Here is a 72,089-nt window from a genome sequence, read left to right as displayed (position 1 = left end):
AGATGATAGATAGATAGATAGATAGATAGATAGATAGATAGATAGATAGATGATATATATAGAGAGAGACAAAGAGAAATAGATAGAGATGAGAGAGAGAGATAGAAATAGAGAGAGGGAGAGAGAGGCGGAGGGAGGGAGAGAAGATAGATAGATAGATAGATAGATAGATAGATAGATAGATAGATAGATAGAGATAGATGAGAGAGAGAGATAAGTAGATAGATAGATTATATATATATATATATATATATAGAGAGAGAGAGAGAGAGAGAGAGAGAGAGAGGTAGAGAGATAGAGATAGAGATAGAGATAGAGATAGATAGATAGATAGATAGATAGATAGATAGATAGATAGATAGAGAAATAGAGAGAGGGAGGGAGATAGACAGAGAAAGAGAGAGGGAGATACATAGAGAGAGAGAAATAGGTTCACAGATTCTCCAGTTAAATCGATTATCTGGAATTGTTTGGGATTTGGGATGGAAATTACTTTGATCACCCTGATAGACCACCTACACCAGAAACATGATAGGATTGTTTGTTTGTTTGTTTATTCAACTCATGTCCTGCCTTTCTCCTGAAATGGGATCCAAGGCAGCTCCAAGGTAACATTCCTGTTGCTCCATTGGACTTCTCAGTGGAGTTTACTGTTTGTGAGTGGTTCCGCCCTCACCTCACCTCACCTCACCTCCCGTCCTCCCTCCCTTCTTCCTTCTCTCTGTTCTTCCTTTCTTCCCTCTTTTTGTTCCCTCTCCCTATCTCCTTCCCTCCCTCAACACTCCTTCCTTCCTTCCTTCCTTCTTTCCTTTCTCTCTCCTTCCCTCCCTCCTTCCTTCCTTTCTTCCCTCCCTTCTTCCTTTCTTCCCTCCCTCCTTCCTTCCCTCTTCCCTTCTCCTTCCTTCTCTCCCTCCCTCATTCCCTGCTTACCTACTTCCTAGGGGGCTTCTGCCTCAGCTTGGCTGAAGAGGCAGAATCTGCCAGGGCCAGGATCAGGCTGGGAGGAAGGAAGGGGGGAAGGAGGGAGGGAGGAAGGGAGAACAGAAGGAAGTAGGAAAAGAGGGAGGGGGAGGGATTTTGACCCTGAAGGCGGTGCGGGTGCACGTATGCCATCATTGGGACAATATGGCCTTCCCATCCACGGATACTAATATCTGCAGCCAGGCCGAGGCTGCGTGACCCATTCATCTTAATGGCAGTCGCCCCTAGAATGCCCCAGTCCCCCCCCCCCCCACCCAGAATGATGGTGGGTCTCTCTCTCTCAGAGATGTCTCCCAAACAACGCTGGGCAGCTTTATGGATATGCTTTTGCAGCTGGAGATTTCACACCATTGGGAACTGCCTTGGGACTATGGAAAGTTTCTCTAATGGACTGAAAGACAGTAATGGATAGCACCATTAATCTAGGGATGGTCTTGAGGACCCTGGATAATGCCATTAATGGACTGGGGATGGCATGCAGGACCATAAACATCTCAACTCCATTTGCAGGAGTAAAATTAAAATCCTCTTGGCATCCAGAGCCCTCCATGATTTTGCCCCTGTTCGGAGACGGTGCCAAAAGGGTCCGCGGTGCATCCCTCTCCAAAGAACCCCCCAGATCTTTCTAGTCCATTCCAGGGATTTCCATTGCTGCAGAGCCTCCTTTTGCCTTCCTGTTCAGTGCCAGCCTTCCCAAGGGACTGGGTCCTTTCTTTGCAAACCTGAGAAGGGAAGGAGGGTCCATTTAAGGCTTGGATTCAACAGCCTTTTCTGCAGCCACTCCGAACATTTGGAATGCCCTGCCAGAGGAGATCTGCCTTATTACATCTCTCCTCGCCTTTAAAAAGGCCATAAAGATGGATCTCTTTTGGTGGGTCTTCCCAGAATGACCTCCTAATAGAACTGGACCATTTGTCCGTCCAAACCAACCCTCCCTAATGCCACTCCTGTTTGAATTGTTTTAAGTAATGTTATTTATTATCGTATGGATTTATTGTCATGGTTTATATGTGAAGGTGGGAGGGGAGGAGGTTTTGGGAAATTAAGGGAATCTTTTTATTATTACCATATATTTATTTATTTATTACCATAGAATTTGTATTTGAACTTTGCTGTTATCCGTCTCGACCCTGAAAAAAGCAGAGACCGGAATGAAATAAATACATTGTTATTATTATTGTTATTGTTGTTTTTGTTGTTGTTATATTGGACCCAACTTAACTCCTCCTCTGGAATTCGAATTTTTGCAGCTGAGAAGGAAGGAAGGAAGGGAGGGAAGGAGGGAGGGAGGGAGGAGTGGAAAATTTTTGCAAGCGCACACAGGCGCAGAGAATGTTGCAAAAAAGCATTGCAATTTTGCAAATTTTATGCATGGATTTTGGGGGGTCTGTAGGGGGAAATGGGGGTCCTAAGGAGGAATAAGTGGGGAGCATTAAGTGGGGGGTCGTGCCTCTTTTCCTAATTTGCTTAGACTCCTAGAGTTGTAAGAGACCCAAGGGCCATCCAGTCCAACCCCATTCTGCCATGCAGGAACTCTCCATCGAAGCATCCCAGAAAGAAGACCATCCCCGACAGGATTCCTAGGAGGAACTTCCTGACAGTAAGGGCTGTTTGACATAGGAACAAACTCCCTTGGAGTGTGGCGGAGTCTCCTTCCTTAGAGGTCTTTAAACAGAGGCTGGGTGGCCATCTGTCAATAGGGATGCTTTGACTGAGAGTTCCTGCATGGCAGAATAGGGTTGGACTGGATGGCCCTTTTTGGAGTCTCTTCCAACTCTAGGATTCTATGAAATTCCAAAAAGCAAATTTTTTATTTATTAAATAAATTGATTAACTGAAGGCGAAAGAATGTATTAATTTATTTTGAGTGCCTCAATCCAGACTAGCTCTGCGGGAAGACTGACTCCCATCATCCCCAGGAGATGGCACACAAAATGGCAGAGGCTCCAGAGCCCGGAGGAGGACACTTCTCATCATCCCCAGATGACGCAGAAGGTAGCGGGCGACCCCCTCAATGGATTTGGAATGAAATTCCCATCATCCTCTGGCCCTCAGGAGCAGGACAGCCATGTTTTCCCAGGGGGTGATGGGAACTGTAGTCCAAAAGCCATGCCTAGGGATCTTGCAGTCCTTGTCAAGCACGCAGACACAGACATGAGCTCCTCGGGGTTCAGGGGGAGCAGCAAGGTTTCCCATGACATTCTTGCAAACAAGCTTGTAAAATGTGGGCTAGACAAAGGAACTGTTAAATGGATCTGTAATTGGTTGACCGGCCGAACCCAAAGGGTGCTCAACAATGGCTCTTTTTCAGCCTGGAGAGAAGTGACCAGTGGGGTCCCACAGGGCTCTGTCCTGGGCCCAGTGCTATTCAACATCTTTATCAATGACCTGGATGATAGAAATAGGAGCATACTTATCAAATTAGCAGATGACACCAAATTAGGAGGAATAGCTAATACTCCAGAGGACAGGCTCAACATTCAAAATGATCTGAATAGACTAGAAAGCTGGGCCAAAGCTAACAAAATGAAATTCAACACGGAGAAATGTAAGGTACTGCACTTAGTGCAGAAAAATGAAATGCACAGATATAGGATGGGAGACACGTGGCTGAATGAAAGTACATGTGAAAGGGATCTAGGAGTCCAAGTAGACCATAAGTTGAACATGAGTCAACAGTGCGATGCGGCAGCTAAAAAGGCCAATGCAATTTTAGGCTGCATCAATAAAAGTATAGTGTCCAGATCAAGAGAAGTAATCGTGCCATTGTATTCTGCTCTGGTCAGGCCCCACCTGGAATATTGTGTCCAGTTCTGGGCTCCACAATTCAAAAAGGACATTGAGAAACTGGAGCCATGTGTCCAAAGGAGGGTGACGAAAATGGTGAAAGGTCTGGAAACCTTGCCCTATGAGGAACGACTCAGGAGCTGGGGATGTTTAGCCTGGAGAAGAGAAGGTTAAGAGGTGATATGATAGCCCTGTTTAAATATGTGAAAGGATGTCATATTGAGGAGGGAGCAAGCTTGTTTTCTGCTGCTCCAGAGAACAGGACCTGGAACAATGGATGCAAGCTCCAGGAAAAGAGATTCCACCCCGACATTAGGAAGAACTTCCTGACAGTAAGGGCTGTTCGACAGTGGAACACACTCCTTCCTCGGAGTGTAGTGGAGTCTCCTTCCTTGGAGGTCTTTAAGCAGAGGCTGGATGGCCATGTATTGGGGATGCTTTGATTGGATTTCCAATTAATTTCTACTTTAAAGTAAATGAAACATCGGGCTGCGATACTAAGACAATATGGGATGCGAGCAAAGCTACAGTTAGGGGTCTGTTGATTAAAAAACAAAGTGAGATAAGGAAAGCGGAAAAGCTGAAAGAGAGAAATCTTATTGAGGTATTAAGCAAGAAAGAGGAGATTCTGAAAAGACAACCTGGGAACAGGAGTGTATTAAATGAGATTACAATGCTAAGAAGGCAACTCCAAAGTAAATTAGACACGGAAATTGAGATAGAATTAAAAAAGAATAGACTGAATTTTTTTGAAAATGGGAACAAGGCAGGTAAGTGGCTGGCTAAGAAACTAATGAGGTATAAAGAGAGAAAAGGGATAACAAAATTAACAGTAGATAAGAAGGATTATACAAAACAAGAAGATTTAATAAAATTGCTTCGGGACTACTATGAATCTGTGTATGATTTAGAACAAGAAAGGGAGGACATAGAAAGTAAAATTGATAGTTATCTAGATTCTAAATTGTTAAAAAAGATTTCACAAGAGCAGAAAGAAATCTTAGAAGCTAAGATCTCTAAGCAAGAGGTCTTAAAGGCTATATCCCAGTTAAAAGAAGGAAAAACCCCAGGGGTAGACGGCTTCTCGGCGCTGTACTATAAAACTTTTATGAAAGAATTGCTTGAACCCTTAGTAAAGCTATTCAATTCAGTGGAAACGGAGGGTGTGCCGCTATCATGGGAACAAGCTTGTATAACGCTTATTCCGAAGGAGAACAAAGACAGTACGTGTATGGCAAATTACCGGCCCATTAGTTTATTAAACGTTGATTACAAAATATATACTATGATTTGGGCTGCAAGATTAAAAGGAATATTGAACGAAATAATAGGCAACGAACAGAATGGATTTTTACCGGGCAGGCAGATAAGATATAATATAAGAACGGTCTTAAATAGTTTGGAATATTTTCATGCGAACAATAATAAACAGGGTGCTATAATAGCACTCGATATTGAGAAAGCGTTTGACAAGTTAAGATGGAAATTTTTATTTGGGGTTTTGGAAAAAAGAGATATGGGTCAAAAATTTTTGAATGCAATTCGACAAATCTATAACAGACAAAAAGCCTCCTTGATTGTAAATCAGGAGAAATCAACCGATTTTGAGATTAAGAAAGGAGTCAGGCAAGGATGCCCTATATCGCCACTTTTATTTATCTTAGTAATGGATGTGTTAGTAACCAAAATTAATGACAACAAAGATATAAAAGGAATTAGGATCAGAGATTGCTCGGTAAAGTCTAAAGTGTTTGCAGATGACATGGTGATAATTCTAGAACAACCACTTCAAGGCATTGAACCTTTAAAATTTGAGTTGAATACCTTTGGAAAAGTGGCAGGATTAAGAGTGAATAAAGAAAAATCTGTAATAATTACAAAAAACCTATCCCACCAAGAGGAAGAACAATTGAAGAAAAAATCTGGATTTAGAATTGAGAAGCAATTTAGGTATCTAGGCATTATAATATCTAAAGATAATTTGAAATTATATGATAATAATTATGGCAGCAAATGGAAAGAAATCAAAGAAGACATGAGTAGGTGGAACAAATTTAATCTTTCAATGTTAGGGAGAATAGCGGTCATAAAAATGGCCATCCTCCCTAAGCTTATGTTTCTCTTTTTAAATTTGCCAATTGGAATAGAAACTAGGAAATTTAAAGAATGGGAGAAAGAATTAAATAAGTTTCTTTGGAAAGGTTCTAAACCCAGAATTAAAAGTACCATAATGAAAGATCAAAAAGAAAGAGGTGGCTTTGCACTGCCAGATCTTCAAACGTATTACTGGGCATGTAGTCTGTTGTGGCTACAAAATTGGGTGAAATTAGAGGATAAGGAAGTATTAAATTTGGAGAGCGTACAATTGCGATATGGTTGGCATGCGTTTTTATGCTACAATCAGGAAGGGAAAAACAGAGATTTTAATAACCACCCAATTAGAAGATCTCTGTTACAAGTTTGGCGGAAGGTTAAAGAAATATTTTATTGTAAAATCCCTGTTTGGACTTCGGCCCAGGAAGCTTTTTTCGGTAGATGGATAAGAGGAGGAAAGGATAAATGGCTTTCCTATAAAGATTGCATAAAGATAAATTATAACGGGGGCCTGATATGTAAAACCAAGGAAGAACTAACAAAGGAAGGGTTTGAGTTGAACTGGTTTAATTTTCAGCAAATAAGAAATAAATTTTTGGAAGATAATAGACTGAGGGGGATAGAAGAGAAAAGAAACGAATTAGATAATATATTTTGGCAACCAGAAAAGAAAAAAATATCGAAATTTTATAAGCTATTGCTTAGCCGTAAATTGGAACAAGAAACAGTAAAGGAATATATGTTAAAATGGGCACAGGATTTAAAGCAAACAATTAATTTGAATGAGTGGCAGAACGCATGGAAAAAAACCCAGGATTTTACGATTGCCCAGGACCCTAAAGAAAATCTGTTAAAAATAATGAATAGATGGTATTATACTCCATGGAAAATTAAGATGATGTACAAATTAGAGAAGGGTAATTGTTGGAGATGCAACCATGAAAAAGGAAACCTGGTGCACATATGGTGGAGATGTGGTGTTATACAATCCTTTTGGAAAAAAATCCATGGATCAATCCAGGATATATTACAGATTAAGTTTTCTCTGGATCCAAAACTATATCTCCTTAATATGATGACAGTCCTAAAACCTGATGATGAGAAAATCTACTGGAGAGTAATTCTATACATGGTAACGGCAGCCAGAATAGAAGTTGCCAAGCTTTGGAAATTGGATAAGGCCCCCTCTTTGGATAAATGGATGTTGAAAGTCAATGATTATAGAATATTAGATACACTCTCCTGTAATGTTAAGAATGTTAGTACAAAGAAAAGAAAAGAAGGCTGGGAGAAGTTACTGAGATACTGGGAAAGAGAGTGGAATGTGGAAAAAGGACTCCTTGATATGTAAATGAGGAGGTTAATGAGCAATTATGGTTAAGAGCTTTTTATTCTATACTACTTGGTTGATTCAGTGTTCTTTTTTTTTTAAGGGTTTACAAGACTTAATGGATATTACAACTACCTGATACTCAGAAATCATTAAAGGATTAGGGGGAAAGGAATGTGTTTAGAAGCGGAACAATGGATGCAAGCTCCAGGAAAAGAGATTCCACCTCGACATTAGGAAGAACTTCCTGACAGTAAGGGCTGTTCGACAGTGGAACACACTCCTTCCTCGGAGTGTAGTGGAGTCTCCTTCCTTGGAGGTCTTTAAGCAGAGGCTGAATGGCCATGTATTGGGGATGCTTTGATTGGATTTCCTGCATGCCAGGGGGTTGGACTGGATGGCCCTTGCGGTTTCTCCTTGCTCACTGACTTCACTATCAGGCTTGCATGACAGAAACCAGCTTAAAACAGGATGAGTCATGAGTTGAGGTGGGAGAGGAGAAAATTGTAGTATGCTCCCCCATGTAGTACTCTGAGTGCAATACACACACACACATCTGGTTTGATTGTTAGAGACCAACAAGATTATTACATGGGGCTTTGAAATCGTGAGTACAGCCAGGCAAAAAGTGGCTTTCATGATGCTTATCACACAATGATGCCTCTGACCCATAGCTGCTGTTTTCCTGATACACAGTGAGGGCATCTCTTTTAATTGACAAGGATATCTGTCAATGTTCTTCCAATCACACTAGTCTCTGGGTACAAAATGAGATGCCCTCACTGCCAGGGCAGTTGTGATACTGGCAGTCATGCGGATTCAGTGTCCCCTCTACTCCCTCTGCCCACCCTCCATCCCCCAGACTCACTATAAGCATCAGCTTATGCAGAATGGGGAAAGATACAGAGAAGGCTGATAGGAATTCAGGTTATAGAAATGAATAGTCAACCTATGCATTTTTTTCAAGTAGTGTTTATGAAGTCACACTTTCCGAAAGCCAATGGTAAACCGCCTCTGGACAAATTTTGCCAAGAAAACGACACTATATGTTTGCCAGAAGTTGGAAATGACTTGAAGGCAGACAACAAGAACAGTATACAGTATATTCCTTTGTGATGTATTTGGGCACTAGCGACTGATATACTTCTTGTGAAAAAAATTGAGTGCTTACATGAATATCAGTGTTCCAAAATACAGATCAGTGGCATCAATGGCTCTTTAGGCTGAACCTACGGCGCGTTAGAGACCGCCGCCGCCTGCAACATCCGGGAGCCACAGTGGCCAAACCAAGGAAGGAGCGCGGAAATCGCGGTCCTTCGTGCGCCCCAGAAGTGATGCCACAAAGCGCAAGGCGCACTTTCGCGGCATCACTTCCATCGTGACACGTCTGGACACTATGCGTCCAAGACGTCAAAATGGCGGCGACCGTGTGGAACGGCTGCTGCCATTTGTTACGGACAGAGTCTGTAACAGTAGGGATGTCTAGAAGAGATGCCCTTTTTTAAAACGGGGACGTCCTGAGGACGTCCCAAATGGCAGTATGTAACCCACCTACCTAAACTATATACTTTTCTCCAGAGACTTCTCCAGAAACTTTCCATGAAATGAATCTTGAAGCTTCCTATTTCTTTAATGAGTTGGAGGTAAAGAATTGAGAAGAAAGACAAAGTATGATTACTGACTGAGCACGTCTTGTGCTGATTAAGTTGTAAACTGAGGCTATTATAGTTTGGCCACATCATGAGAAGGCATAAATCATTAGAAAAGGCAATGATGATAGAAAAGGTAGAAGGCAGCAGATAGAGGGGAAGACCACATGCCAGATGGCTAGATTCAATCAGAGAGGCCACAGGCCTGAGCTGAGCAGTGGAGGACAAGGGGCCTTGGAGGTATTTCATTCATGGGATCCCTATGAGTTGGGGTCAACTCAAAGGCAGTCAACAACAACTCTTCTCTGCTGCATTATCTTAGTCCAAATGGTTAAAGGATGGATCCTCTTCACCTCCAAACATTTCAAATTCTAAGCGGAGAGCTGGTAGTGAGAGAAGAAGCACTGGCAAATCAAGAACATCTAGAAAAATATATCACACATTTGGCACAAGGGGTCCATTTTGTGTTCTTAGCAGTGTCTGAGAATGCCTGGAAGTGTGCGAATGGAAATGTGAACTTGCTGTCACAACAATATGGGGGAAAGTGTTGAGATGAACCTGTGTTAAGAACAGAGACCACTTAGTGGTATCAAAACTACATTTAGGGATGGGGAGTGTTACAAACCACATGGGTACACACAGTGGAACATGCAGTGGTATCAGTGCTAAATTTGGGGACATGGTTCATGTAAAGCATCTATCAATAATAAATGCTGAATTAGCAGGTGTGACCTCCAACTGCACAAAAACCCAAGAGCAACAACTCTGGCTAAAGTCATTTTTATTCATCCCAAACATATTTCATTATATCAGTGTTATCCAAATTTATCAGTAATCATAAACAGCAAGCACATGTTTCTTATGATGAGCTGTGACTCTGTTGCTGGGGATGAGAGAAATCTTCTGTGGATAGTGATGCCTGCTGCTGGAAGGAGGGGCCCTGGACAACTTCTCATGTGGATTTAGTTTTAAAATGCAGCCCAACAGCCTCTCAGTTAAGTGGTCTTTTGCCAGGCTGTGCCTCGTTTTGCTTGCACATTGGTATGCTGTGACCATAAAACAATTTGGGTCTACTACAAAATGTGGAAAATGCAATTATTTTCATTTCTTACAAGCACTTCTATACAGTCAGCCCTTCCCTTATGCCTGGATCCATTCTGGACACACATACCCCGTGTGTAATGGAAATACCGTGAATGCTTGATCCCCATTGAAAACATGGCACACACGCCATTCTTACTTCCGTCTCATGGCTTCAGAGTAAGCTGAAAGCCACATACGGTGTGTCCATGTATGGCACAGGCGTGCTGTACTAGTTTCTTTTAGATTCTGGTATGGCCTATTCCTGGTTGAATCCTAGAATTCAAAGACATAACCCTGTTAGTCTGGAAAATCAGTATGCAAAGGTATCTTCACACCTTTGAGACTAACTAAAAGAGAGAATCTAGTAGCATGAGCTTTTGCAGACTTGAGCTACTTCCTCAGATGCATGGGTACCAAAGTCAGTGTAGTGAATCCTCTCTTGGTTTTAATCTTCAAAAGTAGTGTTCCCTCTGAACACTACCTGGACAGTTCCTTTAAAGATCACAGTAAGAGCCAGAGCAGCTTTATCCCTGCCGCTGACATGAGAACCAGCATTGCCTGTTCCTCCAACCAGTAGATCTAGGCCCTGAAGAAATCTGAACCTGCGATCATATTCTGCTGGACCAACAGAGCACCCTACGCAAGCAGCCACCAGCCCATTTGTGTATCTGTGTGTGTGGACACTATTGCTTGTTTCCCCCCTTATAGAGCAGTGGATTATTCCCACTGTTGAGGCCTACTTCTGCAATGTGGCAATTGTGTGTTATCCAGTGAAGGCCTTCTGGTTTATTTTGTTTCAAAATACGCAGGGCAGAATCCTGGTGGCTTGTGACTGTGGTCACACTTCCTCCATGGTTGCACAGAGTTGGACAGAGAAGACAGATAAAATTTGGCATCTCTGAGTGGTCTGTTTCTCCAGCCTGATCCTTCCTTTACAGCCTTTCTCTTTTTGCTGTCATCATTTAAATGCTAGCATAGCTATGCTAGAGTAGTGTACAAACAGGATTACTCCACAGATATATAAGAGGCCTAAAGACTCTAAAGCCACTAGATCTCATCTGATCTTGGAAACTAAACAGGGTAAACCATGTCTGAATATGCCTTTCCAAAGAAAACCCTATGAACTTCATGGGGTCGCCATACGTTGACAGGGGAAATGCACAACACACACACAACATTGCCTTATGTAGAGTCAGACTGCTGAACTGTTTTGATTAGCATTTCTAAGGGGCCATTCAGATTACCATTTAACCCGGTTCCGGATTTGAAATTTGCACGTGAAGTTCATATTGGGCCCGATTCTGTCACAATCCATGTCGAGGCTTGCACAAGGAAATGCCCCTTACCCCGGGGTATCCAGAATCGGGCTAAAATCCGTCTTTTCCCAAAAGACCCAGGTTCCTCGAAATATGAACTTGCCCTCGATCACAATTGGGGCAAATTCAGGGAGGGATTAGGGTCAGAGGGCGGGCAGAGGTCAGAGCATTCCCTCCCCTCAGATGAGGGGAGGGGGAGGAAGAGGAGGAGGAGGAGGAGGAGGAGGAGGAAGAGGAAGAGGAGAAATTACTATTATTATTATTATTATTATTATTATTATTTGTGTTATATGCGGATGCTACAGTCAGAATGCCTGCGCTGCATTTCCCTTTTATTCCCAATTGATTCCATGGGTGAGTTGGAACTGACAGGTCACTCTCTCTCAGCCTCAGTGGAAGGCAATGGTGAAGTGTAAGCAGGAGGAAAGGGGCCAGTTCAGGTCAGGGCAAAGCCAGGGCACGAACGGAGCTCCCATCAGGCACTTTCCTCCCTTTTTTATTTTTTTAAAATTAATTTTGACAAAATATGCACATGTTTTGTTTTGTTTTTTCTTGTGGCAGATATACATACACACACACATATATATATATATATAGTGGCTGGCAGCTTGTTCCCTTTCCCTTTCATTTGCTGGCTTCCAGCAAAGGGGAAATGTTGCAAGTGGGCTAGCCTTTTTTTCCTTTGCGAATCAATCCAAAAATGCGAATGTTAAATTTGTCGCTCTTGTCAATTAGGCAACTGGCAAAGCGATGCATGCTTTTGCTACTGTCTCTTCAGGGGCAGCCCTGAATTGCTTTTAAAAGCAAAAAAGAATGCAAGGCAATCGCATCCTTTTGTGGCATTTCTGAGGTGAGGAATTTATTATTATTATTATTATTATTATTATTATTACATGTATAAGAGGCATTCTGGGGTGGCAGGGAATGGGGGATACAGGATGCATTAACTTGTATTTTGGGGTTGAAAATGGGGCCAAGGGCAGATCATAACCTGCACTGACCCAAATGCCCACACACACACACACGAGATTTTAAATTGACAAAATGTGCGCACTTTGGGGCATTTTGTGCATGGCTCTTTAAAAAAAAGAAGGGGGGAAAGCACACTTCCAATGCCCCTGCAAATGTCACCTATGACGATTGCTTGATTGATAGCAGGCGCCCTCAAGTTAAACCCGATAAGGCATTCGGGTTAAAATGCCCCTCAATCGTAGTGGGCACTCACTAACGGAGAGATTCAGGGGAGGGGAATCCGGATCTACCCAGTTCCACCCACGTTAACTGGGCCAGTGGGAATGGGGCCTAAGAGAACTGGCAGCAGGTCTCTTAGATTTCTCTCTTAGATCACTCCCAGCTCTGAGCAATTGCAGGAAGTGAATCTGGAAACCTCTTCATCATCATCTTCATCATCAATTTTCTTTCTTATCTCCTCATGTAAAGGATTGCCTCTGTCATTCAGTTATATGATGTTACATCATAAAGTTTATGGAATTAACAGAAGAGTATAATGAAACATTAAGCCAGTTGTTGCTCTCCTGTAGTTGCAAATACTTTTTCTTCTCCTCTTTCTCTGCTCAGCTGTTTCCCAGTTCTTGGGGCTATTACTATGGCCCAGGGGCAGAAACCATTTGGCTCTCCAAATGTGAACTGTCTCCAGATAAGACCACTGAGTTGGGAAAAGAGTCTGTCCTTGGGGCTGATCTGTGCACTAAGGCCTGTTACAGACAGGCTCTTCTGGCGCCCCCGTCACATGCTAGGGGTTGGCCAAGGACCTAGCGTCCGCACCAGCCTCACCCCTAGCATGTGATGAGGGCGTAAAGATGGCGGCGCCCTATAAACACGGGCACCACCATCTTTACGTGCTGGATGCATAGCATCCGCACGTCGTGCACCGGATGTGATGCCGCTAGTGCGTGAGTAGTGTCTCGCGGTGTCTCATCTGGGGTGGAAGAAGAAGCGCCATTTCAGAGCTTCTTCTTTGCTGCGTCCGGGAACCGCGCGGTTTGGATGCTGCAGTTCCCGGACGCAGCAACCAGCAGCGGCGCAAGACTGCCCCTTCTGGGCGGTCTGTAACGTGCCTTACTCTGTCTTATAAAGTTGTGGGGCTTGGGAAGGAGCCCCCAAGGTTGGCCTTCCAAAAATTATTGTCCGAGATGGCAACCGGTCTCTTTGGATTGCCCTTGGGGTCTGGTGTTTCAACCACGGGTGGCTGGGGAGGTCTCACAGGTTGACAGCTGTGGCCCCAGCTAAACCTGTGCCAAGTTCTTCCTCCCTTCATTTATCAGACCCCAGGTCTCAAACAGTGAATGAGATCAATAGAGATGGCCCTTGTTTAACCACAAATGTTGTGTCTGGTCTCATTATTCCATGATTGGTCAATAAAGAGCTTTCTTGATGGCTATTCCTAAGCTATGGAGCTCCCTTCCAAGGGCTCTTCCTTTGCCCTCTCTCTGCTCTCTTTCTGCTGCCAGAGCAACCCTTTTTATTTAAACAGGCCTTCAGCTTTTAACTGGTTGGGACAGAGGCATATTCAATGGGTGTGCTATATATTTTTAAATAGGTTGAATTTTTAAAAATCATTTAATGGTTTAATTTGATTCATTGTTTAACAGTTTTTAAACTTTTGTACTGTACAGGTTGAGTCTCCCTTATCCTGAATGCTTTGGATCAGGGGTGTTTTGGATTTCAGATGTTGTTGGATTCTGGAATACCTGTATTCGCATATATGTAAATAAAGAGATATCTTGGAGATGTGATCCAGGTCTACACATAAAATTGATTTATGTGAAGTTGAAGACTTTCCTGGCCCACATCCATAGTTTTTTGTGGGTTTTTCGGGCTATGTGGCCATGTTCTAGAAGAGTTTATTCCTGACGTTTCGCCAGTATCTGTGGTTGGCATCTTCAGAAAGTCTTCTAGAATACTGTTTATTTTATTTTATAGCCCGCTTTTCCAAAAGAGATCAAAGTGGGTTACAACAAGAGCACAAAACAATGTACAATTTAAAACACGATTTAAAAACACGATAAAAAAATTGTAAACATTAAAAACCAGAACAAAAACTAGCTTAAAAGTGCCAGTGTAATGGGGGGAGAACAGATGTCACAATGCATGGGAGAAAGCCTGTTGGAAGAGGTAGGTCTTCAGCTTCTTCCTAAACAGGTCAAGGGAGGTAGCCGAGCAGAGCTCGCCGGGAAGAGAGTTCCAAAACTGCGGGGCCGAGATGGAAAAGGCCCTCTGTGCAGTCGAGATATACTTCGTATTAGGAACCCTCAACAATTGCTTCCCGGCCGATCTGGGAGTGCGGGGAGGATTATATGGGGAGAGGTGGTCCTCCAAGTACCCTGGGCCCAAGCCATTTAGGGCTTTATAGGTAATAACCAACACCTTTTATTGGGCCCGGAAGCGAATGGGCAGCCAATGAAGATCTTGCAGAATGGGTGTTATGTGGCTAGTCCTGGGGCATCCTGTGACTAACCTAGCTGCCATATTCTGCACTAATTGAAGCTTCCGGGTTTGGTACAAGGGTTGCCCCATGTAGATCGCATTACAGAAATCCAACCGAGAGGTTACCAGAGCATGTACCACCGTTTCAAGGTCCTCCCGGCCCAGGAAGGGTCGCAGCTGGCGTATCAGCCGAAGCTGAAAACAAGTGCTTCTGCTGTCGCATCCACCTGAGATGTAAGGTGGAGCGATGAGTCCAGAACATACCACATAGCCCGAAAAACCCACAAAAAACTATAAATTGATTTATGTTTCATATACATCCTATAGACGTAGCCTAGAAGTCCTCTGATACAGTATTTCAAATAAATTTGTGTATGAAACAAAGTTTGTTTACATTGAACCACTAGAAAGCAAAAATGCCACTATCTTAGCCATACATGAAAAGGTTTGGGTTTTTGGAATATTTAAGAATTCCAGATACGGTAAACTCAACCTGTATATTGTTTTAGCTGTTTTGGTTTAATATATTGCAAACCATTTGAGTCCCATATTAGGAAAAGGTGGGATATTAAATAAAATAAAATAAATAAATAACTTCCACTTCGTCTCCCTATCCCCCACACTTTGCCATTTGTACATTGTGATTGTGATGAAATTGGTGATGTTTCTGCTGAGGCGCATTCATAAAGCTTTCAGTGATGCTTCAAGCTTAGTAGAAAGCAAGGGGAAGGAGGAAGGGAGCTTTCATGGGAGACACTTGGCATTTCTTGGGGGCCCTTTTCTGTTAAAGGAGGAGGAGATTCAGCACAAAATAAGAGAAGAGAAGATACTGTGTACATATGTGTTAGATATACACACAAAAAGGGGAGGGGGAGAGACATGCAACCCAAACCAACCAACCATTTCCCCATCAAAACTCCAAAACTTCATGTAGCCAAGTGAACTTTCCATATATTTCTTTTATTTGTTTCAGATCAAGGATACTGAGATGTAAGAATAGCCTAAACTTGGAATGTGATGTTCTTTAATGTGCCTCCACTACTCAGAAGATGGAGGCAAAATGATGCAATCAATGTGGAATAATCCTTCTCAGATACGCAGAACAAAAGGCAAGGCTGGCAGTTCAGTTCTAGAATGAACAGTTGTAGATTCCCAAAGAGATGGGAGCAAAGGGATCCAGCAGCTGAGGTGAGTTGCCAACCTCTATCTTTTAGATCGCCTGGCTCTCCAAATAACCAAAGCATCAGTTCAAAGAAGGATATACATCCTCACTTCCATGTGTCTTCTCACAATGTTTTTCTTCACAGGAGCCAGCAAGGACCACAGCACAAGAAGTGGCGGGTTAAGAGGGAGAATGGGTGGTGCGCTTGCGCATGGCTCTCGCTCATGGCATGCCCAGACTAGTGCTGACTGCCACTTTTGGCGTCGGGAAGGAATTTTCCTCCAGGGCGAATTGGCCTGAGATCCTGGAGGTTTTTCGCCTTCCCCTGGGCACTGAGCAGGAGTCACTTTGGGCGGTTAGATGGCATACTGAGTTCAGTAAATCATATCATTTAAAGAAGGCAATACAAATAATATATAAATTGGAAGAAGGAGTATCGGAGGGCACTTGTGTTTGGCTCTTGCTCATGGCATGCCCAGGCTAGTGCTGACTGCCACTTTTGGGGTCGGGAAGGAATTTTCCTCCAGGGCAGATTGGCCGGAGATCCTGGAGGTTTTTCGCCTTCCCCTGGGCACTGAGCAGGAGTCACTTTGGGAGGTTAATTGGCACATTCAAATCCATTTAAAAAATCATGGTGAAGATAGTAAAAATACTAAATCCAACAGAAAGAGAAATAAGAGCTAATACAAGGAAAATAAATTTATTGATTTAAAACTATTTCTCGTTTCCTTTGCCTTTTTCACTAATCTGTTAAGCACAGTGCTATTACCCGCTGTTGCATGGATTCTGGGACAACATGGCTTGCTGTGCCAGCTAGCTAGGTATATGGGCTTATATATTAGAAATCTGGATTGAGTCAGCCATGTAGTTTAAGCAGTATAATCACTAGGGGAATGTGGGGAAGGGAGCTGCTCCAGGGGACACCCGAAGTGGGGCTGACACCACTGTAGCTATAAGCTGTGACACTTGCCTGTGTCCCTGTAAAGGTCTGAAGAGATGGGGTGAGTGGAGATAGGCTTTGTGGCCAGGGCTGGGGGTGGGGAAGGAGAGACCCCAGGGTTGTATTAATTTCATTTAGTTTTTTCTTCTTTTAAAATTTCTTTAAAAACATCTCTTCCTATTAAATTTTGACTTTTACCACATGGAGGTATTTACACGTACAGTTGCCCCTCCGTTTTTGCATACTTCAGATCTGTAACTCTTGCTTACTCCCAAGGAGCTTATGGAGGGGGTTAAAATTGGGGGTATACCCAAGGCACACGGCCACAACCACTTGCAGCCATAAACCCGCTTTCAAGCCTATGGGGCTTGAATATCTGCGAGTTTCCATTTTTGAACACGAGTCTGGAATGGATCCCCCACGAAAACGGAGGGCTGACTCCAAATACATTTAGGCTGTGTGTTCGATACTGTCATTTTAAGGTTTTATTTTAATTTTGTTAGTTGCTCATACCACAATTGCCATTCCATGCAGTGATATATGGGAATTATGATTTATAGCAATGGAAAGAGTAATAGCATTTACATTTCTAAACCACTTCATAGTAAACCCACACTTCAGCCCCATACAACAACTGAGGCATTAGCTTAGTCTTGTAGAGCTCAAGGCATGGCAACACAAACCTACCACCAGAATGTGTTGCATATTGAAAAATAGCATTAGCTGTTGTATTAGCTGCAGCAGCTTTCAAGAGTGTAGACCAGCATCCAGAGTCCTTAAATGTTACCAATAGCTACTTAGAATGACTAACTTGCTCCAGTTGTTGGTGATTTCAAGCTGCCATTGATATTTCTGCGTTCATTTTCCAAACAGCATGATTTTAGTTTTTGAAGAATTAACCCATGAATTCTTTCTCATAATATTCTCCTAGAGTCCTGAAAAGTCCATGCAAGACCACTTGTGCAAAAGAAAGAAGGATGGCATCATTGACATATAATAAAATGGGGATATCTTTATCCTTCAAACAAGGCGAGAAAAACATTGCATCTAATAGAGAAGAGATTATACCGTTCATACAGAAATTAAATAAAAGAACTGCTTTTAGACAGCCCTGGCAAACACCTGTATTGACAGGGATGGTTTCTGAGAAACTGCCATTTGAAACTGTAAGCTGCCTTTGGTGCTTGTCAGAGACTTAGTATATAAAAGAAAAGAAAGAAATATTGCACCTTACATTCCATTTTTAGGCAAGTCAGTCAAGCCTCTACTGTCCTTCTAGGTTCACAGATTCTCCAGTTAAATGGATTATCTGGAATTGTTTGGGATTTGGGATGGAAATTACTTTGATCACTCTGATAGACCACCTACACCAGAAACATGATAGGATTGTTTGTTTGTTTGTTTATTCAACTCATGTCCTGCCTTTCTCCTGAAATGTACCCTCTCCCTATCTCCTTCCCTCCCTCAACACTCCTTCCTTCCATCCATCCTTCCTTCCTTCCTTTCTCTCTCCTTCCTTCCTTTCTTCCCTCCCTCCCTCCTTCCTCCCCTCTTCCCTTCTTCTTCCTTCTCTCCCTCCCTCATTCCCTGCTTACCTACTTCCTTGGGGGCTTCTGCCTCAGCTTGGCTGAAGAGGCAGAATCTGCCAGGGCCAGGATCAGGCTGGGAGGAAGGAAGGGGGGAAGGAGGGACGGAGGGAGGGAGAACAGAAGGAAGTAGGAAAAGAAGGCGGGAAGGAGGGAGGGAGGGAGGGAGAACAGAAGGAAGTAGGAAAAGAAGGAGGGGGAGGGATTTTGACCCTGAAGGCGGTGCGGGTGCACGTATGCCATCATTGGGACAACATGGCCTTCCCATCCACGGATACTAATATCTGCAGCCAGGCCGAGGCTGCGTGACCCATTCATCTTAATGGCGGTCGCCCCTAGAATGCCCCAGTCCCCCCCCCCAAAAAAAATGATGCTGGGTCTCTCTCTCTCAGAGATGTCTCCCAAACAACGCTGGGCAGCTTTATGGATATGCTTTTCCAGCTGGAGATTTCACACCATTGGGAACTGCCTTGGGACTATGGAAAGTTTCTCTAATGGAGTGAAAGACTGTAATGGATAGCACCATTAATCTGGGGATGGTCTTGAAGACCCTGAATAATGCCATTAATGGACTGGGGATGGCATGCAGGACCATAAACATCTCAACTCCATTTGCAGGAGTAAAATTAAACTCCTCTTGGCATCCAGAGCCCTCCATGATTTTGCCCCTGTTCGGAGACGGTGCCAAAAGGGTCCGCGGTGCATCCCTCTCCAAAGAACCCCCCAGATCTTTCTAGTCCATTCCAGGGATTTCCATTGCTGCAGAGCCTCCTTTTGCCTTCCTGTTCAGTGCCAGGCTTCCCAAGGGACTGGGTCCTTTCTTTGCAAACCTGAGAAGGGAAGGAGGGTCCATTTAAGGCTTGGATTCAACAGCCTTTTCTGCAGCCACTCCGAACATTTGGAATACCCTGCCAGAGGAGATCTGCCTTATTATATCTCGCCTTTAAAAAGGCCATAAAATGGATCTCTTTTGGTGGTTCTTCCCAGAATGACCTCCTAATAGAACGGGACCATTTGTCCATCCAAACCAACCCTCCCTAATGCCACTCCTGTTTGAATTGTTTTAAGTAATGTTATTTATTATTGTATGGATTTATTTTCATGGTTTATATGTGAAGGTGGGAGGGGAGGAGGTTTTGGGAAATTAAGGGAATGTTTTTATTATTACCATTTAATTATTTATTTATTTATTACCAGAGAATTTGTATTTGAGCTTTGCTGTTATCCGTCTGGATGGGAAACAAATAAATATATTGTTGTTATTATTGTTATTGTTGTTTTTCTTGTTGTTATATTGGACCCACCTTAACTCCTCCTCTGGAATTCGCATTTTTGCAGCTGAGAAGGAAGGAAGGAAGGGAGGGAAGGAGGGAGGGAGGGAGGAGTGGAAAATTTTTGCAAGCGCACACAGGTGCAGAGAATGTTGCAAAAAAGCATTGCAATTTTGCAAATTTTATGCATGGATTTTGGGGGGTCTGTAGGGGGAAATGGGGGTCCTAAGGAGGAATAAGTGGGGAGCATTAAGTGGGGGGGTCGTGCCTCTTTTCCTAATTTGCTTAGACTCCTAGAGTTGTAAGAGACCCAAGGGCCATCCAGTCCAACCCCATTCTGCCATGCAGGAACTCTCCATCGAAGCATCCCAGAAAGAAGACCATCCCCGACAGGATTCCTAGGAGGAACCTCCTGACAGTAAGGGCTGTTTGACATAGGAACAAACTCCCTTGGAGTGTGGCGGAGTCTCCTTCCTTAGAGGTCTTTAAACAGGGGCTGGATGGCCATCTGTCAATGGGGATGCTTTGACTGAGAGTTCCTGCATGGCAGAATAGGGTTGGACTGGATGGCCCTTTTTGGGGTCTCTTCCAACTCTATGATTCTATGAAATTCCAAAAAGCAAATTTTTTATTTATTAAATAAATTGATTAACTGAAGACGAAAGAATGTATTAATTTATTTTGAGCGCCTCAGTCCAGACTAGCTCTGCGGGAAGACTGACTCCCATCATCCCCAGGAGATGGCACACAAAATGGCAGAGGCTCCAGAGCCCGGAGGAGGACACTTCTCATCATCCCCAGATGACGCAGAAGGTAGCGGGCGACCCCCTCAATGGATTTGGAATGAAATTCCCATCATCCTCTGGCCCTCAGGGGCAGGACAGCCATGTTTTCCCAGGGGGTGATGGGAACTGTAGTCCAAAAGCCATGCCTAGGGATCTTGCAGTCCTTGTCAAGCACGCAGACACAGACATGAGCTCCTCGGGGTTCAGGGGGAACAGCAAGGTTTCCCATGACATTCTTGCAAACAAGCTTGTAAAATGTGGGCTAGACAAAGGAACTGTTAAATGGATCTGTAATTGGTTGACCGGCCGAACCCAAAGGGTGCTCAACAATGGCTCTTTTTCAGCCTGGAGAGAAGTGACCAGTGGGGTCCCACAGGGCTCTGTCCTGGGCCAAGTGCTATTCAACATCTTTATCAATGACCTGGATGACAGAATTGGGAGCATACTTATCAAATTTGCAGATGACATCAAATTAGGAGGAATTGCTAATACTCCAGAGGACAGGATCAACATTCAGAATGATCTGAATAGACTAGAAAGCTGGGCCAAAGCTAACAAAATGAAATTCAACACAGAGGAATGTAAGGTACTGCACTTAGGGCAGAAAAATGAAATGCACAGGTATAGGATGGGAGACACGTGGCTGAATGAAAGTACATGTGAAAGGGATCTAGGAGTCCAAGTAGACCATAAGTTGAACATGAGTCAACAGTGCGATGCGGCAGCTAAAAAGGCCAATGCAATTTTAGGCTGCATCAATAAAAGTATAGTGTCCAGATCAAGAGAAGTAATCGTGCCATTGTATTCTGCTCTGGTCAGGCCCCACCTGGAATATTGTGTCCAGTTCTGGGCTCCACAATTCAAAAAGGACATTGAGAAACTGGAGCCATGTGTCCAAAGGAGGGCGACGAAAATGGTGAAAGGTCTGGAAACCTTGCCCTATGAGGAACGACTCAGGAGATGGGGATGTTTAGCCTGGAGAAGAGAAGGTTAAGAGGTGATATGATAGCCCTGTTTAAATATGTGAAAGGATGTCATATTGAGGAGGGAGCAAGCTTGTTTTCTGCTGCTCCAGAGAACAGGACCTGGAACAATGGATGCAAGCTCCAGGAAAAGAGATTCCACCTCGACATTAGGAAGAACTTCCTGACAGTAAGGGCTGTTCGACAGTGGAACACACTCCTTCCTCGGAGTGTAGTGGAGTCTCCTTCCTTGGAGGTCTTTAAGCAGAGGCTGGATGGCCATGTATTGGGGATGCTTTGATTGGATTTCCTGCATGCCAGGGGGGTTGGACTGGATGGCCCTTGCGGTCTCTTCCAACTCTATGATTCTATGATTCCAAATCAGTTCAGTTTTTTAATTAGAGGAATTCAACACTGATGCAAGACATGCACACACAACAACAAGTAAGATACAAAAGGTGGTAGTGGATAGTGACTTGTGGGTGGCAGAGGAGAATACTATACCAGTTCCAGAAGTCAAGTTCTGATTGGGAGAAGGCTGTGAACATTGGCTACAAAAGTGAGGTCTGACAACAATACTTAGGAGTCAAGCAAAACTCTGGAAGAGTGCCTGCCTGATCCTAAACTAGACTGAATCAAAAATGTCCAAACAGGCATATTGATAGGGTAAAATGTGTCCTGTAGCAGTTTCTCAGGAGTTTGAGTGGATATTCCAGAAGGAAGAATGGCCAGAGATGGGTGGTAATGACAGCCATACAAAGAGGTGCCATCTCCAGAAGGAAATGCCCTTTGATTTCCAGCCTCCTGGCGATTGCTCAATGCATCACCGACTATCACACGCCAATGTGAAGGGATTATGCAGATTTCTGTCTCAATAGTCCAATTTTGCCTACATGCACCAGGGCTTCCAAACTGAGCCTTCTTGATCTCCTGATTCGGGCAGGCTGCTTCTTTGCAATGGGCGCCTTTTGTGGCTACATGATAAAACATTCCTAATAATAGTAATCTAATACAAAAGGGCAACTATGGGTGAAGGAGGGCTGGTCCTTGGGGTAACATAATATTTTGTTTTCTTGGTTTTCTTGTCCATTGCTCCAGATAGTATTAGCAACAAAAAGGGACTTGACACCTATGTGGAAGAAGAGGCTCACCACCTGATCCTGATGCACTTCCCATCTTTAAACCCTTTCTCCTTGCTCACTTACTTCACTATCAGGCTTGCATGACAGAAACCAGCTTAAAACAGGATGAGTCATGAGTTGAGGTGGGAGAGGAGAAAATTGTAGTATGCCCCCCCATGTAGTACTCTGAGTGCAATACACACACACACACACACACACACACATCTGGTTTGATTGTTAGAGACCAACAAGATTATTACATGGGGCTTTGAAATCATGAGTACAGCCAGGCAAAAAAGTGGCTTTCATGATACTTATCACACAATGATGCCTCTGACCCATAGCTGTTGTTTTCCTGATACACAGTGAGGGCATCTCTTTTAATTGACAAGGATATCTGTCAATGATCTTCCAATCACAGTAGTCTCTGGGTACAAAATGAGATGCCCTCACTGCCAGGGCAGTTGTGATACTGGCAGTCATGTGGGTTCGATGTCTCCTCCACTCCCTCTGCCCCCCCGTCTCACTATAAGCATCAGCTTATGCAGAATGGGGAAAGATACAGAGAAGGCTGAACGGAATTCAGGTTATAGGAATGAATAGTCAACCTAGGCATTTTTTTCAAGTAGTGTTTATGAAGTCACACTTTCCGGAAGCCAATGGTAAACCTCCTCTGAACAAATTTTGCCAAGAAAACCACACTATATGGCTGCCAGAAGTTGGAAATGACTTCAAGGCAGACAACATGAACAGTATATGCTCCTTAGTGATGTATTTGGGCACTAGCGACTGATATACTTCTTGTGAAAAAAATTGAGTGCTTACATGAATATCAGTGTTCCAAAATACAGATCAGTGGCATCAATGGCTCTTTAGGCTGAACCTACGGTGCGTTACAGACCGCCGGACTGCGGCGGCCTGCTGCCGCCGCCGCTTGCAGCATCTGGGAGCCACAGTGGCCAAACCGCGGGGCTCCCGGACGCTCCAAGGAAGGATCGTGGAAATCGCGCTCCTTCGTGGGCCCCAGAAGTGATGCCGCAAAGCGCAAGAGGCACTTTCGCGGCGTCACTTCCACCGTGACACGTCTGGACGCTATGCGTCCAAGACGTCAAAATGGTGGCGGCCGTGTGGGAGCTGGGGATGTTTAGTCTGGAAAAGAGACAGTTAAGAGGTGATAAGATATTTTCTGCTGCTCCAGAGACAAGGACCCAGAGCAATGGGTGCAAGCTCCAGGGAAAGAGATTCCTGCTCAACATTAGGAGGAACCTCCTAACAGTAAGGGCTTTCCAGGTTTAGATTTTGGTCCCGTCTTCAAGATAAATAGACCAAAATACTTCTGCTCTCAGGAATTTTGGAGAATAAGCACAAATTAGTTTTGGGTTTAGAGATGTGTCCCACTTCCAAAAATATTTCATTACGTATCCGCAAATATTCCAAAATGGAAAACGCTTTTGGTCCCAGGAATTTGGAGAAAAAAGGAGACTCGATATACGAAACATCAATGAATTTTCTGTTTAGATTTTCCCATCTTCAATACAATCTCATTCTGTATATATTCCCAAATTCCAAAATCTGAAACCCACCTCCTGCCCTGCAGGAATACATAGGATCCTAGACTTGGAAGGGACTATTAAGGGCCATATTGAGATGTAAGGCGGTCCAATGACAAGAGTTAGGAAGAGGCAAGGCAGTGCCAAGGCTTTCAAAACACTCTGCTGCCTTGTTTATTTCCTCCAATGGACCAGCACCTCCGCCTGCCCTTCAAGGCAGGGTAGCACGGCCCAGAGAAGCACATGGCAACCATGGCCACTTGGCCAGATGCATTTGTTTGCCTTTGAAAGCATTCCATATCTGCTCTGGAATCTGGACTCCACTCTAGAATGCAGCTGAGGCCAGTGCAGCCATTGGCTATTGGTCAGTGCGTTGGATACTGGTCAGTGCGTTGGACACTGCTCAGTCTGTTGGATACTGGTCAGTGCGTTGGCTCCTGGGCAGTACATTGGATACTGGGCAGTGCGTTGGATACCGGTCAGTGCGTTGGATACTGGTCAGTGTGTTGACTCCAGGGCAGTACATTGGACACTGGACAGTACGTTGGATACTGGCCAGTACTCTTCTGGACCTTGGTCGGATCAGACCTGTTCTTGGAGGGCACTTGGCTTGGGTCTACCCAAGTTCTCAGCGCCACAATGCCAAGCGTGTGGACGTTCCTCAAAGAGCGTGGAGGGGTAAGCAGAGAGGGAGGCCTGAGGTGACCATTGAGGCCACGGCTCTGGCCAGCCATACTTTCTCTGACTCTCATTCATCTCTTTCCTCTGCAGAGGGACAAGAAACTTGTGGTCAAATGGTTTTCCTGCTAAAAACGACCAATAGATGAGGAGGACGATGCCTGGTCTCTTCCTCTTCCAAGGTAAGTCCCCATGTCCTTCCGTCCTCCCTCCCTCCCTCCTTCCCTCCCTCCCTCCCTCCCTCTGTCTCTACTTCTTACTACCCCCCTCCCTTCTTTCTGTCTCCTTCCTTCCTTCCTTCCTTCCTGCTTGCTTGCTGTCCTTCCTTCCTTCCCTTCCTCCCCTCTTTGTCTCAACTTGTTACTGCCTCTTTTCCTTTCTGTCTTTTCCCTTTCCTTCCTTCCTTCGTTCTGTCTCTACTTCTTCCTACCTCCTTTCTTTCCTTCTTTCTGTCTCTTTATCTTCCTTCCTTCCTTCCTTGCTTCTGTCTCTACTTCTTACTACCTCCTTTCTTTCCTTCTTTCTGTCTCTTTCCCTTCCTTCCTTCCTTCTTTCCTTCCTTCCTTCCTTCCTTCCTTCCTTCCTTCCTTCCTTCTGTCTCTACTTCTTACTACCTCTTTTCTTTCCTTCTTTCTGTCACTTTCCCTTCTTTCCTTCCTTCCTTCCTTCTGTTTCTACTTCTTACTACTTCCTTTATTTCCTTCGTTCTGTCTCTTTCCCTTCCTTCCTTCCTTCCTTCCTTCCTTCCTTCCTTCTGTCTATACTTCTTACTACGTACTTTCTTTCCTTCTTTCTGTCTCTTTCTCTTCCTTCCTTCCTTCTTTCTGTCTCCACTTCCTGCTCCCTCCCTCCCCCCCTTCATTTTTCCTTTTGGTTTGGGCAATGAGGGCTTGTATCGTTGATGTTCTCTGGGGAATTTTCTGTGCAGGGCTCTGGGAAACGAAGACTTTTGGGCATCTCTTGGAGTTGTTGTATGCTAGGGAGAGGTAGATAGATCTGCTGGTGTTTTCATGGCCTCATTCCCACTGCCTTTTAAACCCGATAGCAAGAAACCAGTTCAAATGACCCTGGTTCCCACTTAATCCGAATCGCTGGAGCCATTCTGAGAGGGAGGCATGCTCCAGATGCATTTAACCCACTACTTTTTGACGCAAGTGTCGTGAACCACAAGCGGATCAGAATCGATTCAAATTTCCCCTACGGCCGGCTGGAATTGAAAATTTTGAATCCGTTCATTCATGAATGGGAACCACAAGCTTTTTATTTTGGTGCCAGAAAATGATAGAAAATGCATTCGGGGCAAGTGTAGTGTAAACCACAATCCAATGTCAAATAGATCCATCGGTTCAAATCACACAGCAGTTGTGTGGGAATGAGGCCCATATCTCCCTTTGGGAAGTGGGGAAAGGCTGAGTGGGGCTTTTAGGTTTAGGGTTCATTTTTCCTGACCTCTCCCCTGTGCTCTAAGGTCTTTATCTATGCTACGGCTTTACGGAAGCGATCAGAGATCCACCTCAGGATGCCACTCTTGGGGCCCTACCAGTGGGCTTTCTAGAGCGCCATTCTGGCCTCATCGCTGGACAGGAAAGATGGTCAATGGTGCTAGGGATGCTCTGAAGTTGTCACATTGAATGGCCTTTTCCTGTGTCTATTCCAGACTTATGGAGCCGCAAGGAACCTGCGTTAAGAAGGAGGACGTTGCCTGTCCTGCTCTTGCCATGGAGGTCCAGCCCTCTTTCTCGGTAAGGAAAGAGTCTTCCAGACCCATAGAGGGGCCTCATCTTTTGCCCACTATTGTCCTGAGACAGGACCATGGCCTGTGGTCAGGCATTGAAGGGCCCTGAGCCCTCCCCTCGAGGGTGGCCAGGTGTCCTCCTTTTCCAGGACATGTCCTATGTTTCAACCTCCAGACCAGGAGGAATACCAAAATGTCCAGTGGGATGTCTGGAGCATCATTCTGCCTCAGAGAGATGCTCTGAAGGTGCCACAAATCATGAACTTTTTCTGTCTCCATTTTAGACAACCGGAGCCAATGGAGGACTGCGCTGAGGAGGAGGAGTAAAGGGATAAGATTGGCCCCTTGCCGGTAAGGAAAGAATCTGGCTGACCTTCAGAGGGGGTCCTCTTATTATTTATTTATTCATTTGTAAAAGGTACACACTCACACACACACACTGTGGGACATTGTTATCAGCTGGGGTTTGGTTCCAGCATCCCCCGTGGATAACAAAATCCATGGATGCTCATGTCCCATTCACTGTGATGGCAGAGCAAAATGGTGTCCCTTATATAAAATGGCAAGTCAAGGTTTGCTATTTGGAAGTTGTACTTTTTAGGAATGTTTTCAAGCCGTGTATCCTTGTAGAAAAAACCCGTGGATAAGGAGGGCGCACTGTGTGTATTTATACGTCTTTTGCCCTTCTGGACCCAAGACCAAGAGTGTCTTGAGAAGGGACCGTGATCTGTGGCCAGGCAGGGAAGGGTCCTGACCTCCTCCTTTTCCAGGACGTTTCCACCTCCTGACCAGGAGGAATCCCAAAACCTCTTCCGGTTACGAGCATAACGAAGAGGCCCATTGAGCAGGGTGGCCATGACACCTTCCAGGACACGTCCTACGTTTCAGAAGGTGGCACTTACCTAATTTCCCCCCTCTCTTTCTCCCCCCAGAGAAAGAAGTCTCTGACTCCTTTTTGTGAGTGGTTCCGCCATCTGGACCCTACAGTGAGGGAGTTAGTCGTAGACGTTGCGGCCAAGGAAAATTTAGAATTCATCCTGGCTCACTATTTAGAGTCACCCAAAAAGTAGGTGGACTGCCTCTTAAGTCTCCCACGCATCCCTGGGACCCTGGGCCTATATTCCCTCTCTGGGGCTGGAAGTCCAGTAAGGATGCGACTTCCCTCTCCTTCCCTGTTTCTCTTGACAGCATCTGTGATAAGCTCCTGCTTCAAGTCCTCAATTCTCGGTATTGCGACCAGGAGCATGCACTGCTATTCCTCATGGCTGAGATGAAGGAGTCCTCCTGGTTGAGGAAGGTAGGGACATCACCCAGAAGGGGTCTTTCCTGCTGACCCTCATATGGCTGCTCCACGTGGAGCAAATTCAAGGGCTGCACCTTGTCTTTGAGAATTGGGGAGGAGGGCAGGGTGACCCTCGATCTCTTTCCTTATTGTTTGCAAGTGTTGTCCTCTTGTTGAGACTAGAGTCTCCTTCTCATCCCAGGTGAGGGCGATGAAAGCCATTGGGCTAATCTCAGATGTCATTGCATTTGAGGAGACGCTGGAGCCATGGGTACCCTTCGTCGCAAACACCTTGCTTTTTGCCACGTGTGAAGCCAATTTCCGTGCCAAGAACCGCAAGGAGTTCAAGGAGTGAGTTGTGTTACAAATAGAGGCTGGGGGGAAAAGGGTCCGTGGGGGTTTCTAGTCCGCTGAATGGGGCCAGATGTAGGAATGCAGATCTCTCTACTAAACAAACAGGGTTTTCTGTTGACTTATTGAGGTGATATTCGCTCTCTGCAGGGAATTAAGCCACAGCATCAATGCCCTGCTGCCCAGGTACATGCCCGACATCGAGGCCTTGCTTGATGTCATCCGTCGAGGTGAGTCTTGGTTTTCTTGTCTGTCTCTCTCTGGGGGAAAGGGCCTTTCTCCCTTCCCCAACCCCTGAGCCGCAGCAATCCCTCTCACAAAAGAAAGGGAGAATGGGATTATTTGCAGCCTTGCTGGGGAAAAAATAGAGAGGGAAAGTCAAACACATCTCTGCTTTCTCTGTTCTTTTTCAGGAATACGATGCCAGCGCTCACGCAGGGAAAAAACAAGGGCTGTATAAGTGTCAACGCTTGGCGGAGGGAAGCCTTTCTGGTGCTGGTGCTGAGGAGGAGGAGGAGGCCTGGAAATCGCAGAGGCAATATTATGGCAGACATCCGTCCTCCAGTCCCACACGCTTGCCTGGGTCTTCTCCTCTTCCCTGCCCATTCAACCTCTTGGCACCAGGGACTGGCATGGAGACGAAGGGAAGAGAGCGAACAGAAGGAGAAGAGGCACAGGAGCCCCAGCTGTCCAGAGGCAATATTGGGGCAGACACTCGCCCACCAATCCCACACGCTTGCTTGGGTCTTCTCCTCCATAACTCCGTCTTCCATAACTGCCATACGCCGGTCTGAGAGGAAGGAGACTGCGCCCTCCATAACTGCCATCCGCCGGTCTGAGAGGAAGGAGACTGCGCCCTCCATAACTGCCATCCGCCGGTCTGAGAGGAAGGAGACTCCGCCCTCCATAACTGCCATCCGCCGGTCTGAGAGGAAGGAGACTGCGCCCTCCATAATTGCCATCCGCCGGCCTGAGAGGAAGGAGACTCCGCCCTCCATAACTGCCATCCGCCGGTCTGAGAGGAAGGAGACTCCGCCCTCCATAACTGCCATCCGCCGGTCTGAGAGGAAGGAGACTCCGCCCTCCATAACTGCCATCCGCCGGTCTGAGAGGAAGGAGACTCCGCCCTCCATAACTGCCATCCGCCGGTCTGAGAGGAAGGAGACTCCGCCCTCCATAACTGCCATCCGCCGGTCTGAGAGGAAGGAGACTGCGCCCTCCATAACTGCCATCCGCCGGTCTGAGAGGAAGGAGACTCCGCCCTCCATAACTGCCATCCGCCGGCCTGAGAGGAAGGAGACTGCGCCCTCCATAACTGCCATCCGCCGGTCTGAGAGGAAGGAGACTGCGCCCTCCATAACTGCCATCCGCCGGTCTGAGAGGAAGGAGACTCCGCCCTCCATAACTGCCATCCGCCGGTCTGAGAGGAAGGAGACTGCGCCCTCCATAACTGCCATCCGCCGGTCTGAGAGGAAGGAGACTCCGCCCTCCATAACTGCCATCCGCCGGCCTGAGAGGAAGGAGACTGCGCCCTCCATAACTGCCATCCGCCGGCCTGAGAGGAAGGAGACTCCGCCCTCCATAACTGCCATCCGCCGGTCTTAGAGGAAGGAAACTCCGCCCTCCATAACTGCCATCCGCCGGTCTGAGAGGAAGGAGACTGCGCCCTCCATAACTGCCATCCGCCGGTCTGAGAGGAAGGAGACTCCGCCCTCCATAACTGCCATCCGCCGGTCTGAGAGGAAGGAGACTCCGCCCTCCATAACTGCCATCCGCCGGTCTGAGAGGAAGGAAACTCCGCCCTCCATAACTGCCATCCGCCGGTCTGAGAGGAAGGAGACTCCGCCCTCCATAACTGCCATCCGCCGGTCTGAGAGGAAGGAAACTCCGCCCTCCATAACTGCTATCCGCCGGTCTGAGAGGAAGGAGACTCCGCCCTCCATAACTGCCATCCGCCGGTCTGAGAGGAAGGAGACTCCGCCCTCCATAAATGCCATCCGCCGGTCTGAGAGGAAGGAAACTCCGCCCTCCATAACCGCCATCCGCCGGTCTGAGAGGAAGGAGACTCCGCCCTCCATAACTGCCATCCACCGGCGTGAGAGGGAATTCACCTGGCACGTCCAGCTCCATTAGGGCCAGCCTGAAGGAAGGAGACTCCTCTCTCCATAACTGCCATCTGCCGGCCTGAGAGGGAATTCACCTGGCACGTCCAGCTCCATCAGGGCCAGCCTGAAGGAAGGAGACTCCTCTCTCCATAACTGCCATCCACCGGCCTGAGAGGGAATTCACCTGGCACGTCCAGCTCCATCAGGGCCAGCCTGAAGGAAGGAGACTCCTCTCTCCATAACTGCCATCCACCGGCCTGAGAGGGAATTCACCTGGCACGTCCAGCTCCATCAGGGCCAGCCTGAAGGAAGGAGACTCCTCTCTCCATAACTGCCATCTGCCGGCCTGAGAGGGACTTCACCAGGCAGGTCCAGCTCAATCAGGACTAGCCTGGAAGAAGGAAGAGCCCTCTCTCCAATCCATCTGCCTTGGTCCAGGCCTCAGAGGGAGTGAAGAACCACTGGACCTCATCCCCTTTCCCTCCACCATTCCCTTCTCCTTTTGTTTCGTGTCTTTTAGATTGTAAGCCTGAGGGCAGGGAACTGTCTGATTAAAAATAATAATTGTAAGCCGCCCTGAGAGCCATTAGGGCTGAAGGGCAGGATATAAATACCTAAATAAATAAATAAATAAAGAGGCACAGGATCCCCTGCTGCCTAGGGAAGGGGATGCCTGCTTTTGGGTCTCATTGGTCAAACAAGATGGGGCTGGAACGGAGGCATTCCAAACTCCGTGGATGCTCAAGTCCCACACGGCCGCACCATTATTAGGGACAATGGGACAAAAGTACCCCACCTCCCATCTTCCCTCCCTTCCTCCTTCTCTCTGTTCTTCCCTTCTTCCCTCCTTTTGTACCCTCTACCTATCTCCTTCCCTCCCTCAACCCTCCTTCCTTCCTTTCTTCCCTCCCTTCTTCCTTTCTTCCCTCCCTCCCTCCTTCCTTTCCCTCTTTCCCTCTCCTTCCCTCCCTCTCTCCCTCCTTCCTTTCTTCCTCAGAGGCTTCTGCCCCAGCTTGGCTGAAGAGGCAGAGTCTGCCAGGGCCAGGAGCAGGCCGGGGCTTGGGTTTAGCAGCCCCAGGTCCAGCAGCAAGAAATCGAGGCCCTGGTCGCCACACTGGCTCCCTCTGGACAATGGAGTTCCAATGGAGCCAAAGCCAGGGCTTGGATTTCAGAGCCCAGAGGCCCCGTCCTGGCTGCTGGGCCTGGGCCTGGGGTTTGAAACCCAAGCCTCAGCCCTGGCGCTGGCTCCTTTGGACCCTGTTGGCCAGAGGGAACCAGTGACAGGGCTGGGGTTGAGTCTCAGAGCCCTAGGCCCAGCAGCCAGAACGGAACTTCTGGGCTTGGGGAAGGGGCTTTGAAACCCAAGCTTTGGCCCTGGGCCTGGCTCCCTTGGAGCCCCATTGGCCAGAGGGAGCCAGCGCCAGAGCCAGGGCTTCAGTCTCAAATCCCCACATCCAGCAGCCGTGACGGAGCCTCTTGGTGCCGAAATCCAAGCCCTGGCACTAGCTCCCTTGGAACCTCGTTGGTCAGAGGGAGCCAGGGCCAGGGCTTGGATTTCTGGCTGATGGGCCTGGGGCTGCTAAACCCAAGCCCCAGCTCTGCTCCCAGCCCTGGCAGACTCTGCCCCCCAGCCAAGCTGGGGCAGAAGCCTCTGAGGAAGCAGATAAGCAGGGAAGGAGGGAGAGGGGAAGAGGGGAAGGAAGGAAGGAGGGAAGGAAGGAAGAAGGGAGGGAAGGAGAGGGGAAGGAAGGAAGGAAGGAGAGAGGGAGAGGGGGAGGGAGGTAAAGAAGGAAGGAAGGAAGGAAGAACAGAAGGAAGTAGGAAGAGAAGGAGGGGGAGGGGAAGGAAGGAGGGAGGGTGGGTGGGTGGGAAGAAGGAAGGGGGGAGGGAGGAGGAACAGTTTTAGTTTTTGAATAATTAACCCATGAATTCTTTCTCATAATATTCTCCTAGAGTCCTGAAAAGTCCATGCAAGACCACTTGTGCAAAAGAAAGAAGGATGGCATCATTGACATATAATAAAATGGGGATATCTTTATCCTTCAAACAAGGCGAGAAAAACATTGCATCTAATAGCGAAGAGATTATACCGTTCATACAGAAATCAAATAAAAGAACTGCTTTTAGACAGCCCTGGCAAACACCTGTATTGACAGGGATGGTTTCTGAGAAACTGCCATTTGAAACTGTAAGCTGCCTTTGGTGCTTGTCAGAGACTTAGTATATAAAAGAAAAGAAAGAAAGATTGCACCTTACATTCCATTTTTAGGCAAGTCAGTCAAGCCTCTACTGTCCTTCTAGGTTCACAGATTCTCCAGTTAAATGGATTATCTGGAATTGTTTGGGATTTGGGATGGAAATTACTTTGATCACTCTGACAGACCACCTACACCAGGAACATGATAGGATTGTTTGTTTGTTTATTCAACTCATGTCCTGCCTTTCTCCTGAAATGGGATCCAAGGCAGCTCCAAGGTAACATTCCTGTTGCTCCTTTGGACTTCTCAGTGGAGTTTACTGTTTGTGAGTGGTTCCGCCCTCACCTCAACTCACCTCCCGTCCTCCTTCCCTTCCTCCTTCTCTCTGTTCTTCCTTTCTTCCCTCCTTTTGTACCCTCTCCCTATCTCCTTCCCTCCCTCAACACTCCTTCCTTCCTTCCTTCCTTTCTTCCTTCCTTCCTTCCTTCCTTCTTTCCTTTCTCTCTCCTTTCCTCCCTCCCTCCTTCCTTACTTCCTTCCCTCCCTTCTTCCTTTCTTCCCTCCCTCCTTCCTTCCCTCTTCCCTTCTCCTTCCTTCTCTTCCTCCCTCATTCCCTGCTTACCTACATCCTTGGGGGCTTCTGCCCCAGCTTGGTTGAAGAGGCAGAGTCTGCCAGGGCCAGGAGCAGGCTGGGGGAAGGAAGGGGGGAATTTTCCTCCAGGGCAGATTGGCCTGAGATCCTGGAGGTTTTTCGCCTTCCCCTGGGCACTGAGCAGGAGTCACTTTGGGAGGTTAGATGGCATACTGAGTTCAGTAAATAATATCATTTAAAGAAGGCAATACAAATAATATATAAATTGGAAGAAGGAGTATCGGAGGGCACTTGTGTTTGGCTCTTGCTCATGGCATGCCCAGGCTAGTGCTGACTGCCACTTTTGGAGTCGGGAAGGAATTTTCCTCCAGGGCAGATTGGCCGGAGATCCTGGAGGTTTTTCGCCTTCCCCTGGGCACTGAGCAGGAGTCACTTTGGGAGGTTAATTGGCACATTCAAATCCATTTAAAAAATCATGGTGAAGATAATAAAAATACTAAATCCAACAGAAAGAGAAATAAGAGCTAATACAAGGAAAATAAATTTGTTGATTTAAAACTATTTCTCGTTTCCTTTGCCTTTTTCACTAATCTGTTAAGCACAGTGCTATTACCCGCTGTTGCATGGATTCTGGGACAACATGGCTTGCTGTGCCAGCTAGCTAGGTATATGGGCTTATATGTTAGAAATCTGGATTGTGTCAACCTTGTAGTTTAAGCAGTATAATCACTAGGGTAATGTGGGGGAAGAGAGCTGCTCCAGGGGACACCCGAAGTGGGGCTGACACCACTGTAGCTATAAGCTGTGACACTTGCCTGTGTCCCTGTAAAGGTCTGAAGAGATGGGGTGAGTGGAGATAGGCTTTGTGGCCAGGGCTGGGGGTGGGGAAGGAGAGACCCCAGGGTTGTATTAATTTCACTTAGTTTTTTCTTATTTTAAAATTTTTTTAAAAACATCTCTTCCTATTAAATTTTGACTTTTGCCACATGGAGGTATTTACATGTACAGTTGCCCCTCCGTTTTTGCATACTTCAGATCTGTAACTCTTGCTTACTCCCAAGGAGCTTATGGAGGGGGCTAAAATTGGGTTGGACTGGATGGCCCTTTTTGGGGTCTCTTCAAACTCTATGATTCTATGAAATTCCAAAAAGCAAATTTTTTATTCATTAAATAAATTGATTAACTGAAGGCGAAAGAATGTATTAATTTATTTTGAGCGCCTCAATCCAGACTAGCTCTGCGGGAAGACTGACTCCCATCATCCCCAGGAGATGGCACACAAAATGGCAGAGGCTCCAGAGCCCGGAGGAGGACACTTCTCATCATCCCCAGATGACGCAGAAGGTGGCAGGCGACCCCCTCAATGGCTTTGGAATGAAATTCCCATCATCCTCTGGCCCTCAGGAGCAGGACAGCCATGTTTTCCCAGGGGGTGATGGGAACTGTAGTCCAAAAGCCATGCCTAGGGATCTTGCAGTCCTTGTCAAGCACGCAGACATGAGCTCCTCGGGGTTCAGGGGGAGCAGCAAGGTTTCCCATGACATTCTTGCAAACAAGCTTGTAAAATGTGGGCTAGACAAAGGAACTGTTAAATGGATCTGTAATTGGTTGACCGGCCGAACCCAAAGGGTGCTCAACAATGGCTCTTTTTCAGCCTGGAGAGAAGTGACCAGTGGGGTCCCACAGGCCTCTGTCCTGGGCCCAGTGCTATTCAACATCTTTATCAATGACCTGGATGACAGAATTGGGAGCATACTTATCAAATTTGCAGATGACACCAAATTAGGAGGAATAGCTAATACTCCAGAGGACAGGCTCAACATTCAAAATGATCTGAATAGACTAGAAAGCTGGGTCAAAGCTAACAAAATGAAATTCAACACGGAGAAATGTAAGGTACTGCACTTAGGGCAGAAAAATGAAATGCACAGATATAGGATGGGAGACACGTGGCTGAATGAAAGTACATGTGAAAGGGATCTAGGAGTCCAAGTAGACCATAAGTTGAACATGAGTCAACAGTGCGATGCGGCAGCTAAAAAGGCCAATGCAATTTTAGGCTGCATCAATAAAAGTATAGTGTCCAGATCAAGAGAAGTAATCGTGCCATTGTATTCTGCTCTAGTCAGGCCCCACCTGGAATATTGTGTCCAGTTCTGGGCTCCACAATTCAAAAAGGACATTGAGAAACTGGAGCCATGTGTCCAAAGGAGGGCGACGAAAATGGTGAAAGGTCTGGAAACCTTGCCCTATGAGGAACGACTCAGGAGCTGGGGATGTTTAGCCTGGAGAAGAGAAGGTTAAGAGGTGATATGATAGCCCTGTTTAAATATGTGAAAGGATGTCATATTGAGGAGGGAGCAAGCTTGTTTTCTGCTGCTCCAGAGAACAGGACCTGGAACAATGGATGCAAGCTCCAGGAAAAGAGATTCCACCTCGACATTAGGAAGAACTTCCTGACAGTAAGGGCTGTTCGACAGTGGAACACACTCCTTCCTCGGAGTGTAGTGGAGTCTCCTTCCTTGGAGGTCTTTAAGCAGAGGCTGGATGGCCATGTATTGGGGATGCTTTGATTGGATTTCCTGCATGCCAGGGGGTTGGACTGGATGGCCCTTGCGGTCTCTTCCAACTCTATGATTCTATGATTCCAAATCAGTTCAGTTTTTTAATTAGAGGAATTCAACACTGATGCAAGACATGCACACACAACAACAAGTAAGATACAAAAGGTGGTAGTGGATAGTGACTTGTGGGTGGCAGAGGAGAATACTATACCAGTTCCAGAAGTCAAGTTCTGATTGGGAGAAGGCTGTGAACATTGGCTACAAAAGTGAGTTCTGACAACAATACTTAGGAGTCAAGCAAAACTCTGGAAGAGTGCCTGCCTGATCCTAAACTAGACTGAATCAAAAATGTCCAAACAGGCATATTGATAGGGTAAAATGTGTCCTGTAGCAGTTTCTCAGGAGTTTGAGTGGATATTCCAGAAGGAAGAATGGCCAGAGATGGGTGGTAATGACAGCCATACAAAGAGGTGCCATCTCCAGAAGGAAATGCCCTTTGATTTCCAGCCTCCTGGCGATTGCTCAATGCATCACCGACTATCACACTCCAATGTGAAGGGATTATGCAGATTTCTGTCTCAATAGTCCAATTTTGCCTACATGCACCAGGGCTTCCAAACTGAGCCTTCTTGATCTCCTGATTCGGGCAGGCTGCTTCTTTGCAATGGGCGCCTTTTGTGGCTACATGATAAAACATTCCTAATAATAGTAATCTAATACAAAAGGGCAACTACGGGTGAAGGAGGGCTGGTCCTTGGGGTAACATAATATTTTGTTTTCTTGGTTTTCTTGTCCATTGCTCCAGATAGTATTAGCAACAAAAAGGGACTTGACACCTATGTGGAAGAAGAGGCTCACCACCTGATCCTGATGCACTTCCCATCTTTAAACCCTTTCTCCTTGCTCACTTACTTCACTATCAGGCTTGCATGACAGAAACCAGCTTAAAACAGGATGAGTCATGAGTTGAGGTGGGAGAGGAGAAAATTGTAGTATGCTCCCCCATGTAGTACTCTGAGTGCAATACACACACACACACACATCTGGTTTGTTTGTTAGAGACCAACAAGATTATTACATGGGGCTTTGAAATCGTGAGTACAGCCAGGCAAAAAAGTGGCTTTCATGATACTTATCACACAATGATGCCTCTGACCCATAGCTGTTGTTTTCCTGATACACAGTGAGGGCATCTCTTTTAATTGACAAGGATATCTGTCAGTGATCTTCCAATCACACTAGTCTCTGGGTACAAAATGAGATGCCCTCACTGCCAGGGCAGTTGTGATACTGGCAGTCATGCGGGTTCATTGTCTCCTCCACTCCCTCTGCCCCCCCCCCCCCGTCTCACTATAAGCATCAGCTTATGCAGAATGGGGAAAGATACAGAGAAGGCTGAAAGGAATTCAGGTTATAGGAATGAATAGTCAACCTAAGCATTTTTTTCAAGTAGTGTTTATGAAGTCACACTTTCCGGAAGCCAATGGTAAACCTCCTCTGAACAAATTTTGCCAAGAAAACCACACTATATGGCTGCCAGAAGTTGGAAATGACTTGAAGGCAGACAACAAGAACAGTATATGCTCCTTTGTGATGTATTTGGGCACTAGCGACTGATATACTTCTTGTGAAAAAAATTGAGTGCTTACATGAATATCAGTGTTCCAAAATACAGATCAGTGGCATCAATGGCTCTTTAGGCTAAACCTACGGTGCGTTACAGACCGCCGGACTGCGGCGGTCTGCTGCCGCCGCCGCTTGCAGCATCTGGGAGCCACAGTGGCCAGACCGCGTGGCTCCCGGACGCTCCAAGGAAGGAGCGTGGAAATCGCGCTCCTTCGTGGGCCACAGAAGTGATGCCGCAAAGCGCAAGGCGCACTTTCGCAGCATCACTTCCACTGCGCCACGTCTGGACGCTATGCGTCCAAGACGTCAAAATGGCGGTGGCCGTGTGGGAGCTGGGGATGTTTAATCTGGAAAAGAGACAGTTAAGAGGTGATAAGATATTTTCTGCTGCTCCAGAGACAAGGACCCAGAGCAATGGGTGCAAGCTCCAGGGAAAGAGATTCCAGCTCAACATTAGGAGGAACCTCCTAACAGTAAGGGCTTTCCAGGTTTAGATTTTGGTCCCGTCTTCAAGATAAATAGACCAAAATACTTCTGCTCTCAGGAATTTTGGAGAATAAGCACAAATTAGTTTTGGGTTTAGAGATGTGTCCCACTTCCAAAAATATTTCATTACGTATCCGCAAATATTCCAAAATGGAAAACGCTTTTGGTCCCAGGAATTTGGAGAAAAAAAGAGACTCTATATACGAAACATCAATGAATTTTCTGTTTAGATTTTCCCATCTTCAATACAATCTCATTCTGTATATATTCCCAAATTCCAAAATCTGAAACCCACCTCCTGCCCTGCAGGAATACATAGGATCCTAGACTTGGAAGGGACTATTAAGGGCCATATTGAGATGTAAGGCGGTCCAATGACAAGAGTTAGGAAGAGGCAAGGCAGTGCCAAGGCTTTCCAAACACTCTGCTGCCTTGTTTATTTCCTCCAATGGACCAGCACCTCTGCCTGCCCTTCAAGGCAGGGTAGCACAGCCCAGAGAAGCCCATGGCAACCATGGCCACTTGGCCAGATGCATTTGTTTGCCTTTGAAAGCATTCCGTATCTGCTCTGGAATCTGGACTCCACTCAAGAATGCAGCTGAGGCCAGTGCAGCCATTGGCTATTGGTCAGTGCGTTGGATACTGGTCAGTGCATTGGACACTGCTCAGTCCATTGGATACTGGTCAGTGCGTTGGCTACTGGGCAGTACATTGGATACTGGGCAGTGCGTTGGATACCGGTCAGTGCGTTGGATACTGGTCAGTGTGTTGACTCCAGGGCAGTACATTGGCCACTGGACAGTGCGTTGGATACTGGCCAGTACTCTTCTGGACCTTGGTCGGATCAGACCTGTTCTTGGAGGGCACTTGGCTTTGGTCTACCCAAGTTCTCAGCGCCACGATGCCAAGCGTGTGGACGTTCCTCAAAGAGCGTGGAGGGGTAAGCAAGAGAGGGAGGCCTGAGGTGACCATTGAGGCCACGGCTCTGGCCAGCCATACTTTCTCTGACTCTCATTCATCTCTTTCCTCTGCAGAGGGACAAGAAACTTGTGGTCAAATGGTTTTCCTGCTCCAAACGACCAATGGATGAGGAGGAGGATGCCTGGTCTCTTCCTCTTTCAAGGTAAGTCCCCATGTCCTTCCGTCCTCCTTCCCTCCCTCCCTCCCTCTGTCTCTACTTCTTACTACCCCCCTCCCTTCTTTCTGTCTCCTTCCTTCCTTCCTTCCTTCCTGCTTGCTGTCCTTCCTTCCTTCCCTTCCTCCCCTCTTTGTCTCAACTTGTTACTGCCTCTTTTCCTTTCTGTCTTTTCCCTTTCCTTCCTTCCTTCGTTCTGTCTCTACTTCTTCCTACCTCCTTTCTTTCCTTCTTTCTGTCTCTTTATCTTCTTTCCTTCCTTCCTTGCTTCTGTCTCTACTTCTTACTACCTCCTTTCTTTCCTTCTTTCTGTCTCTTTCCCTTCCTTCCTTCTTTCCTTCCTTCCTTCCTTCCTTCCTTCCTTCCTTCTGTCTCTACTTCTTACTACCCCCCTCCCTTCTTTCTGTCTCCTTCCTTCCTTCCTTCCTGCTTGCTGTCCTTCCTTCCTTCCCTTCCTCCCCTCTTTGTCTCAACTTGTTACTGCCTCTTTTCCTTTCTGTCTTTTCCCTTTCCTTCCTTCCTTCGTTCTGTCTCTACTTCTTCCTACCTCCTTTCTTTCCTTCTTTCTGTCTCTTTATCTTCTTTCCTTCCTTCCTTGCTTCTGTCTCTACTTCTTACTACCTCCTTTCTTTCCTTCTTTCTGTCACTTTCCCTTCCTTCCTTCCTTCCTTCCTTCCTTATTCCTTCCTTCCCTCCTTGCTTCTGTCTCTACTTCTTACTACTTCCTTTCTTTCCTTCGTTCTGTCTCTTTCCCTTCCTTCCTTCCTTCCTTCCTTCTGTCTATACTTCTTACTACGTACTTTCTTTCCTTCTTTCTGTCTCTTTCTCTTCCTTCCTTCCTTCTTTCTGTCTCCACTTCCTGCTGCCTCCCTCCCCCCCTTCATTTTTCCTTTTGGTTTGGGCAATGAGGGCTTGTATCATTGATGTTCTCTGGGGAATTTTCTGTGCAGGGCTCTGGGAAACGAAGATTTTTGGGAATCTCTTGGAATTGTTGTTTGCTAGGGAGAGGTAGATAGATCTGCTGGTGTTTTCATGGCCTCATTCCCACTGCCTTTTAAACCCGATGGCAAGAAACCAGTTCAAATGACCCTGGTTCCCACTTAATCCGAATCGCTGGAGCCATTCTGAGAGGGGGGCATGCTCCAGATGCATTTAACCCACTTCTTTTTGACGCAAGTGTCGTGAACCACAAGCGGATCAGAATCGATTCAAATTTCCCCTACGGCCGGCTGGAATTGAAAATTTTGAATCCGTTCATTCATGAATGGGAACCACAAGCGTTTTATTTTGGTGCCAGAAAATGATAGAAAATGCATTCGGGGCAAGTGTAGTGTAAACCACAATCCAATGTCAAATAGATCCGTCGGTTCAGATCACACAGCAGTTGTGTGGGAATGAGGCCCATATCTCCCTTTGGGAAGTGGGGAAAGGCTGAGTGGGGCTTTTAGGTTTAGGGTTCATTTTTCCTGACCTCTCCCCTGTGCTCTAAGGTCTTTATCTATGCTACGGCTTTACGGAAGCGATCAGAGATCCACCTCAGGATGCCACTCTTGGGGCCCTACCAGTGAGCTTTCTAGAGCGCCATTCTGGCCGCATCGCTGGACAGGAAAGGTGGTCAATGGTGCTAGGGATGCTCTGAAGTTGTCACATTGAATGGCCTTTTCCTGTGTCTATTCCAGACTTATGGAGCCGCAAGGAACCTGCGTTAAGAAGGAGGACGTTGCCTGTCCTGATCTTGCCGTGGAGGTCCAGCCCTCTTTCTCGGTAAGGAAAGAGTCTTTCAGACCCATAGAGGGGCCTCATCTTTTGCCCACTAGTGTCCTGAGACAGGACCATGGCCTGTGGTCAGGCATTGAAGGGCCCTGAGCCCTCCCCTCGAGGGTGGCCAGGTGTCCTCCTTTTCCAGGACATGTCCTATGTTTCAACCTCCAGACCAGGAGGAATTCCAAAATGTCCAGTGGGATGTCTGGAGCATCATTCTGCCTCAGAGAGATGCTCTGAAGGTGCCACAAATCATGAACTTTTTCTGCCTCCATTTTAGACAACCGGAGCCAATGGAGGACTGCGCTGAGGAGGAGGAGTACTGGGATACGACTGGCCCCTTGCCGGTAAGGAAAGAATCTGGCTGACCTTCAGAGGGGGTCCTCTTCTTATTTAGTTATTCATTTTTAAAAGAAACACACTCACACACGCACACAGTGGGGCTTTCTTATCCGCTGGGGTTTGGTTCCAGAATCCCCCGTGGATAACAAAATCCATGGATGCTCATGTCTCATTCACTGTGATGGCAGAGCAAAATAGTGTCCTTTATATAAAATGGCAAGTCAAGGTTTGCTATTTGGAAGTTGTACTTTTTAGCAATATTTTCAAGCCATGTATCCTTGTAGAAAAAACCTGTGGATAAGGAGGGCGCACTGTGTGTATTTATACATCTTTTGCCCTTCTGGACCCAAGACCAAGAGTGTCTTGAGAAGGGACCGTGATCTGTGGCCAGGCAGGGAAGGGTTCCGACCTCCTCCTTTTCCAGGATGTTTCCACCTCCTGACCAGGAGGAATCCCAAAACGTCTTCCGGTTATGAGCATAACGAAGAGGCCCATTGAACAGGGTGGCCATGACACCTTCCAGGACACGTCCTACGTTTCAGAAGGTGGCACTTACGTAATTTCCCCCCTCTCTTTCTCCCCCCAGAGAAAGAAGTCTCTGACTCCTTTTTGTGAGTGGTTCCGGCATCTGGACCCTACAGTGAGCGAGTTAGTCGTAGACGTTGCGGCCAAGGAAAATTTAGAATTCATCCTGGCTCACTATTTAGAGTCACCCAAAAAGTAGGTGGACTGCCTCTTAAGTCTCCCACGCATCCCTGGGACCCTGGGCCTATATTCCCTCTCTGGGGCTGGAAGTCCAGTAAGGATGCGACTTCCCTCTCCTTCCCTGTTTCTCTTGACAGCATCTGTGATAAGCTCCTGCTTCAAGTCCTCAATTCTCGGTATTGCGACCAGGAGCATGCACTGCTATTCCTCATGGCCGAGATGAAGGAGCCCTCCTGGTTGAGGAAGGTAGGGACATCACCCAGAAGGGGTCTTTCCTGCTGACCCTCATATGGCTGCTCCACGTGGAGCAAATTCAAGGGCTGCACCTTGTCTTTGAGAATTGGGGAGGAGGGCAGGGTGACCCTCGATCTCTTTCCTTATTGTTTGCAAGTGTTGTCCTCTTGTTGAGACTAGAGTCTCCTTCTCATCCCAGGTGAGGGCGATGAAAGCCATTGGGCTAATCTCAGATGTCATTGCATTTGAGGAGACGCTGGAGCCATGGGTACCCTTCGTCGCAAACACCTTGCTTTTTGCCACGTGTGAATCCAATTTCCGTGCCAAGAACCGCAAGGAGTACAAGGAGTGAGTTGTGTTACAAGTAGAGGCTGGGGGGAAAAGGGTCCGTGGGGGTTTCTAGTCCACTGGATGGGGCCAGATGTAGGAATGCAGATCTCTCTACTAAACAAACAGGGTTTTCTGTTGACTTAGTGAGGTGATATTCGCTCTCTGCAGGGAATTAAGCCACAGCATCAATGCCCTGCTGCCCATGTACATGCCCGACATTGAGGCCTTGCTCGATGTCATCCGTCGAGGTGAGTCTTGGTTTTCTTGTCTGTCTCTCTCTGGGGGAAAGGGCCTTTCTCCCTTCCCCAACCCCTGAGCCGCAGCGATCCCTCTCACAAAAGAAAGGGAGAATGGGATTATTTGCAGCCTTGCTGGGGGAAAAATAGAGAGGGAAAGTCAAACACATCTCTGCTTTCTCTGTTCTTTTTCAGGAATACGATGCCAGCGCTCACGCAGGGAAAAAACAAGGGCTGTATAAGTGTCAACGCTTGGCGGAGGGAAGCCTTTCTGGTGCTGGTGCTGAGGAGGAGGAGGAGGCCTGGAAATCGCAGAGGCAATATTATGGCAGACATCCGTCCACCAGTCCCACACACTTGCCTGGGTCTTCTCCTCTTCCCTGCCCATTCAACCTCTTGGCACCAGGGACTGGCATGGAGACGAAGGGAAGAGAGCGAACAGAAGGAGAAGAGGCACAGGAGCCCCAGCTGTCCAGAGGCAATATTGGGGCAGACACTCGCCCACCAATCCCACACGCTTGCTTGGGTCTTCTCCTCCATAACTCCGCCTTCCATAACTGCCATCCGCCGGTCTGAGAGGAAGGAGACTCCGCCCTCCATAACTGCCATCCGCTGGTCTGAGAGGAAGGAGACTGCGCCCTCCATAACTGCCATCCGCCGGCGTGAGAGGAAGGAGACTGCACCCTCCATAACTGCCATCCGCCGGTGTGAAAGGAAGGAGACTCCACCCTCCATAACTGCCATCCGCCGGTGTGAAAGGAAGGAGACTCCGCCCTCCATAACTGCCATCCGCCGATCTGAGAGGAAGGAGACTCCACCCTCCATAACTGCCATCCGCCGGTCTGAGAGGAAGGAGACTCCGCCCTCCATAACAGCCATCCGCCGGTGTGAGAGGAAGGAGACTCCGCCCTCCATAACTGCCATCCGCCGGTCTGAGAGGAAGGAGACTCCGCCCTCCATAACTGCCATCTGCCGGTCTGAGAGGAAGGAGACTCCGCCCTCCATAACTGCCATCCGCCGGTCTGAGAGGAAGGAGACTGTGCCCTCCATAACTGCCATCCGCCGGCCTGAGAGGAAGGAGACTCCGCCCTCCATAACTGCCATCCGCCGGTCTGAGAGGAAGGAGACTCCGCCCTCCATAACTGCCATCCGCCGGTCTGAGAGGAAGGAGACTCCGCCCTCCATAAATGCCATCCGCCGGTCTGAGAGGAAGGAGACTGCGCCCTCCATAACTGCCATCCGGCGGCCTGAGAGGAAGGAGACTCCGCCCTCCATAACTGCCATCCGCGGGTCTGAGAGGCAGGAGACTCCGCCCTCCATAACTGCCATCCGCCGGTCTGAGAGGAAGGAGACTGCGCCCTCCATAACTGCCATCCGCCGGCCTGAGAGGAAGGAGACTCCGCCCTCCATAACTGCCATCCGCCGGTCTGAGAGGAAGGAGACTCCGCCCTCCATAACTGCCATCCGCCGGTCTGAGAGGAAGGAGACTCCGCCCTCCATAACTGCCATCCGCCGGTCTGAGAGGAAGGAGACTCCGCCCTCCATAAATGCCATCCGCCGGTCTGAGAGGAAGGAGACTCCGCCCTCCATAACTGCCATCCGCCGGTCTGAGAGGAAGGAGACTCCGCCCTCCATAACTGCCATCCGCCGGTCTGAGAGGAAGGAGACTCCGCCCTCCATAACTGCCATCCGCCGGTCTGAGAGGAAGGAGACTCCGCCCTCCATAACTGCCATCCGCCGGTCTGAGAGGAAGGAGACTCCGCCCTCCATAACTGCCATCCGCCGGTCTGAGAGGAAGGAGACTCCGCCCTCCATAAATGCCATCCACCGGCGTGAGAGGGAATTCACCTGGCACATCCAGCTCCATCAGGGCCAGCCTGAAGGAAGGAGACTCCTCTCTCCATAACTGCCATCTGCCGGCCTGAGAGGGAGTTCACCAGGCAGGTCCAGCTCTATCAGGGCCAGCCTGAAGGAAGGAGACTCCTCTCTCCATAACTGCCATCCACCGGCCTGAGAGGGAATTCACCTGGCACGTCCAGCTCCATCAGGGCCAGCCTGAAGGAAGGAGACTCCTCTCTCCATAACTGCTATCCACCGGCCTGAGAGGGAATTCACCTGGCACGTCCAGCTCCATCAGGGCCAGCCTGAAGGAAGGAGACTCCTCTCTCCATAACTGCCATCTGCCGGCGTGTGAGGGAGTTCACCAGGCAGGTCGAGCTCAATCAGGACTAGCCTGGAAGAAGGAAGAGCCCTCCCTCCAATCCATCTGCCTTGGTCCAGGCCTCAGAGGGAGTGAAGAACCACTGGACTTCATCCCCTTTCCCTCCACCATTCCCTTCTCCTTTTGTTTCGTGTCTTTTAGATTGTAAGCCTGAGGGCAGGGAACTGTCTGATTAAAAATAATAATTGTAAGCCGTCCTGAGAGCCATTAGGGCTGAAGGGCAGGATATAACTACCTAAATAAATAAATAAATAAATAAATAAAGAGGCACAGGATCCCCTGCTGCCTAGGGAAGGGGATGCCTGCTTTTGGGTCTCATTGGTCAAACAAGATGGGGCTGGAAGGGAGGCATTCCAAAATCCGTGGATGCTCAAGTCCCACATGGCCGCACCATTATTAGGGACAATGGGACAAAAGTACCTCACCTCCCATCTTCCCTCCCTTCCTCCTTCTCTCTGTTCTTCCCTTCTTCCCTCCTTTTGTACCCTCTACCTATCTCCTTCCCTCCCTCAACCCTCCTTCCTTCCTTTCTTCCCTCCCTTCTTCCTTTCTTCCCTCCCTCCTTCCTTTCCCTCTTTCCCTCTCCTTCCCTCCCTCCCTCTCTCCCTCCTTCCTTTCTTCCTCAGAGGCTTCTGCCCCAGCTTGGCTGAAGAGGCAGAGTCTGCCAGGGCCAGGAGCAGGCCGGGGCTTGGGTTTAGCAGCCCCAGGTCCAGCAGCAAGAAATCGAGGCCCTGGTCGCCACACTGGCTCCCTCTGGACAATGGAGTTCCAATGGAGCCAAAGCCAGGGCTTGGATTTCAGAGCCCAGAGGCCCCGTCCTGGCTGCTGGGCCTGGGCCTGGGGTTTGAAACCCAAGCCTCAGCCCTGGCGCTGGCTCCTTTGGACCCTGTTGGCCAGAGGGAACCAGTGACAGGGCTGGGGTTGAGTCTCAGAGCCCTAGGCCCAGCAGCCAGAACGGAACTTCTGGGCTTGGGGAAGGGGCTTTGAAACCCAAGCTTTGGCCCTGGGCCTGGCTCCCTTGGAGCCCCATTGGCCAGAGGGAGCCAGCGCCAGAGCCAGGGCTTCAGTCTCAAATCCCCACATCCAGCAGCCGTGACGGAGCCTCTTGGTGCCGAAATCCAAGCCCTGGCACTAGCTCCCTTGGAACCTCGTTGGTCAGAGGGAGCCAGGGCCAGGGCTTGGATTTCTGGCTGAGGCTGCTAAACCCAAGCCCCAGCTCTGCTCCCAGCCCTGGCAGACTATGCCCCCCAGCCAAGCTGGGGCAGAAGCCTCTGAGGGAGCAGATAAGCAGGGAATGAGGGAGAGGGGAAGAGGGGAAGGAAGGAAGAAGGGAGGGAAGGAAGGAAGAAGGGAGGGAGGGAAGGAAGAAGGGAGGGAAGGAGAGGGGAAGGAAGGAAGGAAGGAGAGAGGGAGAGGGGGAGGGAGGGAAAGAAGGAAGGAAGGAAGGAAGGAAGGAAGGAAGGAAGGAAGGAAGAACAGAAGGAAGTAGGAAGAGAAGGAAGTAGGAAGAGAAGGAGGGGGAGGGGAAGGAAGGAGGGAGGGTGGGTGGGTGGGAAGAAGGAAGGGGGGAGGGAGGGGGAACAGAAGGAATTAGGAAGATAAGGAGGGGGGGGAATTTTGTCCCTCAAGGCGGTGTGGGTGCATGTATGCCATCATTGGGGACAATATGGGCTTGCCATCCACGGATACTAATATCCACAGCCAGGCCGAGGCCGCGTGACCCATTCATTTTAATGGCAGTCGCCCCTACAATGCCCCAGTCCCCCCCCCCCCCCAAGAATGATGGTGGGTCTCTCTCTCTCAGAGATGTCTCCCAAACAACGCTGGGCAGCTTTATGGATATGCTTTTGCAGCTGGAGATTTCACACCATTGGGAACTGCCTTGGGACTATGGAAAGTTTCTCTAATGGACTGAAAGACAGTAATGGATAGCACCATTAATCTCAGGATGGTCTTGAGGACCCGGGATAATGCCATTAATGGACTGGGGATGGCATGCAGGGCCATAAACATCTCAACTCCATTTGCAGGAGTAAAATTAAACTCCTCTTGGCATTCAGGGCCCTCCATGATTTTGCCCCTGTTCGGAGACGGTGCCAAAAGGGTCCGCGGTGCATCCCTCTCCAAAGAACCCCCCAGATCTTTCTAGTCCATTCCAGGGATTTCCATTGCTGCAGAGCCTCCTTTTGCTTTCCTGTTCAGTGCCAGCCTTCCCAAGGGACTGGGTCCTTTCTTTGCAAACCTGAGAAGGGAAAGAGGGTCCATTTAAGGCTTGGATTCAACAGCCTTTTCTGCAGCCACTCCAAACATTTGGAATACCCTGCCAGAGGAGATCTGCCTTATTACATCTCTCCTGGCCTTTAAAAAGGCCATAAAGATGGATCTCTTTTGGTGGGTCTTCCCAGAATGACCTCCTAATAGAACGGGACCATTTGTCTGTCCAAACCAACCCTCCCTAATGCCACTCCTGTTTGAATTGTTTTAAGTAATTGTGGTGACTTGGGGGCCTTTCCCTGGAGCCCTTGGCGCCCTGTGCGTGGCCCTTTACTCCCAGGGAGTCCCCTCTTGTCACACTTTCCCCTCTAGGATCTCCTAGATCTCCATTCTTGCTCCCTGTTGAGCAGAATGAGACCCCTGGAGGTCCTATAGTCGCGCTGCCACCACCCAGTGAATGAACTATAAATTATTAATTATATTTATAGTAGCTCCACAGCTACCCCTTCCCCACACACACTCGGACTTGTGAGGAATAGAGAGAGAGAGAGATCTAGTTTCCTTTCTTGCTCACCCAGAGCGATCAATAGCCGAGTCTAGGCACGTGTATAGGAGTATAGAGATAGCAGATGCTTTTTAAGAAAGAAGTTTATATTAAAAAGGGATAGAATAGGATAGAAAGAATTTATAACACTCTTGCAAAGCCCCTTTGCCTTGCAGGTCAAAGAACATAGTTACAGAGTTCATTCCAGACAAGCCATTGTTGAAAATAACAAAAGGCCTAAACGCACTAGCTAACAAATTCCTAACTACTCACAGCAGATGGGATTTGTAGTCCTTTTGAGTTCCTGGATTCAGGGAGGGCCCCCTGGCCTCTCGACTTGCATTCCCTTGAGTCTGTGTCTCCCAGACTCAAAGAGACAGCATCTGGTTTCCCCCTCAGGAGAGGATCAAGGGAGAGACAAAGGACCGCATGGCTGCACAAGCCTTTTAAAGAATTCCCATAGAAAGTTCTTGAATCTCGCGGTCCTACTCTATGATTGGTCAGTTAGACCTCACATCAGCTATGATGTCACAGCTCATTAGCATGTGATGTAATCTCTCATTAGCATGTTCCTCCTCCCAGATTAACCCTTTGTAGTTCAGGAGAAGTTCCCAGATGACTGGAGACCCAGCCATCACAGTAATGTTATTTATTATCGTATGGATTTATTGTCATGGTTTATATGAGAAGGTGGGAGGGGAGGAGGTTTTGGGAAATTAAGGGAATGTTTTTATTATTACCATATATTTATTTATTTATTACCATAGAATTTGTATTTGAACTTTGCTGTTATCCGTCTCGACCCTGAAAAAAGCAGAGACGGGAAACAAATAAATACATTGTTATTATTATTGTTATTGTTGTTTTTGTTGTTGTTATATTGGACCCACCTTAACTCCTCCTCTGGAATTCGCATTTTTGCAGCTGAGAAGGAAGGAAGGAAGGAAGGAAGGAAGGAAAGAAGGAAGACAGGAAGGAGTGGAAAGTTTTTTCAAGCGCACACAGGCGCAGAGAATGTTGCAAAAAAGCATTGGCCCTCAGGAGCAGGACAGCCATGTTTTCCCAGGGGGTGATGGGAACTGTAGTCCAAAAGCCATGCCTAGGGATCTTGCAGTCCTTGTCAAGCACACAGACACAGACATGAGTTTCCTCGGGGTTCAGGGGGAGCAGCAAGGTTTCCCATGACATTCTTGCAAACAAGCTTGTAAATGTGGGCTAGACAAAGGAACTGTTAAATGGATCTGTAATTGGTTGACTGGCCGAACCCAAAGGGTGCTCAACAATGGCTCTTTTTCAGCCTGGAGAGAAGTGACCAGTGGGGTCCCACAGGCCTCTGTCCTGGGCCCAGTGCTATTCAACATCTTTATCAATGACCTGGATGACAGAATTGGGAGCATACTTATCAAATTTGCAGATGACATCAAATTAGGAGGAATAGCTAATACTCCAGAGGACAAGATCAACATTCAAAATGATCTGAATAGACTAGAAAGCTGGGCCAAAGCTAACAAAATGAAATTCAACACGGAGAAATGTAAGGTACTGCACTTAGGGCAGAAAAATGAAATGCTCAGATATAGGATGGGAGACACGTGGCTGAATGAAAGTACATGTGAAAGGGATCTAGGAGTCCAAGTAGACCATAAGTTGAACATGAGTCAACAGTGCGATGCGGCAGCTAAAAAGGCCAATGCAATTTTAGGCTGCATCAATAAAAGTATAGTGTCCAGATCAAGAGAAGTAATCGTGCCATTGTATTCTGCTCTGGTCAGGCCCCACCTGGAATATTGTGTCCAGTTCTGGGCTCCACAATTCAAAAAGGACATTGAGAAACTGGAGCCATGTGTCCAAAGGAGGGCGACGAAAATGGTGAAAGGTCTGGAAACCTTGCCCTATGAGGAACGACTCAGGAGCTGGGGATGTTTAGCCTGGAGAAGAGAAGGTTAAGAGGTGATATGATAGCCCTGTTTAAATATGTGAAAGGATGTCATATTGAGGAGGGAGCAAGCTTGTTTTCTGCTGCTCCAGAGAACAGGACCTGGAACAATGGATGCAAGCTCCAGGAAAAGAGATTCCACCTTGACATTAGGAAGAACTTCCTGACAGTAAGGGCTGTTCGACAGTGGAACACACTCCTTCCTCGGAGTGTAGTGGAGTCTCCTTCCTTGGAGGTCTTTAAGCAGAGGCTGGATGGCCATGTATTGGGGATGCTTTGATTGGATTTCCTGCATGCCAGGGGGGTTGGACTGGATGGCCCTTGCGGTCTCTTCCAACTCTATGATTCTATGATTCCAAATCAGTTCAGTTTTTTAATTAGAGGAATTCAACACTGATGCAAGACATGCACACACAACAACAAGTAAGATACAAAAGGTGGTAGTGGATAGTGACTTGTGGGTGGCAGAGGAGAATACTATACCAGTTCCAGAAGTCAAGTTCTGATTGGGAGAAGGCTGTGAACATTGGCTACAAAAGTGAGTTCTGACAACAATACTTAGGAGTCAAGCAAAACTCTGGAAGAGTGCCTGCCTGATCCTAAACTAGACTGAATCAAAAATGTCCAAACAGGCATATTGATAGGGTAAAATGTGTCCTGTAGCAGTTTCTCAGGAGTTTGAGTAGATATTCCAGAAGGAAGAATGGCCAGAGATGGGTGGTAATGACAGCCATACAAAGAGGTGCCATCTCCAGAAGGAAATGCCCTTTGATTTCCAGCCTCCTGGCGATTGCTCAATGCATCACCGACTATCACACGCCAATGTGAAGGGATTATGCAGATTTCTGTCTCAATAGTCCAATTTTGCCTACATGCACCAGGGCTTCCAAACTGAGCCTTCTTGATCTCCTGATTCGGGCAGGCTGCTTCTTTGCAATGGGCGCCTTTTGTGGCTACATGATAAAACATTCCTAATAATAGTAATCTAATACAAAAGGGCAACTACGGGTGAAGGAGGGCTGGTCCTTGGGGTAACATAATATTTTGTTTTCTTTGTTTTCTTGTCCATTGCTCTAGATAGTATTAGCAACAAAAAGGGACTTGACACCTATGTGGAAGAAGAGGCTCACCACCTGTTCCTGATACACTTCCCATCTTTAAACCCTTTCTCCTTGCTCACTTACTTCACTATCAGGCTTGCATGACAGAAACCAGCTTAAAACAGGATGAGTCATGAGTTGAGGTGGGAGAGGAGAAAATTGTAGTATGCTCCCCCATGTAGTACTCTGAGTGCAATACACACACACACACACACACACACACATCTGGTTTGATTGTTAGAGACCAACAAGATTATTACATGGGGCTTTGAAATCATGAGTACAGCCAGGCAAAAAAGTGGCTTTCATGATACTTATCACACAATGATGCCTCTGACCCATAGCTGCTGTTTTCCTGATACACAGTGAGGGCATCTCTTTTAATTGACAAGGATATCTGTCAATGATCTTCCAATCACACTAGTCTCTGGGTACAAAATGAGATGCCCTCACTGCCAGGGCAGTTGTGATACTGGCAGTCATGCGGGTTCGATGTCTCCTCCACTCCCTCTACCCCCCCGTCTCACTATAAGCATCAGCTTATGCAGAATGGGGAAAGATACAGAGAAGGCTCAAAGGAATTCAGGTTATAGGAATGAATAGTCAACCTAAGCATTTTTTTCAAGTAGTGTTTATGAAGTCACACTTTCCGGAAGCCAATGGTAAACCTCCTCTGAACAAATGTTGCCAAGAAAACCACACTATATGGCTGCCAGAAGTTGGAAATGACTTCAAGGCAGACAACATGAACAGTATATGCTCCTTTGTGATGTATTTGGGCACTAGCGACTGATATACTTCTTGTGAAAAAAATTGAGTGCTTACATGAATATCAGTGTTCCAAAATACAGATCAGTGGCATCAATGGCTCTTTAGGCTGAACCTACTGTGCGTTACAGACCGTCGGATTGCGGCTGTCTGCTGCCGCCGCAGCTTGCAGCATCTGGGAGCCACAGTGGCCAAACCGCGGGGCTCCCGGACGCTCCAAGGAAGGAGCGCGGAAATTGCGCTCCTTCATGGGCCCCAGAAGTGATGCCGCAAAGCGCAAGGCGCACTTTCGCGGCGTCACTTCTGCCGCGACACGTCTGGACGCTATGCTTCCAAGACATCAAAATGGCGGCGGCTGTGTGGGAGCTGGGGATGTTTAGTCTGGAAAAGAGACAGTTAAGAGGTGATAAGATATTTTCTGCTGCTCCAGAGACAAGGACCCAGAGCAATGGGTGCAAGCTCCAGGGAAAGAGATTCCAGCTCAACATTAGGAGGAACCTCCTAACAGTAAGGGCTTTCCAGGTTTAGATTTTGGTCCCGTCTTCAAGATAAATAGACCAAAATACTTCTGCTCTCAGGAATTTTGGAGAATAAGCACAAATTAGTTTTGGGTTTCGAGATGTGTCCCACTTCCAAAAATATTTCATTACGTATCCGCAAATATTCCAAAATGGAAAACGCTTTTGGTCCCAGGAATTTGGAGAAAAAAGGAGACTCGTTATACGAAACATCAATGAATTTTCTGTTTAGATTTTCCCATCTTCAATACAATCTCATTCTGTATATATTCCCAAATTCCAAAATCTGAAACCCACCTCCTGCCCTGCAGGAATACATAGGATCCTAGACTTGGAAGGGACTATTAAGGGCCATATTGAGATGTAAGGCGGTCCAATGACAAGAGTTAGGAAGAGGCAAGGCAGTGCCAAGCCTTTCAAAACACTCTGCTGCCTTGTTTATTTCCTCCAATGGACCAGCACCTCCGCCTGCCCTTCAAGGCAGGGTAGCACGGCCCAGAGAAACACATGGCAACCATGGCCACTTGGCCAGATGCATTTGTTTGCCTTTGAAAGCATTCCGTATCCGCTCTGGAATCTGGACTCCACTCTAGAATGCAGCTGAGGCCAGTGCAGCCATTGGCTATTGGTCAGTGCGTTGGATACTGGTCACTGGGTTGGACACTGTTCAGTCCGTTGGATACTGGTCAGTGCGTTGGATACTGGCCAGTGCTCTTCTGGACCTTGGTCGAACCAGACCTGTTCTTGGAGGGCACTTGGCTTGGGTCTACCCAAGTTCTCAGCGCCACGATGCCAAGCGTGTGGACGTTCCTCAAAGAGCATGGAGGGGTAAGCAGAGAGGGAGGCCTGAGGTGACCATTGAGGCCATGGCTCTGGCCAGCCATCCTTTCTCTGACTCTCATTCATCTCTTCCCTCTGCAGAGGGCCAAGAAAACTGTGATCAAATGGTTTTCTTGCTCCATACGACCAATGGATGAGGAGGAGGATGCCTGGTCTCTTCCTCTTCCAAGGTAAGTGCCCATGTCCTTCCTTCCTCCCTCCCTCCCTCCCTCTGTCTCTACTTCTTACTACCTCCAACCCTTCTTTCTGTCTCCTTCCTTCCTTCCTTCCTTCCTTCCTTCCTTCCTTCCCTCCTTCCTTCCTTCTGTCTCTACTTCCTGCTGCCTCCCTCCCTCCTTCCCTTTGTTTTTCCTTTTGGTTTGGGCAATGAGGGCTTGTATCGCTGATGTTCTCTGGGGAACATTCTGTACAGGGCTCTGGGAAATGAGGACTTTTGGGCATCTCTTGGAGTTGTTGTTTGCTAGGGAGAGGTAGATAGATCTGCTGGTGTTTTCATGGCCTCATTCCCACTACCTTTTGAACCCGATGGCAAGAAAAGAGTTCAAATGACCCTGGTTCCCACTTAATCCGAATCGTTGGAGCCATTCTGAGAGGGGGGCATGCTCCAGATACATTTAACCCACGTCTTTTTGACGCAAGTGTCGTGAACCACAAGCGGATCAGAATCGATTCAAATTACCCCTTCGGCCGGCTGGAACTGAATCATGTTGAATCAATTCATTTGTGAATGGGAACCCCAAGCGGTTTATTTTGTTGCCAGAAAATGCGATTGGGGCAAATGTAGTGTAAACCACAATCCGATGTCGAATGGATCCAACGATTCAGGTCACACACCGATTTCTCTGTATGTGGGAATGAGGCCCATATCTCACTTTGGGAAGTGGGAAAAGGCCGAGTGGGGCTTTTAGGTTTAGGTTTCATTTTTCCTGACCTCTCTCCTGCGCTCTAAGGTCTTTTTCGGTATTTATGCTACGGCTTTACGGAAGCGATCAGAGATCCACCTGAGGATGCCACTCTTGGGGCCCCACCAGTGGGCTTTCTAGAGCGCCATTCTGGCCGCATCACTGGACAGGAAAGAGGGTCAGTGGTGCTAGGGATGTTCTGAGGTTGTCACATTGAATGGCCTTTTTTTGTCCCCATTCCAGACGTACGGAGCCGCAAGGAACCTGCGTCAAGAAGGATGACTTTGCCTGTCCTGCTCTTGCCGTGGAGGTCCAGCCCTCTTTCTCGGTAAGGAAAGAGTCTTTCAGACCCACAGAGGGGCCTCATCTTTTGCCCACTAGTGTCCTGAGTCAGGACCATGGCCTGTGGTCAGGCATTGAAGGGCCCTGAGCCCTCCCCTCGAGGGTGGCCAGGTGTCCTCCTTTTCCAGGACATGCCCTATGTTTCAACCTCCTGACCAGGAGGAATAACAAAATGTCCTCCATTACCAGCATGGCTAAGAATCATGTATTTACATTGTGTGTGATGACTTCAGTTTTGTAACGTCCTACATTTTTCCATGAATGTACTGCGTTTCTTCTTTGCCTTTGAAAGGATTCCTTGGAAATGGAGGAGGTGCCCACGGAGGCCAAAAATGAGGAGGACGAGAGGGATCAGAGGTACTCCTTTTCTTGCCGTTTCCAAAGGGCATGTGGGCCCAAGAGGGGCCATGGAGGGGCCATGGATGGGCTTCTGTTCGGACCTTTGTACAGTGGAGCCTTGCCTTATGCGGAGATCCGTTCTGAACCCCGCCACGTAAGGCAAATTCTGCCTACGCTTGAGCCCCCTTCAATGGATTGCCGGGTGGCTTCCGTGTCAACAGGAAGCTGCATATGGTGCGCCTGCTTATGGAGTTGGCGCACTGCATTGTCTCTACTCCTAGCTTCCAGAAAGAACCCCCTTGGTTTCAGATAGGTAATTTGTTCTCACCTGGGAGGGATGGGTGCTGTAATGCCTCACCCGGGAGAAATGGCTGGGTGCTTCTGGAAGGAGCACTCTCTTCATCAGTCCATGGGCTTCCATAAGGATGCCCTTGTGGTCCCTCAGTGGGATGTCTGGAGCATCATTCTGCCTCAGAGAGATGCTCTGAAGGTGCCACAAATCATGAACTTTTTCTGCCTTCATTTTAGACAACCGGAGCATATGGAGGACTGCGCTGAGAAGGAGGAGTACTGGGATACGATTGGCCCCTTGCCGGTAAGGAAAGAATCTGGCTGACCTTCAGAGGGGGTCCTCTTCTTATTTAGTTATTCATTTTTAAAAGAAACACACTCACACACGCACACAGTGGGGCTTTCTTATCCGCTGGGGTTTGGTTCCAGCATTCCCCGTGGATAACAAAATCCATGGATGCTCATGTCCCATTCACTGTGATGGCAGAGCAAAATGGTGTCCCTTATATAAAATGGCAAGTCAAGGTTTGCTATTTGGAAGTTGTACTTTTTAGGAATGTTTTCAAGCCGTGTATCCTTGTAGAAAAAACCCGTGGATAAGGAGGGCGCACTGTGTGTATTTATACATCTTTTGCCCTTCTGGACCCAAGACCAAGAGTGTCTTGAGAAGGGACTGTGATCTGTGGCTAGGCAGGGAAGGGTCCTGACCTCCTCCTTTTCCAGGACGTTTCCACCTCCTGACCAGGAGGAATCCCAAAACGTCTTCCGGTTACGAGCATAACGAAGAGGCCCATTGAGCAGGGTGGCCATGACACCTTCCAGGACACGTCCTACGTTTCAGAAGGTGGCACATACCTAATTTCCCCCCTCTCTTTCTCCCCCCAGAGAAAGAAGTCTCTGACTCCTTTTTGTGAGTGGTTCCGCCATCTGGAGCCTACAGTGAGCGAGTTAGTCGTAGACGTTGCGGCCAAGAAAAATTTAGAATTCATCCTGGCTCACTATTTAGAGTCACCCGAAAGGTAGGTGGACTGCCTCTTAAGTCTCCCACGCATCCCTGGGACCCTGGGCCTATATTCCCTCTCTGGGGCCGGAAGTCCAGTAAGGATGCGACTTTCCTCTCCTTCCCTGTTTCTCTTGACAGCAGGTGTGAAAAGCTCCTGCTTAAAGTCCTCAATTCTCCGTCCTGCGACCAGGAGCATGCGCTGCTGTTCCTCATGGCCGAGGTGATGGAATCCTCCTGGTTGAGGAAGGTAGGGATATCACCCAGAAGGGGTCTTTCCTGCTGACCCTCACATGGCTGCTCCACGCGGAGCAAATTCAAAGGCTGCACCTTGTCTTTGAGAATTGGGGAGGAGGACAGGGTGACCCTCGATCTCCTTATTGTTTGCAAGTGTTGTCCTCTTGTTGAGACCAGAATCTCCTTCTCATCCCAGTTGAAGGCGATGAAAGCCATTGGGATAATCGCAGATGTCATCCAGTTTGAGGAGACGCTGGAGCTGTGGGTACCTTTTGTCACAAAGGCCTTGCTTTTTGCCATGACTGAAGACAATTTCCGTGCTAAGAACCGCAAGGAGTTCAAGGAGTGAGTTGTGTTACAAGTAGAGGCTGGGGGAGAAAGGGTCCGTGGGGGTTTCTAGTCGGCTGGATGGGGCCAGATGGAGGAATGCAAATCTCTCTACTGAACAAACACGGTTTTCTGTTGACCTAGTGAGGTGATATTCGCTCTCTCTTCTCTGCAGGGAATTAAGCCACAGCATCAGTGCCCTGCTGCCCAGGTACATGCCCGACATCGAGGCCTTGCTTGACGTCATCCGTCGAGGTGAGTCTTGGTTTTCTTGTCTGTCTCTCTCTGGGGGGAAAGGCCTTTCTCCCTTCCCCAACCCCTGAACCGCAGCGATCCCTCTCTCCCAAAAGAAAGGGAGAATGGGATTATTTGCAGCCTTGCTGGGGAAAAAATAGAGAGGGAAAGTCAAAAACATCTCTGCTTTCTCTCTTCTTTTTCAGGAATACGATGCCAGCGCTCACGCAGGGAAAAACAAGGGTTGTATCAGCGTTAACGCCTGGCCCTCTGCCTTTCTGGTGCTGGACAGCTGAGGAGGAGGCCTGGAAATGGCAGAGACAAGATTGGGGCAGACACCCGTCCACCAGCCCCACACGCTTGCCTGGGTCTTCTCCTCTTCCCTGCCCATTCCACCCCTTGGCACCAGGGACTGGCATTGGGACGGAAGGAGGAGAGCCAACAGGAGGAGAAGAGGCACAGGAGCCCCTGCTGCCCAGGGAAGGGGATGCCTGCTTTTGGGGCCTCATTGGTCAAACAAGATGGGGCTGGAAGCGAGGCATTCCAAAATCCGTGGATGCACAAGTCCCACACGGCCGCACCGCTTTAGGGACAATGGGACAAAAGTACCCCATCTCCCGTCCTCCTTCCCTTCCTCCTTCTCTCTGTTCTTCCTTTCTTCCCTCCTTTTGTACCCTCTCCCTATCTCCTTCCCTCCCTCAACACTCCTTCCTTCCTTCCTTCCTTCCTTCCTTCCTTCCTTCCTTCCTTCCATCTTTCCTTTCTCTCTCCTTCCTCCCTCCTTCCTTCCTTCCTTCCCTTCTTCCTTTCTTCCCTCCCTCCTTCCTTTCCTCTTCCCTTCTCCTTCCTTCTCTCCCTCCCTCATTCCCTGCTTACCTACTTCCTTGGGGGCTTCTGCCCCATCTTGGCTGAAGAGGCAGAGTCTGCCAGGGCCAGGAGCAGGCTGGGGGGAAGGAAGGGGGGAATTTTCCTCCAGGGCGCATTGGCCTGAGATCCTGGAGGTTTTTCGCCTTCCCCTGGGCACTGAGCAGGAGTCACTTTGGGCGGTTAGATGGCATACTGAGTTCAGTAAATAATATCATTTAAAGAAGGCAATACAAATAATACATAAATTGGAAGAAGGAGTATCGGAGGGCACTTGTGTTTGGCTCTTGCTCATGGCATGCCCAGGCTAGTGCTGACTGCCACTTTTGGAGTCGGGAAGGAATTTTCCTCCAGGGCAGATTGGCTGGAGATCCTGGAGGTTTTTCGCCTTCCCCTGGGCACTGAGCAGGAGTCACTTTGGGAGGTTAATTGGCACATTCAAATCCATTTAAAAAATCATGGTGAAGATAATAAAAATACTAAATCCAACAGAAAGAGAAATAAGAGCTAATACAAGGAAAATAAATTTATTGATTTAAAACTATTTCTCGTTTCCTTTGCCTTTTTCACTAATCTGTTACGCACAGTGCTATTATTTGCTGTTGCATGGATTCTGGGACAACATGGCTTGCTGTGCCAGCTAGCTAGGTATATGGGCTTATATATTAGAAATCTGGATTGAGTCAGCCTTGTAGTTTAAGCAGTATAATCACTAGGGGAATGTGGGGGAAGGGAGCTGCTCCAGGGGACACCCGAAGTGGGGCTGACACCACTGTAGCTATAAGCTGTGACACTTGCCTGTGTCCCTCTAAAGGTCTGAAGAGATGGGGTGAGTGGAGATAGGCTTTGTGGCCAGGGCTGGGGGTGGGGAAGGAGAGACCCCAGGGTTGTATTAATTTCATGTAGTTTTTTCTTCTTTTAAAATTTCTTTAAAAACATCTCTTCCTATTAAATTTTGACTTTTACCACATGGAGGTATTTACACGTACAGTTGCCCCTCCGTTTTTGCATACTTCAGATCTGTAACTCTTGCTTACTCCCAAGGAGCTTATGGAGGGGGTTAAAATTGGGGGTATACCCAAAGCACACGTCCACAACCACTTGCAGCCATAAACCCGCTTTCAAGCCTATGGGGCTTGAATATCTGCGAGTTTCCATTTTTGCACACGAGTCTGGAATGGATCCCCCACGAAAACGCAGGGCTGACTCCAAATACATTTAGGCTGTATGTTCGATACTGTCATTTTAAGGTTTTATTTTAATTTTGTTAGTTGCTCATACCACAACAATTGCCATTCCATGCAGTGATATATGGGAATTATGATTTATAGCAATGGAAAGAGTAATAGCATTTACATTTCTAAACCACTTCATAGTAAACCCACACTTCAGCCCCATACAACAACTGAGGCAATAGCTTACTCTTGTAGAGCTCAAGGCATGGCAACACAAACCTACCACCAGAATGTGTTGCATATTGAAAAATAGCATTAGCTGTTGTATTAACTGCAGCAGCTTTCAAGAGTGTAGACCAGCATCCAGAGTCCTTAAATGTTATCAATAGCTATTTAGAATGACTAACTTGCTCCAGTTGTTGGTGATTTCAAGCTGCCATTGATATTTCTGCGTTCATTTTCCAAACAGCATGATTTTAGTTTTTGAAGAATTAACCCATGAATTCTTTCTCATAATATTCTCCTAGAGTCCTGAAAAGTCCATGCAAGACCACTTGTGCAAAGAAAGAAGGATGGCATCATTGACATATAATAAAATGGGGATATCTTTATCCTTCAAACAAGGCGAGAAAAACATTGCATCTAATAGAGAAGAGATTATACCGTTCATACAGAAATTAAATAAAAGAACTGCTTTTAGACAGCCCTGGCAAACACCTGTATTGACAGGGATGGTTTCTGAGAAACTGCCATTTGAAACTGTAAGCTGCCTTTGGTGCTTGTCAGAGACTTAGTATATAAAAGAAAAGAAAGAAATATTGCACCTTACATTCCATTTTTAGGCAAGTCAGTCAAGCCTCTACTGTCCTTCTAGGTTCACAGATTCTCCAGTTAAATGGATTATCTGGAATTGTTTGGGATTTGGGATGGAAATTACTTTGATCACTCTGATAGACCACCTACACCAGGAACATGATAGGATTGTTTGTTTGTTTGTTTATTCAACTCATGTCCTGCCTTTCTCCTGAAATGGGATCCAAGGCAACTCCAAGGTAACATTCCTGTTACTCTTTTGGACTTCTCAGTGGAGTTTACTGTTTGTGAGTGGTTCCGCTCTCACCTCACCTCACCTCCCGTCCTCCCTCCCTTCCTCCTTCTCTCTGTTCTTCCTTTCTTCCCTCTTTTTGTTCCCTCTCCCTATCTCCTTCCCTCCCTCAACACTCCTTCCTTCCTTCCTTCCTTCCTTCCTTCCTTCCTTCCTTCCTTCCTTCCTTTCTTCTTTCCTTTCTCTCACCTTCCCTCCCTCCTTCCTTCCTTTCTTCCCTCCCTTCTTCCTTTCTTCCCTCCCTCCCTCCTTCCTTCCCTCTTCCCTTCTCCTTCCTTCTCTCCCTCCCTCATTCCCTGCTTACCTACTTCCTTGGGGGCTTCTGCCTCAGCTTGGCTGAAGAGGCCGAGTCTGCCAGGGCCAGGATCAGGCTGGGAGGAAGGAAGGGGGAAAGGAGGGAGGGCGGGAGGGAGAACAGAAGGAAGTAGGAAAAGAAGGAGGGGGAGGGATTTTGACCCTGAAGGCGGTGCGGGTGCACGTATGCCATCATTGGGACAATATGGGCTTGCCATCCACAGATACTAATATCTGCAGACAGGCCGAGGCTGCGTGACCCATTCATCTTAATGGCAGTCGCCCCTAGAATGCCCCAGTCCCCCCCCCCCCCCCCAGAATGATGGTGGGTCTCTCTCCCTCAGAGATGTCTCCCAAACAACGCTGGGCAGCTTTATGGATATGCTTTTGCAGCTGGAGATTTCACACCATTGGGAACTGCCTTGGGACTATGGAAAGTTTCTCTAATGGACTGAAAGACAGTAATGGATAGCACCATTAATCTGGGGATGGTCTTGAGGACCCTAAATAATGCCATTAATGGACTGGGGATGGCATGCAGGACCATAAACATCTCAACTCCATTTGCAGGAGTAAAATTAAACTCCTCTTGGCATCCAGAGCCCTCCATGATTTTGCCCCTGTTCGGAGACGGTGCCAAAAGGGTCCGCGGTGCATCCCTCTCCAAAGAACCCCCCAGATCTTTCTAGTCCATTCCAGGGATTTCCATTGCTGCAGAGCCTCCTTTTGCCTTCCTGTTCAGTGCCAGCCTTCCCAAGGGACTGGGTCCTTTCTTTGCAAACCTGAGAAGGGAAGGAGGGTCCATTTAAGGCTTGGATTCAACAGCCTTTTCTGCAGCCACTCCGAACATTTGGAATGCCCTGCCAGAGGAGATCTGCCTTATTACATCTCTCCTCGCCTTTAAAAAGGCCATAAAGATGGATCTCTTTTGGTGGGTCTTCCCAGAATGACCTCCTAATAGAACGGGACCATTTGTCCATCCAAACCAACCCTCCCTAATGCCACTCCTGTTTGAATTGTTTTATGTAATGTTATTTATTATCGTATGGATTTATTGTCATGGTTTGTATGTGAAGGTGGGAGGGGAGGAGGTTTTGGGAAATTAAGGGAATCTTTTCATTATTACCACATATTTATTTATTTATTACCATAGAATTTGTATTTGAACTTTGCTGTCATCCGTCTCGACCCTGAAAAAAGCAGAGACGGGAAACAAATAAATATATTGTTATTATTATTGTTATTGTTGTTTTTGTTGTTGTTATATTGGACCCAACTTAACTCCTCCTCTGGAATTCGCGTTTTTGCAGCTGAGAAGGAAGGAAGGAAGGAAGGAAGAAAGAGAGGGAGGGAGGGAGGAGTGGAAAGTTTTTGCAAGCGCACACAGGCGCAGAGAATGTTGCAAAAAAGCATTGCAATTTTGCAATTTTTACGCATGGATTTTGGGGGGTCTGTAGGGGGAAATGGGGGTCCTAAGGAGGAATAAGTGGGGAGCATTAAGTGGGGGGTCGTGCCTCTTTTCCTAATTTGCTTAGAATCCTACAGTTGTAAGAGACCCAAGGGCCATCCAGTCCAACCCCATTCTGCCATGCAGAAACTCTCCATCGAAGCATCCCAGACAGAAGACCATCCCCGACAGGATTCCTAGGAGGAACTTCCTGACAGTAAGGGCTGTTTGACATAGGAACAAACTCCCTTGGAGTGTGGCGGAGTCTCCTTCCTTAGAGGTCTTTAAACAGAGGCTGGATGGCCATCTGTCAATATGGATGCTTTGACTGAGAGTTCCTGCATGGCAGAATAGGGTTGGACTGGATGGCCCTTTTTGGAGTCTCTTCCAACTCTAGGATTCTATGAAATTCCAAAAAGGAAATTTTTTATTTATTAAATAAATTGATTAACTGAAGGCGAAAGAATGTATTAATTTATTTTGAGCGCCTCAATCCAGACTAGCTCTGCGGGAAGACTGACTCCCATCATCCCCAGGAGATGGCACACAAAATGGCAGAGGCTCCAGAGTCCGGAGGAGGACACTTCTCATCATCCCCTGATGAAGCAGAAGGTGGCGGACGACACCCTCAATGGCTTTGGAATGAAATTCCCATCATCCTCTGGCCGTCAGGGGCAGGACAGCCATGTTTTCCCAGGGGGTGATGGGAACTGTAGTCCAAAAGCCATGCCTAGGGATCTTGCAGTCCTTGTCAAGCACACAGACACAGACATGAGCTCCTCGGGGTTCAGGGGGAGCAGCAAGGTTTCCCATGACATTCTTGCAAACAAGCTTGTAAAATGTGGGCTAGACAAAGGTACTGTTAAATGGATCTGTAATTGGTTGACCGGTCGAACCCAAAGCTTGCTCAACAATGGCTCTTTTTCAGCCTGGAGAGAAGTGACCAGTGGGGTCCCACAGGCTTCTGTCCTGGGCCCAGTGCTATTCAACATCTTTATCAATGAATCAGGGAAGGGAACTTTCTATCGCACAGGGATACCTAGGGTCCTTGAGATAGAAGATAGACCCAAAGGCTCTGACTCAGTCCACACCTTCTGCCATGCATGGATATGTAGGGTCCTCGACATGAAAGGGAGCCCCAAAGGACATGAGTCAGTTCACACCTTCTGCCATGCGGGATACCTAGGGTCCTTGAGATGGAAGGGGCCCCAAAGCCCCTGACCCAGTCCACATCTTCTGTCATGCCAGGATACCTAGGATCCTTGAGATGGAAGGGGCCCCAAAGGCCCTGACCCAGTCCACACCTCGTTCTTCTGCCGTTCAGGGATACCTAGGGAACTTGAGATGGAAGGGAGCCCCAAAGGCCCTGACCCTGTCCACACGTCATTCTTCTACCATGCCGGGATACCTAGGGTCCTTGAGATGGAAGTGGCCCCACAGGCCCTGACCCAGTCCACACCTCCTTCTTCTGCCATGCAGGGATACCTAGGGTCCTTGAGATGGAAGGGAGCCCCAAAGGCCCTGACCCAGTCCACACCTCCTTCTTCTGCCATGCAGGGATACCTAGGGTCCTTGAGATGGAAGGGAGCCCCAAAGGCCCTGACCCAGTCCACACCTCCTTCTTCTGCCATGCAGGGATACCTAGGGTCCTTGAGATGGAAGTGGCCCCACAGGCCCTGACCCAGTCCACACCTCCTTCTTCTGCCATGCAGGGATACCTAGGGTCCTTGAGATGGAAGGGGCCCCAAAGGCCCTGACCCAGTCCACACCTCCTTCTTCTGCCATGCAGGGATACCTAGGGTCCTTGAGATGGTAGTGGCCCCACAGGCCCTGACCCAGTCCACACCTCCTTCTTCTGCCATGCAGGGATACCTAGGGTCCTTGAGATGGAAGGGGCCCCAAAGGCCCTGACCCAGTCCACACCTCCTTCTTCTGCCATGCAGGGATACCTAGGGTCCTTGAGATGGAAGGGGCCCCAAAGGCCCTGACCCAGTCCACACCTCATTCTTCTGCCATGCAGGGATACCTAGGGACCTTGAGATGGAAGGGAGCCTCAAAGGCCCTGACCCAGTCCACACCTCCTTCTTCTGCCATGCAGGGATACCTAGGGTCCTTGAGATGGAAGGGGCCCCAAAGGCCCTGACCCAGTCCACACCTCCTTCTTCTGCCATGCAGGGATACCTAGGGTCCTTGAGATGGAAGTGGCCCCACAGGCCCTGACCCAGTCCACACCTCCTTCTTCTGCCATGCAGGGATACCTAGGGTCCTTGAGATGGAAGGGGCCCCAAAGGCCCTGACCCAGTCCACACCTCCTTCTTCTGCCATGCAGGGATACCTAGGGTCCTTGAGATGGAAGGGGCCCCAAAGGCCCTGACCCAGTCCACACCTCATTCTTCTGCCATGCAGGGATACCTAGGGACCTTGAGATGGAAGGGAGCCTCAAAGGCCCTGACCCAGTCCACACCTCCTTCTTCTGCCATGCAGGGATACCTAGGGTCCTTGAGATGGAAGGGGCCCCAAAGGCCCTGACCCAGTCCACACCTCATTCTTCTGCCATGCAGGCATACCTAGGGTCCTTGAGATGGAAGGGGCCTTAAAGGCCCTGACCCAGTCCGCACCCCGTTCTTCTGCCATGCAGGGATACCTAGGGTCCTTGAGATGGAAGGGGCCCCACAGGCCCTGACCCAGTCCACACCTCGTTCTTCTGCCATGCAGGGATACCAAGGGTCCTTGAGATGGAAGGGAGCCCCAAAGGCCCTGACCCAGTCCACACCCCGTTCTTCTGCCATGCAGGGATACTAGGGTCCTTGAGATGGAAGGGGCCCCAAAGGCCCTGACCCAGTCCACACCCCGTTCTTCTGCCATGCAGGGATACCAAGGGTCCTTGAGATGGAAGGGGCCCCAAAGGCCCTGACCCAGTCCACACCCCGTTCTTCTGCCATGCAGGGATACCTAGGGTCCTTGAGATGGAAGGGGCCCCAAAGGCCCTGACCCAGTCCACACCTCCTTCTTCTGCCATGCAGGGATACCTAGGGTCCTTGAGATGGAACGGGCCCTAAAGGCCCTGACCCAGTCCGCACCCCGTTCTTCTGCCATCCAGGGATACATAGGTTCATAGAGTTGGAAGGCACGTTTTATTTTAGAAATAAAAATTAATTTATATAAAATTTAAAATAAAATAAAATACAAATTGATTTAAATTTAAAATAAAATGCAATCCAAATAAAGTATAGAAATAAAAATCATAATAAAAATGAAGTAAAATGGGATAGACAATAGAAATAAAATATCAACTCATATGAAATGAAATAGAATCAAAATTACAATTAAAATTAAATATGAAATCAAGTCTGAAATGAATATTGGCATATAAAAATAAAATAAAAATATAAGAACAATAAAGTAAAAACAATTTAAAAAATGAAAAATGTTAAAATCAAAAAACATAGATATAACAAAGTAAATAATAAATAAAGTACCTGTTGACCCAGCATCTAAATAAATGAAGAAGGAATGTAAAATAAACCAAATAAATCAGAAGGGGCAACGACTGATAGGAAACGATATGAGAAAAAAGAAAGAAAAGGTGGGTAAGAATTGGAAAATAAATGAAAGAGAAGCTCACCTAAAAGAAAGAGATGAAAACAGGAAATAAAATGAGGGAGGGAGGGAGGAGGTAAGGAATAGAGAATGAAATAGGCAAGCAGGAATGTAAAAGGAAAAAGGAAAAAGAAAGGCTAAAACTTACAAAGCAGAGAAAAAGGAGGAATGGAGATAAAAGAAAAAGAAGTAAAGAAGGGGGAAAGGAATTAAAATAGAAGAGGATGGCACCAGACCCCAGGAAAAAAGGATAAAGAAATACCGTTTTTAATGATTTGTTTTGTATATTTTAAATGTTTAAATGTATTTGTTATTTTTATGTTTTTAACTTTACTGTGATGTTTTATTTTTATATAATGTATCATTTCTTTTATTTTCGACCTTTACTTTCTGTTTTGTTTTGTTTTCTTCTTTATTTTATTTTTAAATTTAATTTTAACTGAATTCTTTCTTTTCTTTTCTATTTCCTGCCTCAGGAGGCTGTCCAAGTGACCTGTGGCCACTGGAGGGCGCCGGAGAGCAAGGAAGGCAGCGCTGCTGTTTCCCATTGAGGAGGTCACAGATGATGGCAGAGACTAGGAGAAGAGGACCAGGAGAGGGTTCCCTAGCGGCACCCAGCGGTGGCGCATGGGGCTAACAGACCGGAAGGCAAGGGTCGTGGCCTGGGATTGTAGGATCAAGCCTCTGGGTGTCCCTTTTGCAAAAATGCTGCTTAATAAAGAGACACGTGCATTATTATTTAAAAGTATTGAATTCTTTCCCAGAAAAGGTGGGAAAATAAGTATTAAATTACGTTATTATTTGAATTTATTTTATTTCCTACTTCCTACCTCAGGCGGCCACAGGAGGGCGCTATAGAGCTGTTCTTTGGCCACTGTGGGGGAGTCCCTTAAGCAGAACCTGGATGGCCAACTGCCCTTTCGGCTTGAATGGAGAGTTCCTGCATGGCAGAAAAGGGCCCTTCTTGGGGTCTCTCCCAACTCCAGGATTCTGGGATAAGAAAGCCCAGGAGGACATACTGCTTTCCAGAGGCTTGCAATGCGGGTTAACGGTAGTCCAGTCTGCAGAAGTAAAGCTGTTAGCTTCCTTTTCATTTCTCAACATCCATTCCAGCCCCCTCCTTCTCCCATGAAGGAATACATAGGGTTCTAGAGTATGAAGGGCCCCAAGGGCCATCCAGTCCTGTCCCTCTTCTCCCATGAAGGAATACATAGGGTCCTAGAGTTTGAAGGGCCCCAAGGACCACCCAGTCCTGTCCCTCTTCTCCCATGAAGGAATACATAGGGTTCTAGAGTTTGAAGGGCTCCAAGGACCACCCAGTCCTGGTCCTCCTTCTCCCATGAAGGAATACATAGGGTTCTAGAGTTTGAAGAGCCCCAAGGACCACCCAGTCCTGTCCCTCTTCTGCCATGAAGGAATACATAGGGTTCTAGAGTTTGAAGGGCCCCAAGGACCACCCAGTCCTGTCCCTCTTCTGCCATGAAGGAATACATAGGGTTCTAGAGTTTGAAGGGCCCCAAGGACCACCCAGTCCTGCCCCTCCTTCTCCCATGAAAGAAAACATAGGGCCTAGAGTTTGAAGGGCCCCAAGGACCACCCAGTCCTGTCCCTCTTCAGCCATGAAGGCATACATAGGGTCCTAGAGCTTGAAGGACCCCAAGGGCCACCCAGTCCTGCCCATCCTTCTGCCATGAAGGAATACATAGTGTGCTAGAGTATGAAGGGCCTGAAGGGCCATCCAGTCCTGGCCCTCCTTCTCCCATGAAGGAATACATAGGGTTCTAGAGTTTGAAGGGCCCCAAGGACCACCCAGTCCTGTTCCTCTTCTCCCATGAAGGAATACATAGGGTTCTAGAGTATGAAGGGCCCCAAGGACCACCCAGTCCTGTCCCTCTTCTCCCATGAAGGAATACATAGGGTTCTAGAGTTTGAAGGGCCCCAAGGACCACCCAGTCCTGTCCCTCTTCTGCCATGAAGGAATACATAGGGTTCTAGAGTTTGAAGGGCCCCAAGGACCACCCAGTCCTGTCCCTCTTCTGCCATGAAGGAATACATAGGGTTCTAGAGTTTGAAGGGCCCCAAGGACCACCCAGCCCTGTCCCTCTTCTGCCATGAAGGCATAAATAGGTTCCTAGAGCTTGAAGGACCCCAAGGGCCACCCAGTCCTGTCCCTCTTCTCCCATGAAGGAATACATAGGGTTCTAGAGTTTGAAGGGCCCCAAGGACCACCCAGTCCTGGCCCTCCTTCTCCCACGAAGGAATACATAGGGTCCTAGAGTATGAATGGCCCCAAGGACCACCCAGTCCTGGCCCTCCTTCTCCCATGAAGGAATACATAGGGTCCTAGAGTTGAAAGGGCCCCTAGGGCATCCAGTCTTCTCCCTCTTCTGCCATGAAGGAATACATAGGGTTCTAGAGTTTGAAGGGCCCCAAGGACCACCCAGTCCTGTCCCTCTTCTGCCATGAAGGAATACATAGGGTTCTAGAGTTTGAAGGGCCCCAAGGACCACCCAGTCCTGTCCCTCTTCTCCCATGAAGGAATACATAGGGTTCTTGAGTTTGAAGGGCCCCAAGGACCACCCAGTCCTGTCCCTCTTCTGCCATGAAGGAATACATAGGGTTCTAGAGTTTGAAGGGCCCCAAGGACCACCCAGTCCTGTCCCTCTTCTGCCATGAAGGCATAAATAGGTTCCTAGAGCTTGAAGGACCCCAAGGGCCACCCAGTCCTGTCCCTCTTCTCCCATGAAGGAATACATAGGGTTCTAGAGTTTGAAGGGCCCCAAGGACCACCCAGTCCTGGCCCTCCTTCTCCCACGAAGGAATACATAGGGTCCTAGAGTATGAATGGCCCCAAGGACCACCCAGTCCTGGCCCTCCTTCTCCCATGAAGGAATACATAGGGTCCTAGAGTGAAAGGGCCCCTAGGGCATCCAGTCATGCCCCTCCTTCTGCCACGAAGGAATACATACGGTCCTAGAGTTGAAAGGGCCCCAAGGGCCATCCAGTCCTGCCCCTCCTTCTGCCATGAAGGAATACACTGGGGCCTAGAGTTGAAAGGGCTCCAAGGACCACCCAGTCCTGGCCCTCCTTCTCCCATGAAGGAATACATAGGGTCCGGGAGTTTGAAGGGCCCCAAGGACCACCCAGTCCTGCCCCTCCTTCTGCCATGAAGGAATACATAGAGTTTGAAGGGCCCCAAGGGCCATCCAGTCCTGTCCCTCCTTCACCCATGAAGGAATACATAAAGTCCTAGAGTTTGAAGGGCTCCAAGGGCCATCCAGTCCTGCCCCTCCTTCTCCCATGAAGGAATACATAGGGCCTAGAGCTGAAAGAGCCCCAAGGGGCATCCAGTCCTGCCTCTCTTCTGCCATGAAGGCATACATAGGGTCCTAGAGTATGAAGGGCCCTATGGGCCACCCAGTCTTGCCCCTCCTTCTGCCATGAAGGAATACATAGGGTTCTAGAGTTTGAAGGGCTCCAAGGGCCATCCAGTCCTGCCCCTCCTTCTCCCATGAAGGAATACATAAGGTCCTAGAGTCTGAAGGGCCCCAAGGGCCACCCAGTCCTGCCCCTCCTTCTGCCATGAAGGAATACATAGGGTTCTAGAGTTTGAAGCACCCCAAGGGCCATCCAGTCCTGTCCCTCCTTCTGCCATGAAGGAATACATAGGGTCCTAGAGTATGAAGGGCCCTATGGGCCACCCAGTCTTGCCCCTCCTTCTGCCATGAAGGAATACATAGGGATCTAGAGTTTGAAGGGCCCCAAAGGGCACCCAGTCCTGTCCCTCTTCTGCCATGAAGGAATACATAGAGGCCTGGAGTTTAATGGGTCCCCAGGACAACCCAGTCCTGTCCCTCTTCTGCCATGAAGGAATACATAGGTGCCTAGAGTTGAAAGGGTCCCAAGGGCCATCCAGTCCTGCCCCTCCTTCTGCCATGAAGGAATACATAGGGTTCTAGAGTTTGAAGCACCCCAAAGGCCATCCAGTCCTGCCCCTCCTTCTGCCATGAAGGAATACATAGGGTTCTATAGTTTGAAGCACCCCAAGGGCCATCCAGTCCTGCGCCTCCTTCTGCCATGAAGGAATACATAGGGTCCTAGAGTATGAACGGCACCAAGGACCACCCAGTCTTGTCCCTCCTTCTCCCATGAAGGAATACATAGGGTCCTAGAGTATGAAGGGCCCTATGGGCCACCCAGTCCTGGAGGAAGACACTTCTCATCATCCCCAGATGACGCAGAAGATGGCGGGCGACCCCCTCAATGGCTTTGGAATGAAATTCCCATCATCCTCTGGCCCTCAGGGGTGGGACAGCCATGTTTTCCCAGGGGGTGATGGGAATTGTAGTCCAAAAGCCATGCCTAGGGATCTTGCAGTCCTTGTCAAGCACACAGACACAGACATGAGCTCCTCGGGGTTCAGGGGGAGCAGCAGGCCTCTTGAAATGCAGCACGGTGCAACATAGTTTTTTGTGGGTTTTTGGGGCTATGTGGCCAAACATCTTCCTGACGTTTCGGTCGCATCTGTGGCTGGCATCTCCAGAGAATTCTGTGCTTCTGCGTCTCTAAAATTGCTTCTCAAAAACCCACAACTCTTCATTGTTTGTGTTTTATAGGTTAGTCCTTAGCCCCCATGATTGAGAACATAAAATCAGATTGCAGGGGATTGGAGGGATTCAGGGTAACCAATATCAGAGTCTGCTTGTCTTGGGGAGAAAATGAGTGCCAGGGACATCACATGGCATTTGAATCTCAGTGAAGTCAGATGTTTGGTTTTGACAAGTTAAAATCTCCTAGAAGCTGCTTTTCTCCACTTGCTTCCCTGGCAGCCATGGCCCCAGGCGGGTCTATGATTGGAAAGTCATTCAGAGAACCAGCCCAGTGTAAACCACTCTGCCCAGCTGGGGCCTTTACAATAAAATGGGATGTGAGGATGATCATTTTGGGGAGGAGAGTGTTTGAAGCCATAGGTCCTTTATGACTCTACCTCCCCACCCCATATCACATCAAACGAAACGCATCCGCATTGTGTGTAAAGAAGTTAGATCTTTCCATTGCCTCTTTTTACAAGAGAACACCTGTGTTCTTGTGGCTTCAGTGGGTGTCCATTAGCTATGGCATCTGGGGCACTTGAGCATGCCAGGCATATAAGACTGCAGAGCCCCCAGGCACAAACAGCCCTGCACCTCGACCGAAGAAGTGTTCTTACAAGGCAAGAGCTCATAAGCATCTTCAGGCTTCCATGCATAATAATATTGCAGTGTGGCATGTTCTGGATTAGGCTGCTGATCAACCATATCTTAAAAGCATATCATTGAGCATCCTAAAACAGAAACCTTTTGCTTACTTGCTTGTTCTTAAGAAAAGACATGGCAAAGCTTCTTGGTAGAGAGAAGAAGACAACTTGCCCTCTTGATCCTTGCCCTTCATGGCTGGCCATCCAGGAGGGAGATGCCCTGAGGATGTTCTTGAGGGTCATCTTCAATGCATCCCTTAGGGAAAGTCAAGTTTGATCGCGTTTGAAGGAAGCGGTGGTTATTGCGGAAAAATTTGCTTTGAAGGAAATATGAAACCAGATCTTAACATTTCTCTTTCTTTTTCTTTTCTTCCAGGCCACAGCATCTGCTTCGGAGGATGGCATGCTCACTGAGGCCATGATAGACGCTCGCGTGGCTGATGCGGTCCAGCAACACAAGCAGAAAATGGAGTGGCTAAAGGCCAAGCGCATGGAACTAGTAAAGAGCCAGCCCTTGCCTCTCACGCTGGGGAAGTCTGTATGATGAGCCTTTTGATTTGCAGGGAAAGAGCAAGAGAATAAGAGGAAACACGACAGGCCATTGCATACAAAGCAAAGGACGATGGGGAAGCAGTCTCTTCCCTCAGAGACTAGAGAATCATGTCAAGAATGTTTTGCTGGTGAAGAGAGAGAGGGCCACAGTCTCATGTCTTGAAATCTGCTCTCTGGATTTTTTATACTTCAGGGTAAAACCTGGAATAAATTGTGTATTTGGGACACTGTATTCATCCATGTGGAAAGCAATACATTAAAAGAGTCCCATTGACAAATGGCAACCGCCACTTGTTCCATTCTGTGCCTTTTTGTAAACCACCTTGTGGAATATTTGAAATGCAGGTGGAGCAGGTGCCAAAGAATGCCAAAGAACCCTTTTCAGCCAAATGCAGGCAGAGTTTCCTTTTAGTTGCATTCTTGTGGGTTGCAAAAGGGGCAGAGCGAAACAACCACCAGCCTATTTTAATGTCTCTCTCTTACAATCGGCATCAAGCTTTGGATGAAGCATGTTGTTATTTTAGGATGAGGAAGATGCATACAAAGCACAGGAAGTCAAGAAATGAAATAGACATAGTCCTCTAGAAAACCTTCGAGGAAGAGGCAGGAGGCTGGGGAATGTTTCCTGTGGTTTTTTGGTTTTGACAAAAGAGCAGGCAGAGAATGGACAGCCTTGGATGCTGATGGACCCTCTCTCAGTTTTTAAAGCATAGACAACCATATGGGGTATGTAGTAGCAGTGCACCAACTTTTGAGGCATCTCTGGACCCTAGGTTCATATTGCCATTCAAGCCATTACAGTAAACCAAAGCTGTAAAATAATAATAAGGAGGAGAAGGAGGAAGAGGATGCTTTGGACTATAGCAAATAGGGATATAAGGGACCTCCTGATGTTAAGAAGACAAGAGCCAATCCTTATCAGTCTCGGGTAGTATTATGTTCACTCAGTGAGCAACCGGTTGCCTTTGGGAAGCCCCCAAGGAGAGCACCGTCTCATTCCCCATGGCCTGCTACACAAGGGTCTGTAACATTTTCTGCCAGTATCCACGGGGATGTCAACAGATGAAACCATCAGTCCGCATTGAGGAAAGAGGTGTGCATGTGCGCATGTGCTTCTCCTTCCTCAATGGGTGCATGGCCAACCTCTATGTGCATCTTTTTCCATGGACCTAGGTGCACCTCTGTCCCCTGGTTAGCTGTGGAAATCTCACTTGGGCATCCAGCTGTCCTTGCAGCACCAGGAAAGGGCAAGCAAGATGCAGACTGACGATACCTTCTGCTGACACCCCAGTGGATATTGGCAGGAAAATGTGTGCGCACTCGCCAAGGTTTATGCCCTGGCAGTGTTAATTATTGGATATTAGGCCATATGTGTGTAGCATGATTTGTCCCAGTTGTGAGTTTGTATTCCCTTTGCACCCAGTGAACCTCGGAGCATCAACTGAGCTGGGCAGTGACTGAAACGCCTCTCACCCATTCCAGCCTTGTGGCAAAGGCCAGTGCGGGCAAGGAGCTGGAGAAAAGAGAGAAGCCTCTCCCTTCTGTGGAAGGACTGCCAATCCTTCTTCATTGGGGTGCA

This window comes from Sceloporus occidentalis, unplaced genomic scaffold (genome assembly GCF_023333645.1).
Source record: "Sceloporus occidentalis isolate IW3139 unplaced genomic scaffold, rSceOcc1.0.p SCAF_1, whole genome shotgun sequence".
NCBI lineage: Eukaryota > Metazoa > Chordata > Lepidosauria > Squamata > Phrynosomatidae > Sceloporus > Sceloporus occidentalis.
The sequence above is the reverse complement of the archived record's forward strand: the minus strand, read 5'-3'. Positions refer to the sequence as shown.